This window comes from Zingiber officinale, chromosome 6A, assembly GCF_018446385.1.
Source record: "Zingiber officinale cultivar Zhangliang chromosome 6A, Zo_v1.1, whole genome shotgun sequence".
Lineage (NCBI taxonomy): Eukaryota > Viridiplantae > Streptophyta > Magnoliopsida > Zingiberales > Zingiberaceae > Zingiber > Zingiber officinale.
This window is the reverse complement of record NC_055997.1, coordinates 127,461,868-127,533,956: the sequence shown is the minus strand read 5'-3', so window position 1 is coordinate 127,533,956 and position 72,089 is coordinate 127,461,868.

The following is a 72,089-nucleotide window of genomic DNA, read 5'->3' as shown; positions in this document are numbered from 1 at the left end:
CCCGAACCATAATTTTGAGGAAGCCTTTAGACAAAGAACCTTCAAATTACTCCCGTGTAGGTCTGTAGATCGTAAATTCATGGACGAATTTTGTCCAACTGTGTCTGAAACCATTTCCTACTACAAACATGACTCACTTGTCTACTTAGAACGGGATATCAACTATGACTTGGTCTCTGAGTTTTACAACAACCTTCATCAGACTGCTAATGATGTAGGTTATAAAACAAGAGTTGCTAAGCGGACTATTGATTTCAGTTTCTCATCATTCTTTGAGTATCTCGATTGTCGAAGGTGTTCCGGTAATGTCTTTTCGATATTTCCTGATCTACCAGACCCCCTACCCTCACCTTTTGATGTCACACCTGACTCCGTCTATGAGTATTTCTTCAGACAACCTAGACCGGGTGGCCTTGATGAGCTAGATGTTGACTTTCCTACTTTTGCAGCCTTGAGATTATCTCCTCAAGACTACATTCTTTTTAAAATTGTCACAAACTGTCTTCTGCCTATCACATCTAAACCATTGTCTGAGATCCGACCATATCATTGCCTGATGCTTTATGGATTGCGTCGGCGTCTCGACTTTGACATCGTATCTAGCATCTACTCTTCGATCATCTCCTATAGTGAGCCGAGCGGCTACACTGTTTATATGCCTTATGGGCATATAATTACAGATTGGCTCGAGACCCTTCAGATTGATGTCTCTAAGGGTAGAATAATCAAGATGGTCAGACAGGATTACAGACTTGGGAAGCGGGCATTTTCCAAGTCTGGAATCATAGGACAAAATGGGGACATCCGGTGGAAGGATGGGAGAGCACTAGGTGAGTTACCACGGGGACCTCCATGACAGGTTGCTCCCGTTGCTGCTCCTCCTGCTGTTGACGATGGAGAGGCCGATCCTGATCTGCGCTGGCAGATCGCTGAGCTGGAGAGTCGCTTTGATCGACACGATGAGCTGCTGGTTGCTGAGCTTCACGGGCTGCGCATCCGGATTGACCAACGCTACGATGATTTACGCAGTCAGCAGCTGGCGACACATCAGGTGATTATGGATTGGATGGCCAGATACCCACCTCCGCAGGATTTCCCGAGCTATCCATCCTCGAGCAGCGGCTTGCCACCTCAGGGATCCTTTCCTTCAGCTGATGATCCTGATGCTCTTCATGATGAGGAGGCTGATTGATATACATTGTTCTATGATGTCATTTTGACTGTCTATGTTTTGGATGTTGGTTGTTGGATATGTATGTCTATCCTGGATACTTACTGATTTCTTCTATTTATGCTGTTTATTTTCTTTCTTTAGGTTTCACTCCTTATTGGTTTTTAATATGCTGTTCATATGCCATGTCTTGTATGTCTCTTCCTTCTTTATCACTGTCTTATAATACATTTAGAGGGTGTTCTAGGTGAATTAAGAAAAAGACAGTATGGGTTAAGGGGGAGTTTTCTAAAAGTTTTCTTACCTAATTCGCACCTTTTCGATGTTTGACAAAGGGGGAGAGAATAACTAAGTTTAGAGATAAATGAAAGTTTGGTTTTAGGGGGAGGACCTTGATTCCCCTATCCTTACATGGTGGTGTGTCTGTCTTAGGGGGAGGATCTTGATTCCCCTAAAATTAGGGAAATATGAAAATATGAACATTTCTGATCTAAACTTAAATCGTGTTGTCAAACAACAAAAAGGGGGAGATTGTTGATACAGTCTGACCTGGCTGTTGTTTTGATGATTGACACTGATTTAAGTTTGTATCAGATATTAACTAAACTCAGACTGATTGATGATCAAGGTTGATCATGAGGAGAGGAAAAGTCCAAGTACGGATACTTGGCACGCAAAGTCGGAGAGGGCTCGGTAGCTCGTTCTCTGGACCGGACGAAGTCGGAGAGGGCTCGGTAGCTCGTTCTCTGGACTAGGTCAGAGAGGGCTCGGTAGCTCGTTCTCTGGACCGGACGAAGTCGGAGAGGGCTCGGAAGCTCGTTCTCCGGATTAGATCAGAGAGGGCTCGGTAGCTCGTTCTCTGGACCGGACGAAGTCGGAGAGGGCTCGGTAGCTCGTTCTCCGGACTAGGTCAGAGAGGGCTCGGTAGCTCGTTCTCTGGACCGAACGAAGTCGGAGAGGGCTCGGCAGCTCGTTCTCCGGATTAGGTCAGAGAGGGCTTGGTAGCTCGTTCTCTGGACCAGGAAAACGTTAGGGTTTAGGGCTGGGAGGCTCTAAAACTAACACAAGACATTGGATCGGTCTGTTGACCGATCCAGTGATACATTAGTCTTCTGATCGGTCGGCAGACCGATCAGTGACCACACAGAAAGTCTCTGTGAGTTATCTGATCGGTCTGGGGACCGATCAGTAACCACACAGAAGCATTCTGTGGGTTATCTGATCGGTCTACAGACCGATCAGAAAGAAGCAATCAGAATAGCTGGGACTCAAAGCAAGAAGGGGGATCGGTCTGTGGACCGATCCACCCATAGGCTGATCGGTCCACAGATCGATCAGACCATTCCCAGACCGATCAGGATGAGTCCTGATCGGTCCAGAGAGCTATGGATCGGTCTGTTGACCGATCCACAACATGTCGTTTTGTTTCTGCTGCTTCTCTGATTTTCCTGATTCACTTCTGTTTCACCTCTGATTCACCTGATCAAATCATCTGCTGTGAGATTTTTAAGTTGCAGGTTGCAGGTATCGTGCCATTGGTTAATTTCAAATGAAGCTCATTAGAAGAATAAGAACAAGTGCCCTTTATGCTGTATTTCACTGCAAGTGATGCAATTCGAGCTTCAACGTTCACTGGCCGCGATCAGTTGGACTCTTGCTCATTGGTTCGAGCTCAGAGACACCAGTGAAGACCATGGGTGGTATTGGTGTGAGTTCAGAGAACCAGATGAGAAGCAAGAGTGATTGGCGACGCCTGAGTTGGTTGCAGCGATTCGACACAGGTGACAGCGATTCGGGACAGTGAGAAAGCAGAATAAGAAGAAGGAAGAAGAGAGGTTTGCTAAGGTTCTGGAAACTCTCTGTCGATAAAGAGGCTGTGTGTGTTGTTGAGCTCTTGGCTGATTCCTTCTATCTTTGCATTTGTGTTTCGTGGCTGTAAGTTCATCTGTTCAATCCTTTAGCCACTGAACTCTGTAAGTAATTGTGCTTCACTTTCAAATCTATTTTGTGATCTTTGTGGAGAGGTTACTCCACCGAGAAGGAGAAACATTTAGCCGAAATTTGTCCGGGGTGTGATCTACCGAACGATCAAGGGATCGTCCACTTTACGGACACGCCGAGGAGTAGGGGCAAGTTATCCCCGAACCTCGTACATACTTGTGTAAGCTGTGGTTTGTGCTTCTTTCCTTGCATCAGTCTTATTTCTGTTTATTTTCGCTGTGCTAACAAGCTTTTGTGAGGAATTGATTGAGTTTTAGTGGAGGCTATTCACACCCCCCCTCTCTAGCCATCCCAAGATCCTAACAAGTTGTACCTGCTGAGCGTTGGACTCACACCCTCCTCCGTTGATATTTTTAGGTTGAGGTTGTCCGGAGCAGTTCCAGTCGCTAGTCCCCATTACACGTAGTGCTAGTTCTCTGCTGATCACGAGTTGTTATTTTAGTTTTCTCTATCAGACTATGTCTTGGTCTTGTAATGTTTTATTTATGGATCTTGTATGGATTCTTATCGTTGATGGATTTTGGTATGATTTGGATATGTTTTACTCCATGCCTGCCTGGACGGCAGAAGAGGTGAGTTTGTCGGATTTGTGTTTTATGAGTGTAGTGGAGTAGGAAAAATCGGATTTGAGCTTTACGAGTGTAGTTGAGTAGGGTTGTTTTCGAGTCATCGTATTACTGTTCTATTTGTTTACTATTAAACTGCGTGGTTGTGTCAGCCAGAGGCTGAAATTGATATTAACTGCGTGGTGATTGTTTTATTATTGTTATTATTCCAGCCGCATGTGGCTTAGGTATATGGTGATTGTAGAAAGTTTCAGATTGTCCGCCGTACAGGGGAGATGCTGCCGAAATTTCTTCGGACAGGGACTCCTCCGGGGCGTGACAATTTAATTGGTATCAGAGCTTAAGTTTTACGATCTTTGTTTTCGTCTTTTGGATATTTGGGATAACTTGATACCAATTTATTGGTATCAGAGCGCCAGGTTGGCGATACTTGTTTGATTTTCGTGTTACAGATTTTTGAGATTTAATTGATACCAATTTATTGGTATCAAAGCGGGTTATGTCACCTGCTTTTGGTGTTCTGGATATTTGGGTTAGCCCAAGTTTGCGAGTCAAACTGGGTAGTTATTTTGGATTGCACGGATTTTCCATTATGTATATGTTATGGATTTTCGTTTCGGATTTATTTGGATTTCCGGTGATTTTCATGTTCGGAATTTTAAGGTCAGAAGTTGGGGACTGGACAGGGATGGAACATCTCCAGACGACATATAGGTATGATGTTTAATTTTATAGTTTATGACATGTATTAGCATTCTTTATTTAGTACCTGTCTGGTTGTTGTAACACATATTACATGTGATGGGTTAGCCATTGAGCATGGTCGACCTTAATAGAGATCAAGGATTATAGTCTTTGGAGATTTTTCATATCATACCATCAGTAGTTTTAGCTTCTGTTACTACTAGTAGGAGTTGGAGGCACATACCAGCCTCTGCTATTGTTAGCTGGGTAATGGATGATACCTACATATTCCGGTGGACTTAGCCAGTAGAGTTTTTATACTCATATCTTTTGGATATTAGGGTACCTAATACAATGAAAATTGGTCATTGGGGAGTTATCATGTTTGATCATTGTTGAGAATGGTTGGAGGTTGAGGGATATTGTGAGATCAGATATTGTGATATGTTGATTTCTAATGATTTATGAGAGTAAATGTTATGTGGTTGTCTGATGATCTATTACTAGATATTTGTTTTGATGATCTATTATTTGGGTTATCGTTGATGGTGACATAGTGAGTGTCATGTATGATATTCACAGGTTTGATGATTATAGTTGGTGATCAGATTATAAATCGGGTGCTAGAGAGTTTACGGTTGAGTGTGCCTATGAGATTTTAATAAATCTAGTTAGTTGTGGTTAGTTAACAGGATGATAAGATTGATATTTGCTTCCTCTGATATTGGACTATGTGGATAAATAATGATTTGATATTTTGAATGCTAACTTACTCTCATGGGGAGTAGAGATTTAATCATCTGATATTATGTGGGCTGATATTTTTGAGGATAAAAATGAGAGTGTCTTGATGTTCTTGAATTCTGACTTTGTCTTTTGGGTAGTACCCATTTATACATATGATTATTGTGGATTTCTAGTAGATTATACCCGAGTGGTTAGACATACATGTCTGATTATTTATTGGAGGTATTTGTCAATTAAAAACTATGTTATGGAATGTGCACATATATTTGAGTGCTTTATTGGATGTATCTTATCAATTTAATCTGAGTTGTGATATGTGCAGATGTGTTCGGTGTAATATTTGAGGTATTTTTGTTTATTATATGATTGTTCTGAGAGTATACTCGTGTCGATTATGATTTGTTGGAAGTATTACGTTGATTATACTCTTGGCATAGGTGTATATATGTCATGTGAGTGTTGTTGAGGTGTATTGATGAATTATACCTATGTTGTGAGTATGTGTGGTGTGTACAAATTGGAGGATTATGTCGATCATACATATGTTGTGTGAGCAAGTGTGTCAGGTGTATTGTTGGTAGCAGCATGATGATTCTACTTATGTTGAATGCAGGATGTGGAATGTCTGCATTATATCATTTGTTGGATTACCCTATCAACCCATATTCTTATTAGTGGGTGACTCACTATGATGTTGATAGATTTGACGATGAGTTTGATTTGATTGCTGGATTGTTATACCTTTGGCTGCCCACAGTGATATGTGGTTGAGTGATCTCGTGCAGCCTCTAGTTGGATAGTTAGGTGTCTTGGACACTTATGGATCGTTTGTGGTGGAGCGGAGCTCCCACATATTATTCTTGGTTTGTGGTAGAGCGTTGCTCCCACATATGTGGTATTTCTTGTGATGGAGCGTTGCTCTCACACTGGTAGATCTATTCTTTGGTGGTTTGTATTGTTGGTGATCATATTTCCGACTTATTATCGGAGATCTTATGGTTAGGAATATCTGTGGTACAAACATTATGTATTTTGGTTTTACTATTAGGGCTTGCAGAGCCTTAGATGTTTTCAGGGGCTCAATGATTCTGGTATTTTGAGGATGTTTGGATTGGTTTCCATTGTCTTTATTGACGATGTTGTGATCTATTTCGGATCCGCGGTGAGTCACGTACACCATCTTCGCATAGTTCTAGAGATGTTTCGACGGTAACGTCTATATGTGAAGTTCAGTAGTGCATGTTTTGATTGTCTTCTGTGAGATATTTGAGACACACGGTCACCAGTAGGATATACCGTGGTTCCACAGGAGATAGAGGTTGTTACCGTTGGGAGTAGACAGAGTCTATACAGGAAGCTCGAAATTTCCTCTGTTTGGCTCGATATTTCCGGAGATACGTTGAGGGTTTCTCTCGGATAGCTATGCCACTGACACGCCTGACCAGGAAAGGCGTGAAGTTCACGTGGTCCGAGGACTACGAGACCAGCTTCGAGGAGCTGAAGCGGAGACTAGTGTCGGCTCCGATTTTGGTTTTACCTTCTGGAGAGGACGGATATGTCCTCTACACCGACGCATCTATTCAGCGTTTGAGCGCTGTTCTGATGCAGCACGATATGGTAGTCTCCTATGCTTCTCGTCGGTTGAAGGAGCATGAGAAGAACTACCCTGTACATGATCTGGAGCAAGTCGCCATTATTTTTGCCATGAAGATTTGGCGACATTATTTATATGACGTTATATTTGAGATTCTTACTGACCATAAGAGTCTCAAATATCTGTTTACTTAGAAGGAACTTAATCTCCGACAGAGGAGATGGATGGAGTTCCTGAAGAATTATGATTGTACCATTAGCTATCACCCGGGGAGAGCTAATGTGGTTGCCAATGCGCTTAGCATGAAGTCCGGAGGGATTTTAGCTTGCCACCGAGTTGTGGTTACAGACTTGATTTAAGGTTCTTCCGATTTGGGCCTTGAGGGGTAAGGACAGACAGAGCAGGGTACTCCGGTTACCCTGGTTGCTCAGTCGTTGATCAGGATGAGGATACGAGAGCCCTAGGCTGCTGATCAGTATTTGCAGTTTATTTGCAGCCAGATAGCTTCCGGGCAGCAGACCGAGTTCACACGAGACGAGGAGGGTATTATATACTTCTGAGACAGATTATGCGTACCTCAGTCTCATCCGGTCTTACAGGGAAGCTCATCACTCTCGATTTACGTTCCACCCAGGCGGGACCCACATGTATCGAGATTTGAGGCATTCCTACTGGTGGAACGGTATGAAAAAAGACATCGCGGAATTTGTAGCTAGATGTCTTGTCTGTCAGAAAGTGAAGGCTGAGCACCAGAGACCTGCCAGATTACTTCAGCAGATTCCTAATCCTGAGTGGAAATGAGAACACATTACTATGGACTTTGTGGTGGGGTTGCCGAGGACACGATGAGGCCGTGACGCGATTTGGGTAATCGTTGATCGATTAACCAAATTCGCGCACTCGTTAGCGATCCGGAAGTCTGATTTCCTGGATCGATTGGTAGATCTGTTTTGTCGGGAGATCATCAGATCACGTGGTGTCCCGTTGACTATTATTTCGGATAGAGATCCAGGGTTTACGTCACGTTTCTGGCAGAGTCTGCAACAGGCCTTGAGCACACAGCTCCGTTTCAGTATAGCTTTCCATCCACAGATAGATGGACAGTCAGAGCGGACCATTCAGACTTTAGAGGACCTGCTGAGGTCATGTGTTATGGATTTCGGAGGCAGTTGGGAGGACCATCTGCCATTGGTAGAGTTTGCTTATAACAATAGCTTTCATTCGGCTATCCAGATGGCACCGTTTGAGGCGTTGTATGGTAGGCCTTGTCGGACACCCGTCCTCTGGGATGAGGTTGGAGAGGCCCAGATGTTGAGACCTCATAGAGCTCAGCAGGATGCAGAGTTGGTCCGTACTATCAGACGGAAGATGTCAGAGGCACAGGACCGCCAGAAGAGTTACGCTGATCGGAGACGCAGACCACTAGAGTTCTCTGTTGGCGACCATGTATTTCTGCGAGTTTCACCCACGAAAGGGCTTAAGAGATTTGGCCTTAGAGGTAAGCTGACTCCGCGGTATATTGGCCCTTTCGAGATCTTGGAGAGGATCGGAGCGGTAGCTTACCGGCTGGCACTACCACCGTCCCTGGCAGGCGTCCACGATGTATTCCACGTATCTATGCTGCGAAGATACGTGCCCGACCCGACGCATGTGCTGGCAGATATTCCAGTTCCAGTTCAGCCTGACATTACATATGAGGAGGTTCCGGTACGGATTCTCGACCGGAAAGAGCGTCAGTTGCGGAACAAGACTATCCGGCTGGTTAAAGTCGGATGGCAGCATCATTCAGACGAGGAGGCTACTGGGAGCTCGAGGATACGATCCGAGCTCGTTATCCCCATCTTTTCACTTGAGGTATGTGATTTATTTACCGTTCGACATTTATACTATTTATCTGTTGTTAGTACTTGCTGATGGTAGATAACAAAATTTGGGGACCAAATTTTTATTAGTGGAGGAGAATGTAAAATACCGAAAATAGGCGAATATTAATAAGGGAATTTTATGGAATTTTTGGAAATTTTTGGAGAATTTTTCGGAGCTCGTACGGACGAGTTAACAGGGATAAAAACGGGGTCCGGAAAAGCCTGTTTAGGCTACCCCATTTAAGCTAGGAAATGTTTATTTTTTTTATTAATTCCTTTTTCCTTTTCTTTTCATTTATTTTATTTTCTCCCCGTGCCTAAACTTCCTTCTCACCCAACCCTTCTCGCGCCGATGCCTCCCCCTTGCGCTCGACTGTGCCCTAACCGCCGGCCCCGGGGGTTTCTTCCTCGCCGAAACCTGAAATCCCTCGGCCACTTCTCCTCTCCTCTGCCTCCTGAATTTTTTTCTCCCTCTCCACAGCCGACTGACCCTGAGCCCTAGCCGCATCGCCGCCACTCCGACCAGACGTCGAGCCCTAGGTGCCGACGCCCTCTCCGATCTCCTCACGCGCGCCACTGGCGACGATCATCTTCCTCTTCTTCTTTCCGAGACACTACCGAACCTCCTCTGCCGGCCACTGGTCCGATCTAGCGCCGGCCAAACTCCTCTGCCCTAGTTTGTATTCGGCGCCACTGCCGTCTCTCGACCTGAACCAGCGCTGTTGTCGCCTGTGCCCTAGCATCGACGGCCGAGTTCGTCTGTGCCCTAGAACCGATCTGCCCATCTCCGGCTACTCAGGTCAGTGACTCCACTTGAGTTTTATTTTCAGCAACTTCATGGGCTGTGAGGCTACAAATGAGTGTTCGGGTTTGGTTTCGGACAGGAGCAAGTAGTGCCGAGTTCTTCCTCTGTTCCAGCCTGAAAAAAAGGGTCGATTGGGGGTAAGTGGTTGGTATAGTGGTTATGCATTAGTAACTGGATCTAATGTTTAGCTGTTGATGTATCGATGTTCTTTAGGGTATATTGTTTTGGAAATCCACAGCTCCAACCTCGCTCCAGTCAGGGCTACTGGCAGCAAGTGGTCTCCTGTTGTGGATCACCGGCAGACCATCCGGATTTGGGTGAGTCTTGATGCTATTTCATTTTTATAAAGGATGATCATGTGTAGATTTGAATTAGAGTTATGTTTGAATTAAATTTAAAATGGAATATGTGATTCATCATGTTTTAGATGCATGGGTAATTGGACTTAGGTTTTGGATTTTTAATCAAAGGGTGGATTGAGGATTAGGTAACTAATCCTAATTGATCGTCAAATTTGTTTAGACAGGATGATGGTCATATGATTTGGGTTTTTCCCTAATTTAGGGTTAGAGATTTTTATTTAGCTATTTATGAGAATTGTAGCTAAATAAAATATATTACATTGGTGGCACAGGACTTTGACGCGAGACGAGTATCTCGGAGTCAGATTTGGACCATTTTATCGGAGGCGGGTACTTTAACTTATGTCTTTTGATATGCATAATAATGTGTTTAACATATAACATGATTGTGTTTTTCCATTTGTTTCGGTTGGTCACTACATGATTTATTACATGTTTGCTTGTTTACTCGTTATGCACTGCATGTTATTATTTACCTGATCATACCTGCTTTATAGGTAGTGACCCAACCATAAGATACATTATGTTCAGGATTTAGGGTTTATTTGATATCCTATCTGTTTGTGTACCTTCCATCTGATACATTGACTTGTGGTACACCTTTTATTTATGTATGGATCATGCTATGCTATTCGTGATATTGCCATGTTTAGTGTCATGCATCATCTTGCATGATTGCATGCTGTGCGATTGTCTGCTCCATTATTGTTGAGCACATCGCCAGTTACATGTATCTGTACACACAACCACTCATGGGTTAGTGGTATATCATACAGGTGTGTGGTAGTTCTGCTGTTTGGCTCCGTTGGTTTGGTGACTCAGCGTGGTAGCCGGCAGACAGTTCCGCTCTGTTTGGCTCCGTTGGTTTAGTGTAGCAGCGTTGTAGCCGGTAGGCAGTTGGACTTTGTTTGGCTCCGTTGGTCCGCTCATGAGTAGTGTGACTCAGCGTGGTAGCCGGCAGAGATTCCTTCCCGTCATCGTGTACCGGGAGATGAGAGCATTGCGCTTCCCCATTTATTATTTCGGGGTAGGAGTATGTGTGTACTCCGACAACATCCCGTCCACTCGGTCACTCATCAGGGGCAGTGATGTCAGAGTGCACGGTTGTCACAGCTCTACCCACTCGGACTCACCATTGTGTGTGAGATGGCTGACTGGCGTCAGGGGTGACCATGTCATTGGCATCATATGCATGATGCATTTATTGTTTGTGTTTGTTGCATTTACTTGTTGCATTTATATGGATGCATATGATTGACATGCATACAGGATTATGACACCCTCGGTTTGACGACCCTGTTACCTTTATACCTTGGTCCTGGTTAGTACAGTTTTATCCTATTTTTGTTTCAGTTGCATTTATTCTTCTCGTATTCAGGAGACTGTACGCATGATTAGTGTTGTCTGTTATTTACTTTATTATGCATATCAGTTGTACCTGCTGAGTGTTGGACTCACACCCTCCTCCGTTGATATTTTCAGGTTGAGGCTGTCTGGAGCAGTTCCAGTTGTTAGTCCCCATTGCACATAGTGCTAGTTCTCTGCTGATCACGAGTTGTTATTTTAGTTTTCTCTATCAGACTATGTCTTGGTCTTTTAATGTTTTATTTATGGATCTTGTATGGATTCTTATCGTTGATGGATTTTGGTATGATTTGAATATGTTTTACTCCATGCCTGCCTGGACAGCAGAAGAGGTGAGTTTGTCGGATTTGTGTTTTATGAGTGTAGTGGAGTAGGAAAAATCAGATTTGAGCTTTACGAGTGTAGTTGAGTATAGGGTTATTTTCGAGTCATCGTATTACTGTTCTATTTGTTTACTATTAAACTGTGTGGTTGTGTCAGCCAGAGGCTGAAATTGATATTAACTGCATGGTGATTGTTTTATTATTGTTATTATTACAGCCGCATGTGGCTGAGGTATATGGTGATTGTAGAAAGTTTCAGATTGTCCGCCGTACAGGGGAGATGCTGCCGAAATTTCTTCGGACAGGGACTCCTCCGGGGCATGACAACAGGTCCCTAGAGTGCTGCTGATGTGGATCCAAACTCTATCTCGCTACAACGTCTCTGAAAGGGCGTCTATGCTAGCCCAAGCTAGTCTAGGTGCCTGGACATGTCAACTTTATGTTGACTTATCCAACTACTACACCAGTCGCTTGGGTGATTCTTTGCTCATCCAGAGTTGAGCTTACCTGAACCCAACTTCGGCCTTCTCCAAAAGTAGTCTTTCACTTTGGCTTCTCATCCCTCAAAAGCACCACACACGCCCTTCTCGTCCTCCAGTGTGCTCTTCAACAGCACCTCGTCCCTCGGATACATCGAGCTGTCGACTTACTTCCTGTGTCATTCTTCTCTCTAGCTGCATTTTCCGCTCGACTTCTTATATTCCTAAGTTCCTACACAGTTAGACATAAGGATCAGACACAACATGCCCTAACTTAACTCAGTTGACCACATAAAATTATTCTGGGATACTTACAAGGTTGTCAACTAAGAAATCATTCGAGGCCTCAAAATCAAGTTGGACCATGTGCGAGGCTGTTGGGTGGATGAACTCTCGTACATCCTATGGGCATATCAAACAACTCTAAGGGAAAGTATCGATCAAACTCCTTTTCACTTGGTATACGAGGGAGAAGCTGTGGTTTCGGTTGAGGTAGGAGAGGAATCTGTGCGGCAGGACACTTACGAGGAAGAAGGCAATATTCAAAATCAGTTATTGGAGCTTGACTTTGTCACCGAAGATAGAGACAAAGCGATCTCTCGGCTGAAGGCATATAGATAGCGGATGAGGCAAGTGTACAATCGAAAAGTTACTCCTCGTTCATTTCAAGTAGGAGACCTTGTATGGAAAAAAATTAAGTCGGTCAGTGATGTCAACAAACTTGCATCACAATGGGGAGGCCCCTACAAGATCAATAGCAAACTGAAGTCAGGAAGCTATTATCTTGAAGAGTTGAGCAGGAAGAAGTTGGGCCAGCCTTGAAGCGTGACTCATCTTCAGCCCTATAAGACCCGATGAGTATAGTGAGCGTCCATCTTTTAAATATCTTATGTAAGCACTTTCTTATAAAATAAAAGGTTAACCGACTTGGGAGAATAAAAGTCAATTCATCATCGTTGGAGGCTTAACCTCCCCAAGCAGGAGTGTTCAAAGAGATTCACCCTTAAAGAGGCTTAACCTTCTTGAGCAAGAGCTTTCAAAGAGATTCATCCTTAAAGAGGCTCAACCTCCCCGAGCAGGAGCCTTTAAAGAGATTTGCCCTTAAAGATGCTCAACCTCCCCGACGGGAGCATTCAAAGAGATTCACCCTTAAAGAGGCTCAACCTCCTCAAGCGGGAGCTATCAAAGAGATTCACCCTTAAAGGGGCTCAACCTCCCCGAGAAGGAGCCATTAAAGAATCACCCTTAGAGGCTCAATCTCCTTGAGCAGAAACTAAAAGAGATTCACCCTTAAAGAGGCTCATACTCCCTGAGAGGGGGCTATCAAAACACCAAAGGACCAAGTTCCAAGGCTCTCGTACTGACAGGCTGAGTTATAAGCAAGCATGTTCTTATATCCAAGTCCTAGACTTTAGTGACGATCAGATAAGTTATAAGCGGATTTTCTTGTGTATTTCGACCATTCAATCTTACAATCACTTGACTAATATTACCCAAACCATTGCTAGAACTGTTGGTTGGAGCTACAAGAATTGGTCAAGTAGCTAATCACAATATCTCAACATCAAAAATGAAATCAAATCTATGCAAATCTAATACCAAGCGTGTCTTACCCCTAAACCAAATCCAAATATTCCTCTTGGATAGAAACTGAGTGATGTTGTGGTGGTGATCCAGGGCAGAGGGAAGGGCAGTGATGACACTAGGGCATCGGCTTGGAAGTAATCAGAGAAGTGTGGTGGCGAGCCAAGGCAAAGGAAAGGATGACGACGATGTGGTGTCGACCCGATCTAGCGGCGACGCCGAGCAGAGATCCTGCACAATCGAGCAACGACACTAAGTAGGGATCCAACACAATCAAGTGGTGATGCCGAGTAGAGATCAGGCACAATCAGGTGGCAATGGCGAGTGGAGGAGGAAGAGGTCGACAAAACCGTGTTGACGATGAAGAGGGGAGGAGAGATTGACAGCCAGATGAAGGAAAGGGGATTAGGTGAGAATTTGGGATGATGGCGGATGAGGCGGATGAGGCTGACGTGAGCTGGCCGGAGGTGTCTGACCCTCATGGTTGCCGACATCATACCCCAGAGGCCGGTAGCCAGCAACGCACGTGAAACAAGCGTGAGCAGTGTCGACATGGAGGCGGTAGAGGGAGAGGGGGATCGGAGAATGGAATTGGGAGATGAAGCTTAGGTAAGGTATTAAACATAAGCTTTAATATTTATACTTAAGTTTTGATGAAATTAACTTAGGTTAAATAATTTCAACCTTAGGTTAATTTCCTCAATCAACTCTCACTTTAATGATATTCTAAATAGATTTTCTCTAAACCTAGTAGATTCATCCCCTTAAATATTTCATACGGATTCTGTTTAAATCCTATTTTTTTTAAAAAATTCTTAGAAAATTTCATAAAATTATTACTCCAATAATACTTATTATTTAATTTATCATATCTTACACTCTAGGTCTGAGCTGGTCAGGTCCAAGCTGGTCGGACCTAGAGCTGGTCAGATCTATGGGGCCCAATTTCCTACTTCCTTTGGGCTTAGCTCCATGTTCGAGTGAACCTTATGCCGACCATACTCACTGGCCGGGCATATACCTAGTCATCATGTTATAAGAAAAAAGCCTAACAACAATGGTTTTTCACCATTGTCATAGCCTCTTTAGAATTGTTATTAAATGTTGTGTTGTTAAAGGGGTGTTGCAAGACAACAGTTAAAAACTGTTGTCTTTGAAGGCAAAAACAACAGTTTTACAATGGTGAAAAATCATTGTCTTTGAAGGCAAAGACAACAGTTTTACAATGATAAAAAATCGTTGTCTTTTCCTTTAAAGACAATAGTTTTTTACCATTGTCTTTGAGCTTGTGCCTTTAATAACAGGGCATTCAACAATAATTTTAAACAACCGATAACAACGGTGAAAAATCGTTATCTTTTTTAAATAAAAAATAAAAAATATTAAAATTTAATATACAATTTTCCAGTATTATAAATTGATCATATCTGAAAGTCGATGAGATGGAAAGCTGGGGATGTGGCACTCCCGCTGACCGCCTGTAGACTCCGCTCGGACATGTTATTGGGATGTATACTATAAGCCTAGCTTTTGTATGAACATCTGTTTTAAAATATTTTGAAATGAGAATCACTTTGGTCAAATGATTGCATTTTATATTTATATATATGTGTCAATATAGTTGTCCATTTAATTTATATTGTAGATAACATGGTGTGTGGTGCCACACAGAAGATCATGTTATCGGTTCCTTATAAATTATAAATAGTAGCTCATAACCAAGATGAATTGGGGTAAACTATTAGAACGGTTGTAGTGTAATTTGGTATTAGTCTGTCTTGACTATAAAATTACACTAGTACACTATGTGTGTATTGAGTAAGACCGTTTGAGGTTATTCGATTTGTACTGACTATATAAATGAACAGAGCCTCTATTATTATGGATTTGTATCCTCTTAATCCCTATATAAAAATAAGCATGTATACTTAGTATTTATTTCTTTAACTTATCAATGGGTGAGATTTATTCGTTAAATCAATAGGCCCGATGAGTTGGGAGATAGTATTATTTATATGGTGTATTGTTGATTATAGAAGAAATCTATGTCCTAATTATTTAGGTTGATGATACCCCCTTGAGGAGTTTATAAGGATTATCATGTAAACCTTGCAGGTGGACTTAGTCCGGCATGATAATAAAGTTGAGTGATACTACTCTTGGAATCAAATGTTAATTAATTGAGTTGTCAGTAACTCATTTAATTAACTGACATACGATATCTTAAATACGGGAAGATTAATGCACTTATAATAAGGAGCCCATATTGTAATATGGGATTGGTGTGGTAGTTTAATAATAACCCTTTAGTGGTATGAGTTATTATTGATGGACTTGGGTTGGGTGTTCGAGCCGAACACAGGAAGCCCAAGCCCATCAGGAGGCCTAAACCAATTCCTCCTCTAGGTCCCTGTTGTAGCCTTTATATAAAGCCTCGCATCCACCCATCCATAACTTGGTTTGGTTTAACTTGGTTTGACTTAACTTGGTTTGGTTTAACTTGGTTTTGGTTTAGTTTTCTCCATCCTTATAGAAAGGGAGATTTTTTCTAAACAGAATTCTGTTATTTTTTTTCTTTGTAACCGACGGCAAAGACTATAAAAGGAGTAGGTGGTTGCCCCAAAAACCTAATAATAATTTTCCCACAACCTCTTCCTCCATCTAGGGCCGGCGCCCCTCACCTTCCTCCCTCCTTGTGGCCGGTACCCCTCCCCTCCTCCTTGCTTAGGGCCGGTGCCCCCTTCTCCCTTGGTGGGCGGCGGCTTGAAGAAGAGGAAGAAAAGGAAGAAGAAGAGAAGGCACCCCATCCTAGAGCATCTCCCCTTGGTGGCCAGCGGTTTGGAAGAGAAGAGAAGAAGGGTGGTTTTGTCTTGGTAGATCGTCGCCCACATGACGTCCAAGAAGATGAGAGGAATACGGCAGAAGATTAAGAGGTCTTTAGCTATAAAGAAAAAGGTACAACTAGTTCTTTAATTCCGCTGCGTAATTAGTTCTCTTTTCTTTGTATCGATTTTGAATACCAACACAAGAGGCCTGCGATCTTGTGCTTCGATCAAGGTGTGCTTTGATCTATCAAAAACTTACTTGATTGATCAAATACATGTCTGATCGAACATGCGGGTTGCTAGGAATAGTTCTGTACTTATATAATTTTTGTACAGAGAAATTTAAACAGAACGGGATTCCAGCGCCTTCACTTGTAACACAGATTATGTCAGTGCTGAGCCAGGGAAGGGGTCCCCGGTGTTGGCCCTCCAACGCTCAAGTCAGCCACTGGTGATGAAGTAGAAGGCGGAGCAAAATGAATAGTAGCGAGAACAGTGTCTATCGCATATTGTATACCTTCGCCGATACTTGAACCCCCCTTTATATAGAGTTCCTATAGCATGTGTGCACGCTCCTCAAGGTAAGCACGTTTCTCAAAGTTTTCACTGAAAAGACTTGTCAGTAAAGTTTCCCTAACACATTACCTTAACGAACCGAGCATATCTCTGAAGTGACAATGGAAGCTTCTGCCGTACGATCTTCTGGTTGTCCATGCCCGGTGTCGGTGGCACCAACTCCCAAAAGGATGTCGATGGATATCAGAGGGAGTGTGCTGCTAGGCCGAGCGGGTTGGCGGCTCGACCAGAATTTCGCCGCTCTGGTGTCCCGTCCAGTCGGCCAGAACCTCGCTACTCCTGTGCGTGTGCCCGCTCGACCGAAGTTCCACTCTGCAACTACCGAGACTTGCTGCCAGGCCGAGCGGGGTAGCCACTCGGCCAAAGTTGAACTCTGTCAATGCCAAAACCTGCTACCAGGACGAGCGGGGTAGCCGCACGACCGAAGTTTTGATCTGCCAATGTCGAGCTCTGCTGCTTAACCGAACGGGGTAGCCGCTCGACCTGGCTTCTGCACATCATCTCTTCCTCTGCCCTGTAGGATCGAAAAGAATTTATATATCTCCACAATGACATGATATTATTCACTTTGGGCCTAATCCCTCATGGTTTTGCTCTTGTGATCTACCCAAAATGCCTCATACCAATGGAGATATCTTTCTTTTATAAACTCATGATCTTTCCCATGTGTTTTCAATGTGGGACTATGTTTGCAACCTTGCAACCCCAACAATCCCCCCTCAAACAAAGGACCACAGGCTTCCCATGTCCGATCATCGACCCACCAGGTATTCCTGCCCCTCGGTCAACCCGACCTACTAAAACTTCCTACCTGGTGTCTGGTCCTCTTGATCCGAACATAAGAGCCCTCACGTTCTTTGTTCAAGGTCAATATTGTATCCACATGGCTCAATCAGACCATAGCTTATGTGCACAGTTGGTGGTTAAACCTTTTGGTAGTCCAAACTCTGATACCAATTGTAGGATCGAAAAGAATTTAGATATCTCCACAATGACATGATATTGTCCACTTTGGGCCTAATCCCTCATGGTTTTGCTCTTGGGCTCTACCCAAAAGGCCTCATACCAATGGAGATATCTTTCTCTTATAAACTCATGATCTTTCCCATGTGTTTTCAATGTGGGACTATGTTTACAACCTTGCAACCCCAACACGTCCGACGCCCGACACTCCATTAAGTGTCGATCATTTAACCTCCCCATGTTGAAGGCGGGATAAGACCGAGACCTTCTGTCCCTGGTTGGGGCATGCTTACCCGACCGGTCGATGCTATTTGCACGTTGACCGCCTTGACTTTGACCTCCACCGTGGCCGCTATCCTCCGCGCGGTGGGGCCCCTTATCATCACTGCATCATAAATCATTCAAAATACTAAATTCAAAAATAAAATTTAATATATAATTTTCTAACATTCGAAAATAATATTTACAACATTATGAAGAAATTTCATATGCAACCAACAAAATGACAACTCCTAATCCTAGAAGAGTGACACAATATCCTAATCCTAGAAGAGTAACACAACATCCTAATCTTGATATCCAATTTTGAAGAGTTAGATCATTCGAACTACTTTTGTCATATACAACACTAGAAGAGTAACAAAAAACTACTTCTTAATTCTCCTAATCCTTCATCTTCTTCATCCTTGCCATGTTTGCATTGTACTTGGATCAAAGTGGACTCTTCAAACCCCACTTGTAAGAAGAAGATAAAGAAATGTCACTTGATCCGAACTAAATGGCTATGAATAAAAAAAATTTTAAAATCTCATAAAGTAGACTTAATTCATTAATAATGCATCATATTAATAATCAAATTGTCATAACAGTTCAATAGGAAATGTACATATTAGTAGATAATCATACCATACTTAAGTTGACTACATTTCATCAGAACTATACCGAGAGTCTTGAGAACCTCCATTCCTTTTTGAGGCATTTTGTAGATTTTGGTGGCTAGACCTCATGGTTCCTAGCCCATTATTTGTATTTTCATTAATATCACTATTTGTACGTGCATCCACAGGGATTGAGAGCTGGTCAGAGGAAATAGAGACAAAAGGGTCTCCCTAATGACTTGAACTAGTTTTCTGATGTGTCTGGAAAAGGGGAAGTGGATATCGATGCTGCTGCTGGTCATAAACTTTCTATCATTCCCATTGATGAAGCTACTATTCCATTAGAAGAATAAGCACTGTATGCAGGATATCCATAATCTTGATACATGTCTCCATAGACTCCCTATTACCAATAGGGAAATATTTATTTATAATGCATAAAGACAGACACACTTAGTGACTAACAGCAACAGGACATGTTTGCTTTACTAGGAGTTTGAGCATAAATAGTGAGAACTTAACTCGCTTCCAATACATGAGAAAAACAATTTGATTAGTGAAGTGTAATGGAAATAGGCCAAGTCCTCAAGATGTCCAATGCTTTTTGGCCAACTAAACTCTAGGTCCGAGCCAGTTGACCCTAGAGCTGGTCAGATCTACGGAGCCTAATTCCCCACTTTCTCTGGGCATGACTCCCTATCCAAGCGGACTTTATGCAGACCAGACTCCCTGGCCGGGGTGAGAGCGACCCTACCAACCTAGACAAAGCCTCTCGAGCAATCATATCTTATATGCAGAGGGTCCCATTAGGACTAGACATTAATGGTCACTAAAAAGGTATAAAAGTATATACCAAGTGCAAAGTAAGGTAAGATAACATCTCTAGATTCTCCTTTACTTTAATTTCTCTCCCTACCATTGCTTCTGACTTGAACGTCAGAGTCGAAACGCCGAGGGAATCCTTGACATCTTTCTAACCTTTTGGGCTTGTTTTTGTTCATCTTCAGGATTTGAGGGTGTGGTCAAGATGTTTGCCAATTCATTGGTGAGTTGTACTTCGAGAGTTTTGGTGCAAGATCATACTATAAGGGGCTTCCCCACCTCCGACCTCTATCAAAGAAAGAGATCTTTAGTGTGATTTTTATTATTTTGGATTAACAATCTTCCCGATTGTAAATCAAGTAAATCTTATATCTCTTACTTTACTTTTATGTTATTTATTTTTAATTAATCAACGTATCCTTGCTCGTTAAGTAGAAAGTAAGAGAAGTTGTAAGTTACAATTTTAGGCTATTCACCCTCCCCCCTCTAGTAGATCCACTAATCTTAACAAGCTTAAGTTAAAAGTGAACAATATCATTTCATTATGAAGATATATAAACTCTATTGGTCCAACAAATGATATCAAAACAGGAAAATTTGGACCATAGGAATAATAGTAGGGGAACTCCCTATAAAAATATGGCACTCCTCAGGAATTGAGAATACAATCAAGATTCCATATTGAAAAATCGAAGTAGACAATATATGCTTTGCTTTTGTGATTTTGTCTTTGTTATGGTGTTCTTTTTATACTATTCAATCCAATATTGTCTCTTATCTCCTCCTTACAAATACCACAACTGTGATTCCCCACCATCACCATATCTCCAAGCTAGCTCTAATTAAATTATAATGGCGAACCAACCACCTCCAGGCCGTCCATGGTTGTTCCAATTGGTTTTGCAAGCATGATTTGATTCTCTGACTGCTCCAACACTGCAACCTCAACTTCAAGCTCAACCTCCGACCAAGCCTCCTTGAGATGCTCCTCTTTAAGTGCCTGCCACAACTACAATGCAAAGTTAGAAGCAGGGAAACCACAAATTAAATTGGAAACCATAGAAATGTGAGAGGCCCTCCCTCTTCAAAAGAAGGAAGAAAACAAGAATTGGGCATCTATCATAGGGCAGAACACTAGAGCCATCTCGGATTTGTACTCAATTCCTACGACCTTCATCGAGGAAGAAAGCTTCAAAACATCAATGGTGATTGTTACAGCAAATTATAAGAAGGAAATGACTAAACAATATCATCATCCGATGTAATTGATGAATATTTATCACCTAGAAGAGTTCAGTCGAAGTGTACTTTAAACAATGCTTCTTCATTGGTGTTGCTCAATAATATGATGTGTTATTAATAATCGCAAAGATAATGTGTGGTCGATAGTTAAGATGATGTGATAGTCAAAGTCAAGATAAGGTGGTAGTCAAAGTCAGGGTATACATATTTGAATGAACCACCTCTCAAAAGCAGGGCTCCCATCATAAACTTAGACGGTCACAAAGCCAGCTGAACCTACGAGAGTCAATTTATCACTCCTCACGAATAGGGTTCCCAGCATAAGCCCGGGCGACCACAGAGCTGGTCAAATCAATGAGACTTAGCTCCTCACTCCTCATAAATAGGGCTCCCAATACAAACCGGGCCGACCACAGATTCGGCCAAACTTACGGGACTCAACTCCTCACTCCTTATGAACATGACTCCTAGCATAAACTCGAATGACCATAGAGCCATCCGACTCTATGAGGCTCAGATTCTTACTCCTCATGAACAGAGCTCCCAGTATAAACCCAGTCAGTCATAGTGCCGGTTGGACTTACGAGACTCAACTTCTCACTCCTCATGAATAGGGCTTCCGGCATAAACTCGAGTGGCCACAGAGTCAATTGGACCTACGGGGCTAAGCTCCACCACTTCTCATGGGAAACTCTCCCAGCATAAACCTGGGAGGTCACAGAGCCGATCGGATCTATAGAGCTCAGCTCCCCACTCCTCAGAAACATGGCTCCCAGCATAAACCCAAGCAACCACAGAGCTGGCCGAATCTACAGGGTTCAGCTCCCCACATCTCATGGCCAAGGCTTCTAGCATAAACTTGGGCGGTCACATTGTCGGCTGGACCTACGGGACTCAACTCCCCACTCCTCAAAAGCAGGACTCCTAGCATAAACCTGGGCGACCACAAAACTGACCAAATCAATAGGATTCAACTCCTCACTTCTCAAGGGCAATGCTCTTAACTTAAACTCGAGCGACCATAGAGTCATCCAGATCTACGGGGCTTAGCTCCCCACTCTTCAAAAGCAGGGCTCCTGGCATAAACCTGGGCGGACACAGAGTTGGTCGGATCTATAGGGCTCAACTCCCCACTCTTCACAAAGGCATTGTTCTCAGCTTAAACATGTACACGGTCGACTCCAAGTCAATCAAACTCTATATAAAGAGACAACATTGTCAGAGAATCATAACAACCTGCCAGAGAATATTTTATTATTGATATATACACACAATGGAACTTTTCTCTGCCTAGAGGAAGGCTGTTGTATATCCTCCATTATTTGACATATTCTGACACTTGATATTTTCTGGCACCTCATTATTATGGAGGTTAGGAGAGACGATATAAAAGGGGGTCCTCTCGTTGGCTAAGTATACGTACGCACTGTAAGTACCCTGGGTAGTTTTGATGTGGTCAACCAAGTTCAGTTAAATCCTGTTGTGTTTAATCCTTATGTCTAACTGTGCAGAAACTTAGGAACACAAGAAGTTGAGCAGAAGACGCAGCTAGCGAGAAGGATGACACGGGAAAGGAACTGACGGGCTCGGTGCATCCGAGGAATGAGGTGCTGCGAAAGAGTACACCGGTGGACGAGAAGGATGTGCACGACGTTCGAGGGATGAGAAGCTGGGGAGGAAGCCTGCTCGAGGAAAAGGTCAGAAAATGGGTTCAGGTGAGCCCTATTCAGGATGACCGAAATCACCCAAGCGAGTAGAGCAACGGAAGAGCAAAAGGAGAAGTTTGGAACTCGGTAGCAGCTGCTGAAGGCGCCTTCAAAGGTATTGAAGGCACCCTCGCGTCTTTCGGGAGGAAGGCACCTTCAACCCTTGAAGGTTCCTTCGCAGCTCTATGGAAGGTGCCTTCAACCCCTTGAAGGCACCTTCAAACAGCAACCGTTTGCAAAGATAAACTTTATCTTCGCACGAATAGGATTTGCCATGCTGGAGACGCCTTCTACCCTATTGAAGATGTCTTCCAACCTCAGATAAATTTTTTCAGGGGCTATAAAAACCCCCTGGACCTAGAAAAACTATAACAACTAAATTACAAGTCTTGTATTCACTTCCTAGTCATTCTGTGAGCCGTGAATATTTGTAAGAGGCTACTCCGCCTTCAACAAAGGAGTTTTTTCTAGTGGAGCTTTGTTCAATGCCTTGGATTAATAACCACCTAGGTTGTAACTAAATAATAGATTGTCCTTTTACTTTTTGTTCAATTTTATTATTCTATTTAGTATACTTGTGCTACTAACTAGAGTTGAAAGAATGAGAAAGGTTCATTTTATTTTTAACAGGCAATTCACTCCCCTCTTACCGGCCTAACCTATTCTAATAGGCATGCCCACGCATCCACATTTATTGTTCTACTATTAATCTTCTTCTCCATTTTACTTGGTTACTGTTATGACTTGAGCGTCAGAGTGCTTACACCAAGAACCTCCTCCCTAGTTCTCGCTCTAATGTTTCTGTTGGCCCTGTTTGTGGTGTGCATAGCTTTGCACTTTCCAACTCAAGGTCCGTAGCTCCCATCTCAAAGTCTTTCCTCTGTCAACACTCCTGTCACTTCAATAGTTGTCCATCCACTCAACTTTCGGATGTGATCAAATTTAGCACTATCTGTGGGAACATATTCACTTGTTCTAGAATGTAAAGATGGATGCAACCGGTAAAATCAACGTTACTTTGACACTGGAGGAGTACAAGCTATTTCTAAGGGCCAAGGCGCAAGCACTGTCCAAAGAACAGGCCGCGGATTCTCACCCGCACCGAGCACTTGTGACCTTGGAAGAGAAATTTCCTATGTCTAAGAAAAGATCCAAGTAAAAACAACCGTTTGAGTTCCCCTGAGCATTTTTCTAAACGTCCTCTGAGGGTTACCCCAAAATCTTAGCAGTCATCAAAATCATATGCAAAAGAGACAAATTTTCCATCAAGAAATATCAATCGGCTAAATCTCCAGATTGGTCAAAATTAACAGATTCTCTAAATTGACTGATCCTGTCCGAGAGTGAGTCGACGGAGGTTGGGGAGATGACGCTCACGTTGACTAGATGCCGACTGAAGATGACGTGGACCTCCAAAGAGCTGAGCTTGCAACCACAAGTTGTTAGTGCCAAGCCAGGGAGGGGTTCCCCGGCGATGGCCCTCTGACGCTCAAGTCAGTGACCGGTGGCAAGCGAATGAAGTAGAAAAAGGAGAAGCAACATAACTATAGCTACAGTAGTGAACATACCTCCGTCGAAGCCTGGGGTCCTTATATAGGGCTACCAGGAGGCATGTGCACGCTTCTCAAAGCATACCTGGAAAGGTCGTGTCAGAAAAGCGTGCCTGATGCCATACTTGAACAGCTCGAGCATATCCCTAATGTGACAGTGGAAGCTTCCACCGTACGATTCTCTGCCTGACCATGCAGTCCATCGGTGACACTGGTCCCTAGGAAGATATCACCAACTGCCCCTTTTGTCTGTTATTGTGCTGAGCGAGAGAGCCACTCGGCAAGTCTGTCGTCTGGGTGATACAATGGTTGGGCCGAGCGTCCGCTCGACCAATGATATGCGACCTAGCTCCGTCCTGCCGAGCGAGGGAGCCTTGTCTATCGGGTCGAGACTGCGTCCACTGTTTAGTTGAGTGGGACGGCCGCTCGACCTTGTTCCTCCCTGCTTGAGCTTTATGAGCGTCGGAAGCTCAGTATCTGACCGAGCTGTCAAAGTGTCGGACCGGCTACTCTTCATGCTGACCGGGAAGGTAGCTCGCCCGATCGGCCTCATGCATAGAACGTTGACCACTTTGACCTCCTGTTGGACGGGCCCCACCTTACCATCGGGTCACGTGCCTTCCTCTCAAATCTAGTCGAAGGAGGCTGCAAGTCCGACTGACTAGACAAGTAGTCTAGCGACCGATTGGCCGATCGGCCAATGGATTGGTTGGATCCCGATCGACCTGTGTAGGACTGATCTTTCTTTGTCGGTCGACGTTTTGAGCTTTCGTACTTGGATATTTTTTCCTCATTGTTCCCGGAGGGGCGCGAGCCGGGCGGTCAATGTCGACGCCACCCGAATCTCCTCGGGATGCATGCAAATCATCCCCATTAAGGCTGAGCACACACCCACGCCCATTAAATGTTGTCCTGTGGGAGGGCGCCACGTGTCGTCGCCGCACACCCGAGGTGACAGCTGCTGATGTGACATTTGGCGATTTACATTCAGCGGCTGGATGTGCGCTCCGATTCCCGTGTCCTAGATTGGACGGCTCCGGTCGGCCGAGCCATTCTTTATAAAGCTGCGGTGCCAGCTTCTGTTCCATCGTCTTGCGTTTGCTGTGTGCTCTGATGATTTAGTGCGTTTGGCTGCTCCGGCAAACCTCGGCTCTTTGCTGCAGCGGTCCACTGTCCCCTGTGGCGGTCCTCTTCCTCTCGTAAGCTTTCCTTCTCCCTTTCTGTCGCTGCTCTTCCGCTGCTCTTTCTCTGCCACTATTCCGGTGTCTGTCCTTCGTACGTTTTGTGTTTTTCTCCCCCTTCGTTTTTCGCCGTCCAGTGTTACGGCGATGGCGAGTTCCTCTCAGCCTTCCGACATAGCTCCTAGTCTCTGGTATAATTCCATGGAGACTCGGTTTGACGCGGCGACGCCGCGAGCCTGATAAACACCTTTGACATCCCTTCTAACCATGAAATAATTCTAGCCTCCCCGTCCGACATACCCAATGATCCGCCGGTCGGCACAATTTGTTTCTTCTGAGACCAATTCGTGGCCGGTCTTCAGTTTCCCATCCACCCTTTCATAACCGAGGTTTGCAATTACTTCCGTGTCCTGCTCATCCAGCTTGTTCCTAACTCCTTCCGCCTGTTGTGCGGCGTGGCAGTGCTATTCTGAGTACACAACATTCCACTGACCCTCAAGTCTTCCACTACTTCTATTATCCCAAATAGTTCGAGTTGGACACTTACCTTTTCTAATCTCGGATCGGCCTGGTATTTTTTGACAAAATGCCCACTTCCAACAAGCACTGAAAGGAGTACTTCTTCTTTTTGAGACTTATCGAGCGGCCGAGCTACCGGACCAAATGGTAGGTCGGCCTTCCTCCTTAACCCGATCTGAAGAAGTACAAGACCTGGTCGGACTACCTCCATGCTGCTAGCACACTGGCCGACCTGAAGTTCGACATCCATAAGTTGTTGTCGGAGGGTGTGATGTATGTGTTCAGGCTGAGTCCGATCCGAACGAAGCTCCCGAGCAGCCTAGGTATGAAATTTCTCAACCTTCTTCCCTTGAGTCTAACTGATTCTTTTCTTCTTTTACAGCCGACATCATGATGCACTCTCGGGCAGCCGACATAATGAAGGTCAGGCAAGCTGAGATTGAAGCACTTGCAGCCAAGGAGATGGAATGGCTTTGCTTAACCCCAGTCGACTCACAGGAGGGTACACTCGGGGAGACCCCAACTGTGGGAGAGGGGATCGCCGAACAGACTCCTAGCATAGAAGGGGTGGCTGACCCGTGCCCGGTCCGAGAAGTGCCACCCGCCGTCCATACTGAGGGCTCGGGGTCTTTGGGTGATGAGGTACCGCTTACTCGAAAGAGACGCCGAATGGACATGCCCTCTCGATCCACCACTTCGGTCGTACAAGCTTCCGCGGGGGGAGGCACCCTGTCTCCCGCCGCCCTCGAAACAGTGGAGGCTACTTCCTATGATCGGACTCCATCCTTGGCTGAGCTGGTGCCAGAGTTGCTCGCCGTTCAACCAATCACTTCCTTGCCTTCGGTTAAGCGGAGGATAACACGACCCGCTATTCTTCTAGTCCCTCCTACCCAAGCTTCCGACTCGACAACCTCTTCTCAATCGACGTCGAGCGGGCGACGATCCATCACCGTCACACTTCGCCTGCTGACGGAGGACCTTCTTGCGCTGGGTGACCAACCCAGCTCTCCCCAGCATCAGGTCTATATTCGCGGTCGATTCGCTCGTATCTGGGAGGGAGCAAGAGCACGAGCGGTGGTGAAACCCCCCAGCACGCTCACCGATAATCATCTGAAAATGTCCACCGTGGTTAACATTCTCAACTATCAATTCATGAGTTACCTCCGATCGGCACTAATGGTTGCTTGCAGTTCTGGGTGGAGAACATTATCATGTGCTAGCGGTTGGCTTAAGTGGAAGACGAGTTGAAGAGGCTTAAGATCTCTGGAAGTGCTTCCTCTTCCTCCCAGGGGCCACCGATCACTCAGCTGCAGGTCGACCTGGAAAAGGCTCGACAACTTCTCGCGACAGAACAGAAGAAGTCGACTAACCAGGCCAACAGGTTGGGTCAGATTGAGGCGCAACTGAAGACTTATGACCGGAAGCTCGAGCTGGCTTCCAAAAGGAAACAACGGGCCATCGCCGACTTGGAACATAAGAACCAGGAGGCTTGTCAGTTAGACGAGAAGCTCAAGAATGCAGATAACTCCTTGGTTGCCGAGTGGGAGAGCCATTCGGCTAAGGAGGCTGAGCTTCAAGATCAGGTGAAGCGCCTTGGAGAGGATCTGGAGGCCTCCCGTGCTGCACTGAGAGCCTACCAGGAGGCTGAACCTGGCCGCTTCGCGGTCCTAAGACAACAATACCTCCACTCAGACCAATTCCTTGAGAAGGCGACCAATCAGATTGTCCGATCATTTGAGCTGGCCATCGACGCGACGCTCAGCCAGCTGAAGGCGAACGACCACATCTCCCAAGCCCTGTCTGACAGCGATGTTAACCACGTCCAACTCCTCGACTCCATTTCTGATGAAGCCTTCGATTATATCGAATGAGCGAGGAGTTTGTAGAGAGAATATTTTTAGGAAGCCTTAAATGTATTCCTGCCGCTTGACAATGCTTGACTTATTATCAAATGAAGTCTTTTTGTGATTTTTCTTCGTATGTTGTCTTTTTGCTAGTATCTAGATGTATAGTCCCGAACGACTGCTACAACCATATTTTCATTATTGATAAATCCATTAGGATCATACCTCCTCGGTTTAAGGTCGTCACTCGACCCGGGGGTTTATAGTCACAGCTCGACTCTGGGATTTAACATCGTCGCTCGACGGTCTTCTAAGGCGGGAGTTTAAGGTCCCCGCTTGACCCTGGGGTTTATAGTCGCCACTCGACTCTGGGATTTAACGTCGCCGCTCGACGGTCTTCTAAGGCGGGAGTTTAAGGTCGCCTCTTAACCCTGGGGTTTATAGTAGTCGCTCGACTCTGGGGTTTAACGTCGCCGCTCGACGCTCTTCTAAGGCAGGAGTTTAAGGTTGCCGCTCGACCCTGGGGTTTATAGTCACCGCTCGACTCTGGGATTTAACGTCGCCGCTCGACGGTCTTTTAAGGCAGGAGTTTAAGGTCGCCGCTCGACCCTGAGATTTATAGTCACCGCTCGACTCTGGGTTTAACGTCGTCGCTCGACAGTCTTCTAAGGCGGGAGTTTAAGGTCATTGTTCGACCCTGGGATTTATAGTCTCCGCTCGACATTGGGGGTTTAACATCGCCGCTCGATGGCTTTCTAAGGCAGGAGTTTAAGGTCGCCGCTCGACCCTGGGGTTTATAGTCGTCGCTCGACTTTAGGGTTTAAGGTCACCACTCGACGGTCTTCTAAGGCACGAGTTTAAGGTCGCCACTCGACCCTGGGTTTTATAGTCATCGCTCGACTCTGGAGTTTAACGTCATCGCTCGACGGTCTTCTAAGGCAGGAGTTTAAGGTCGCCGTTTGACCCTAGGGTTTATAGTCGTCGCTCGACTCTGGGGTTTAACGTCACCGCTCGACGGTCTTCTAAGGCAGGAGTTTAAGGTCGTTGCTCGACCGTCGGTGGAGACCTAGGTTTAACGTCCCCGCTTGACGATTTGGTGAAAACTGGGGTTTAAGGTCGCCGCTCGACTGTCGGTGGAGACCTAGGTTTAACGTCGCCTCTCGACAATTTGGTGAAGACCAGGGTTTAAGGTCGCCACTCGACCGTCAGTGGAGACCTGGGTTTAACGTCACCGCTCAACGATTTGGTAAAGACCGGCGTTTAAGGTCACCGCTCGACCGTCGGTGGAGACTTGGGTTTAACGTTGTCGCTCGATGATTTGGTGAAGATCGGGGTTTAAGGTCGCCGCTCGACCGTCGGTGGAGACCTGGGTTTAACGTCGTCACTCGACGAGAATTTTGGTAGCCTTTCGTTTTTCATTCCAATCCTGCACTCAAAGGAAACAGGAAAAACGGAGAGTACACCTCAATTACACTGGCGCATCTTTCATTCGGCTCGGTACGGCTGGAGATGGTTCGTGCTCCAAGGACGTTCTAGTTGCCGCCCGTTTTCATCCTCTAGGTAATAGGTGACTGAGCGGAGCTTCTCCACGACTTTGAATGTAGTGTCCGAAATCACTTAATTAATTAATGGGATTTATTGGGTTAAATTATAATTTAATTAGAATTTGAATTTATCTAATTAAGGAGATTTATGAGATTAATTGTAATTTAATTGATTTTGAAGTTATTTAATTAAGGATATTTATTTGAGTAATTGAAATTTAATTAGAATTCATATTTTATTAAGAATTATAAATTTAAATAGATAAGTTAGTTAGGATTAATCAAGTTAACCTTTAATTATGGAATTTGGATTAATCAAATTAAGAAAATAATAGGATATATTAAATATAATATAGAATATATAATTAAATAAGAATAAAAAAAAGAAATACGAGACTAAAAATTTATGTAGCGTGTATTGTATATAGAAAGAAAGTATAAATAATATATATAATATAAATCCTATAATTTAAATAAGAATATATATATTTACACTATATATATTTGTTACACTAACTAACTAACTAACTAACTAACTATATATATATATATATATATATATATATATATATATATATATATATATATATATATATATATATATATATATATATATATATATATATATATATATATATATAATGTGTAACAAATATAGTGTAAATATATTATGTAGGTAATGTGTAACAAATATAGTGTAAATAATGATTAAGAAATTTTAATCATATATATATATATATATATATGGATATCCATATAAAATTATATTAAATTGGTGACTTAGTTTTTTATATAAAAATCTATATAACCATGGATATATATAAGAAATACAAAGTATATAGTATAAATAACGGAAATAGGAAAATTATAAGATATATATAGGAGATTTTAATTGAAGATATGTATATATTCAACGTGAAATTATATATATATATATATATATATATATGGATATGTATAGGAGATTTAATTCAATATCAAATTAATGACTAATATAAATAATATTATATCTATATATAATATAAATTTAATGAAACATGTATATTTAGAAAACTATAATATTTAATATATATATATATATATATATATATATATATATATATATGGAAATATATAATTTGATTCAATATCAAATTAATGATTATTAAGAAACTATAATATGAATTAAATATATTGCCATATATATATGTGATATATATATATGGATATATGTAAATATGAAATTAGTATATGTATATAAATATGTATAAAATTAATGCAATTAATGACTTAGCATATAAGAAGGAAGACAAGGTCCTAAGCTCTCACTTCTATTTAAACCTTACCCTCAAAAGCCTCACCTTGGATGTTGCCACCGGCCCTAAGAAGGTTTCCTACCCCCTTTTTGTTTCTCCACCGGTGCTAGAGCTTCAACGGAAGACAAGGATTTAGGAGCTAAATACTTAAAGGCATGCTCCCTACTTTGTTAATGCTTTAGTTGGTTTCTATAGTTTGTGTATTTCGGGGAGCATGGTTGGTGTTCTTGGTTGTTTTGGGGAGCATGATACTCACGCTTTAGGTTTTCTTCTTGTGCTCCAAATTGTTGTATGGACGATTAGTTTTGGATTTATTTAGGGATGGTGTCCTTGCTCTACAATTCCATATAAGATGTGAAATTGATGTTTAGGCATAGGGATCAATCCAGGTAATTGCATCTCACAACCCACCTGGTTTTAATATGATATAGGGATGAGTTGATTCCTACATGTTTAATTAGGGGTTAGGAGAAAATTGGGTACTTTGATTTACTATGCTTTATCATGTTATTGGAAAAATCTAGGCATGCATAGCTTCAAGTTCGTAGCTTTATTGTGATAATGATAAAATATATGTATGAGTCGTTTCGGATTCATTGCTTGATTATGCTGGTGGAAAAAAAATGTATGGATGACTCAGGTTATAGACTTTGATGGGTTAGTTATGTTCCTTGGGAATGTATGTAAGTGTGTTTGGATTTCAATATGATTATAATGCTCTACCGTAATACATGCATGGTCATAATTTAATGTGTAATATGCTCCATGGATTTTGTGCAAGTATGAGTGTTATGAACTCAAAAACAATCATGGTTCATATCTTTATGGATTAGGATGCTATGAAATTAATCCTTGATTTTATTAACTGTGTAGTATAGGTTAGTTGCAGTTTTTATGGTTTAACATGTTACAAAACCTACCACTACTTTGATAACTTAGCATGCTAATTTAATTTCATTTTGTGGTTTAAAATGCTATGAAGTTCGTCGTGTTGTTGATAACTTAGTATGTTAGATTAGTTCGTTATTTAGGGACATACATGTTATGGATTTTATGATAATTAATGATTATGCATGTTATGAATTTTGCGATAAATAATTGTGCATGTTATGAATTTTATTATGGGTTGAGTTATGAACTGAGGATCTAAGCTCGGGGAGCTCACCAAATCTACGTGGTCAAGTGTGATCGGTGTCCTTAGCCCGAGAGCTCACCAAATCTATGTGACCGAGTGTGACCGGTGTCCTTAGTGTTGGGACCAATTATGTAGCTAGAGGGGGGTGAATAGTTCGGCGCGATCTCGTACTCGTCGTTGCTTGTTTCTTCAATGATATGAAGCGAAAATACAAGAAACAAAACATACAACGCTAACACTAGGGATTTACTTGGTATCCACCTCAAAAAGAGGTGACTAATCCAAGGATCCACACACTCACGCACCCTCCACTATATAAACACTCCTTTTCAGTAACAACCGAAGGCAGAGAAGCTCTACAAGCTCACAGCACAAGAAGAAAGGGAAGGGAGATACAATACAAGCAAAAGCTTACAAGAGATGCACAAAAACCCTAACCCTAGCTTCTTCCTCGCCTCTTGACTTGGACGTTCACCAGCACAAGCCTCCAAGAACCTTCAAGATTTGGCGTGAGAGCTTTGTGGAGTCCCCGTGAAGATCTGGGATGAAAATCGTGAGCTTTGGAAATTCTGCCGAAGACGAACGCACGCCAATAGCTATATCCTGCGCCAACAGTCAAATCCCAATCGATCGGATTGCTTCCAATCGATTGGGGAGACTTTGGATCGATCGGCCGATTAATCCAGAGTGCCTCTGTGCTCTCGGAAATTTCCTGGATCGATCGGTCGATCGATCCAGGGCTTATCATGTGAAATCGCACCTCCCAATCGATCGCCCGATCGATCGGAGGCTCCCAATCGATCGGTTGATCGATTGGGAGGCTTTCTGTTCACGCAACACTTCTCCCCAATCGATCCACTGATCGATTAGGAGGAGGCTTGTCGCGAGGACTCACCCAATCGATCGGCCGATCGATTGGGCATGAACCAATCGATCGGCTGATCGATCCAGCTCTTGTTTTTGCCCAAAAACAAGTCCAAAGTCCCCTAACCCAACATCTGGTCAACCATGACCTGTTGGTACATCATGCCTAGCATCCGGTCACCCTTGACCTGCTAGGACTCCCTCACCAAGTGTTCGGTCAATCCCATTGACCCACTTGGACTTTTCTTCGTGCTAAGTATCCGATCAATCCCTTTGACCTACTTGGACTTTTCCTCCTCGTGCCAAGTATCCGATCAAAACTTTGACCTACTTGGACTTTTCTTAATTGTCTGGCTTCACTCACCAGGACTTTCAATCTGCCTGGCTTCACTCACCAGGACTTCTAATCTGTCTGGCTTCACTCACCAGGACCTTCAATCTGCCTGGCTTCACTCACCAGGACTTTCAATCTGCCTGGCTTCACTCACCAGGACTTTCAATCTGCCTAGCTTCACTCACTAGGACTCCCCATACTGCCTAGCTTCACTCACTAGGTCTTTCACCTGGCTTCACTCACCAGGATTTTTCAGTCAAGTATCCAGTCAACCTTGACCTACTTGACTCTCCTTCGCAATCTCACCACATGAACAATTGCACCTGCAATCTCCATGTCTTGTCTCCATGTATTGTCAAACATCGAAACCCAAACATCAAGACTCGAGCTTGACCCAATTCAAGCTTAGTCAACCAGGTCAACCTTGACCTAGGGAATATTGCACACTTAGCCCTGGAGCTCGCCAATCTTATGTGGTAGAGTGTGACCAGTGTCCTTAGCCCAGGAGCTCACCAAATCTACGTGGTCGAGTGTGACCGGTGTCCTTAGCCTGGGAGCTCACCAAATCTATGTGGTCGAGTGTGACCGGTGTCCTTAGCCCGGGAGCTCGCCAATCATATGTGGTAGAATGTGACCGGTGTCCTTAGCCCAGGAGCTTACCAAAATTCCATGAGGTGGAGTGTGACCGGCGTCCTTAGCCCAGGAGCTCACCAAACTATGTAGTTGAGTGTGACCAGTGCCCTTAACCCGGGAGCTCACTAACTCTATGTGATTATGTTTATCTTCATACTTTGTTTATGTACACGCTGATGCTTATGATTATGCCCATCCTTAGTATATACGTTTATGCCATGCACGCATGCTTATGCCTATGTTTATATACATGCTCATGAGTATGTCTATCTCATGCTTAGTTATTTAAATGTTTATGCTTATGTTTCTGTTCATCTATAGTATGTACATTTATGCCAGCTAGTATGCTTATGCCTATGTTTATATACATGCTTATGATTATATCTATTTCATGCTTAGTTTAATTACATATTTATGCTTATGCTTCTGTTCATCCATAGTATGTATGTTTATGCTAGCTAGTATGCTTATGCCTATGTTTGTATACATGCTCCCGGTTGTGTCTATTTTATACTTAGCTTACGTACATGCTTAGACTTATGTTTATGCTTGTATGCCTAAGTAGACGTCTACGCTCATGTCCATGATGTGCCAGTAAGTAAGACCTAAGTTACCTTTGATGTGGTTTCCCTTGGTACACTAGATTATAGACAGTAACTAATGTATAACATTATTTTGAACATGCTGAGTCTTTCGACTCACAGTTTATATCTCTTTTTTTTCAGACAATGAGATGAATGAGATAGGAGGCATTGACTAGTGGGCCAACTCAGAACAAGGGCAGTACAACCCGAAGGCCTTCTAGATTAATTTCGCATGTAGTTATGTTTTCTTTCGAATCGCCTATGTAATTTTATTTGAAGTAAGGAACCATTATGGAAGTATGAGAAGTGATGCCGCAGGTTATGCATTATATATATGTTTTAAAAAAAACTTGGGTTGTTACAGTTGGTATCAGAGCAAAAGTTCTTGAAAGGGTTGTGCCTACTGCCAGTTCTGAGAAGCTCACGAAGTTAAGCCTCACGTCTGTAAGTTTAAATGCTTTATATTTAATGTGCATGAAGAAAAGAAAAATTCATTGAAATGTCAAGTTAGAGGTTTGATAGTATGGGTAACATTGATTAAAACTACTTAGACTTAATTAATTGTTAGTTTGGATGTCAAAATATTATAGTAAACTTTATGCCCAATCTAATATTTTCTCCCCTAATATTAATTTTTTCCCCTCAGTTTAAAATGGAATTATAGCAACTAATCTCCGAATTTATAAAAAAAAAATTAGGACCTTAATGCTTGTAGTCGAACTATTGAACATAACATGTCTTAGAAGTTTTGAATTTTCTTTCCTAAGTAAGTTTGGGAGAACTTATGGGGGACAGTATAATAATTATAGGAATTTTTGACATTGAGTGTTATCTTGCATTCAGCCTAAGAACTCCATGCTTAAAGGCTACGGAGTAAGGTGATAAAAATAGTCAAGGTTAGGTGGTCAAATTGTACCTAGGAGGAGACTACTTGGGAGACATAAGAAACTGCTACATAGGATTGTTTGGTAAGTGTTAATTTCGAGGACGAAATTTTATTTAAGGAGGGAGGAATTGTAGTGTCCGAAACCACTTAATTAATTAATGGGATTTATTGGGTTAAATTATAATTTAATTAGAATTTGAATTTATCTAATTAAGGAGATTTATTGGATTAATTGTAATTTAATTTGATTTTGAAGTTATTTAATTAAGGATATTTATTTGAGTAATTGAAATTTAATTAGAATTCATATTTTATTAAGAATTATAAATTTAAATAGATGAGTCTATTAGGATTAATCAAGTTAACCTTTAATTATGGAATTTGGATTAATCAAATTAAGAAAATAATAGGATATATTAAATATAATATAGAATATATAATTAAACAAGAATAAAAAAAGGAATACAAAACTAAAATTTTATGTAGTGTGTATTGTATATAGATAAAAAGTATAAATAAAATATATAATATAAACCCTATAATTTAAATAAGAATAAGAATAATATATATATATATATATATATAACAAATATAGTGTAAATAATGATTAAGAAATTTTAATCATATAATATATGAATTATATATCTATATTATATATATGGATATCCATATAAAATTATATTAAATTGATGACTTAGTTTTTTATATAAAAATCTATATAACCATGGATATATACAGGAAATATAAATTATATAGTATAAATAATGGAAATAGGAAAATTATAAGATATATATAGGAGATTTTAATTAAAGATATGGATATATCTTCAACTGAAATTATATATATATATATATATATAATATAATATAATATAAATTTAATGAAACATGTATATTTAGAAAACTATAATATTTAACTATATATATTTATATATGGAAATATATAATTTGATTCAATATCAAATTAATGATTATTAAGAAACTATAATATGAATTAAATATATTACCATATATATGTGATATATATATATATATATTATATGAAATTAGTATATGTATATAAATATGTATAAAATTAATGCAATTAATGACTTAGCATATAAGAAGGAAGACAAGGTCCTAAGCTCTCACTTCTATTTAAACCTTACCCTCAAAAGCCTCACCTTGGATGTTGCCACCAATCCTAAGAAGGTTTCCTACCCCCTTTTTGTTTCTCCGCCGGTGCTAGAGCTTCAAAGGAGACAAGGATTTAGGAGCTAAATACTTAAAGGCATGTTCCCTACTTTGTTAATGCTTTAGTTGGTTTCTATAGTTTGTGTATTTCGGGGAGCATGGTTGGTGTTCCTAGTTGTTTTGGGGAGCATGATACTCACGCTTTAGGTTCTCTTCTTGTGCTCCAAATTGTTGTATGGACGATTAGTTTTGGATTTATTTAGGGATGGTGTCCTTGCTCTACAATTTTGTATAAGGTGTGAAATTGATGTTTAGGCATAGGGACCAATCCAGGTAATTGCATCTCACAACCACCTGGTTTTAATATGATATAGGGATGAGTTGATTCCTGCATGTTTAATTAGGGGTTAGGAGAAAATTGGGTGCTTTGATTTACTATGCTTTATCATGTTATTGGAAAAACCTAGGCATGCGTAGCTTCAAGTCCGTAGCTTTATTGTGATAATGATAAAATATATGTATGAGTAGTTTCAGATTCATTGCTTGATTATGTCAGTGGAAAAAAAAATGTACGGATGACTCAGGTTATAGACTTTGATGGGCTAGTTATGCTCCTTGGGAATGTATGTAAGTGTGTTTGGATTTCAATATGATTATAATGCTCTACCGTAATACATGCATGGTCATAATTTAATGTGTAATATGCTCCATGGATTTTGTGCAAGTATGGGTGTTATGAACTCAAAAACAATCATGGTTCAGATCCATAATGTGCCAGTAAGTAAGACCTAAGTTACCTTTGATGTGGTTTCCCTTGGTACACTAGATTATAGACGCTAACTAATGTATAATATTGTTTTGAACATGCTGAGTCTCTCGACTCATATTTTATATCTCTTTATTTTCAGACAATGAGATGAATGGGATAGGAGGCATTGACTAGTGGGCCAGCTCAGAACAAGGGCAGTACAACCCGAAGGCTTTCTAGATTAATTCCGCATGTAGTTATGTTTTCTTTCAAATCGTCTATGTAATTTTATTTGAAGTAAGGAACCATTATGGAAGTATGAGAAGTGACGCCGCAGGTTATGCATTATATATATGTTTAAAAAAAACTTGGGTCGTTACATTGAATGATCCAACCCACAGACCTTTTATTTTAGTGATGTTGCCGACCGGCTTCACCTTCTTCCACACGAGGTCGTCAACCTGGAACGACCTCGGGATCACCCGTCGATTGTAGTTCTATCTCATTCTCTGCCTATAAGCCATTAGCCGAATGGCTGCTTTACCGCGTGTCTCATCCACAAAGTCAAGCTCCAGAAGCCTCCTCTCGGCGTTGTCTTCGCTGTAGTGATGTATTCGATTGGACTCGACTCCGACCTCGACCGAGACAACTGCTTCACCGCCGTATACCAGGTGGAACAGGGTTACCCCCGTGCCTTCCTTAGGGGTCGTGCGGATTACCCATAACACGCCGGGGAGCTCGTCCACCCAGCTCCCTCCGCTGTGGTCGAGCTGAACCCGCAAAATTTATAAGATCTCCCGATTGGCAACTTTAGCCTGTCTGTTGCTCTAAGAGTATGCTACAGAGGTGAAGGCCTGCTGGATTCCATACTCCTCACACCACTCTTTGAGTTTCCGTCCGATGAACTGTCTACCATTGTCTAAGACGAGTCGACGCGGAATGCCGTACCGACAGATGATATGCTGGCAGATGAATTTTTGGACCATCTGCTCGATTATTATCGCCAGCGGCTCAGCTTCAACCCACTTGGAGAAGTAGTCCACTACGACGAGCAAAAACTTTCGCTACCCAGTCGCCATGGGGAAGGGTCCCACAATATCCATGCCCCATTGGTCGAACGGGCACGACACAGTGGAAGCCTTCATCTCTTCGGTCGGTCGGTGGGAGAGGTGGTGGTACTTCTAGCAGGACAGACAGTTAGCTACTGTCCGAGCGGCATCCTCCTGTAGAGTTGGTCAAAAGTACCCTGCCAACAGAATCTTCCTTGCTACCGACCGACCGCCCGGATGTTCTCCACAGGAGCCTTGGTGCACTTCTCGCAATATGTAGTCGGTGTCTTCTGATCCGACGCATTTAAGCAATGGCCTGGAGAAGGTCTTCTTGTAGAGCTGGTCCCCGACTAGGGTGAAACGACCAGCTCTTCTTCTTAATACGCGAGCTTCCTCCCGATCGGACGACATAGCTCCCGATCGTAGTAACTCGGCAATGGTCGTTCTCCAATCGCTAGGGAAAGTGAGCTCCTCCATCCTATCGACGTGTGCCACTAAAGATACTTGCTCAATCGGTTGTGCAATGACGACCGACGAGAGTGAGCTTGCCAATTTAGCCAGCTCGTCCGCCGCTTGGTTTTCTGCTCGAGGGATCTTCTGGATGATCACCTCTTGAAAGTTTGCCTTCAGCTTTTCAAAGGCTTCGGCGTACAACTTGAGCCGCGTGTTACTGATCTTGAATGCCCCAATCAGCTGCAGAGCGGCTAATTGGGAGTCAGAGTGGATAAGCATCTTGCCAGCGCCGACATGCCGAGTGGCTTGTAGGCCAGCTATAAGCGCCTCATACTCAGCTTCGTTGTTAGTTGCCCAGTATTCTAGCCAAACAAACAACTGCACCTGCTCTTCTTGCGGGGATATAAGCAGTATGCCGATCCCACTGCCCTGCCGGGTGGATGACCCATTCACATATACTTTCTAGATCGAGTCGGGTTCAGGGTTTTGTACCTCCGTGACAAAATCTGCCAAGGACTGCACCTTGATGGTCGTTCGGAGTTGATATTGGATATCAAACTCGCTGAGCTCCGTTGTCCATTTGATCAACTGATCGGACGCCTCTGGGTTAAGCATGACTCTTCCCAGAGGGTTGTTGGTCATCAGAATGATAGTGTGAGCGAGGAAATAAGGACGGAGCCTCCGAGCGGCGAGTACCAATGCAAATGTGAGCTTCTCAAGACCGGTGTAGTGAGATTCAACATCCTTTAATATATGACTCAAGAAGTACACTGGCTGTTCTTTGTCGTTCGGCCGAACCAACGCCGAGCCTACAACGTGCTCGGTCGAAGACAGATAGATTCGGAGTGGTTCACTGACAGTAGGCTTAGCTAGTACAGGTAACGAGTTCAGATACACCTTGAGTTCCTTGAAGGCCTGGTCACACTCCTCGTCCCACTGAAACTTGGTGGCTCAGTGTAGAATCTTGAAGAAAGGAAGGCTCCGGTCGGACAACTTGGAGATGAATCGTGATAATGCTGTTATCCGGCCGGTGAGACGCTGAGCTTCCTTCAAGTTTCTCGGTGGTGGCATATCTTGAAGTGCCTTCACCTTGCTGGGGGTTGCTTCAATGCCCCGTTCGGTGATGATATATCCCAGGAAGCCCCCACTTTTTACGTCAAACAGACACTTTTGAGGATTTAACTTGATTCCGTACATCCGGAGGGTCTGGCAGGTCTCCTTGATATTTGCATAGAGATCAGCGGCTCGGAGGGATTTAATTAGTATGTCATCGACATATACTGTTGGAATCCCAAGGTTGTTTTGGTGTGATCAACAAGTTAAGTTAGGTCCTGTGTGTTTTTAACCTTGTGTCTAAGTGTGCAGGAGCTTAGGAGCACAGGTAGTTGAGCGGAAGATGTAGTTAGTGAGAAGGATGGCACGTGGTGCGTTTGAGGGATGAGGCGCTGTGGAAGAGTACACCAGCGGACGAGAAGGAAACGTGCGGTGGTTCTGAGGGACGAGAAGCCGGAGCTGAAGACTGCTCGGAGAGCAAGAGACGCAACTAGCGAGAAGGTCAACACGGGATGCGATTGAGGGACGAAAACTACGGATGAGTACGCTAGCAGACGAGAAGGAAGCACGCGACGATTCCGAGGGACGAGAAGCCGGAGCGGAAGCCCGCTCGAGAAGGCCGAAATTGAGTTCGGGTGAGCCTTATTTTGGTTGACTGAAATCACCCAAGCAAGCGGAGACGGAGTGGAAGACCCGAACTAGGGCTGCAAACGAATTGAGCCAGCTTGCGAGCTTTTCGAGCCGGTTCGAAAAATATTTGATTCGTATTCGAATTTATCGAATTCGAGCCGAACTCGAACATGTTCGAACTTTTTTTCGAGCCAAACTCGAGCCCAAATTATATTGTTCGAGCCGCTCGTGAACCTTAATATTTATTAATATAAGTTAAATATATATATTAAATAAATAAATTTTGAACCTATTTTCAAGCAATAATTCGAATAGTTCGCGAACATGTTCGAATATTTCGAGCCGAACTTGAACCCGAGCCCTAATTCGAACTGAACTCGAACCAAACATTTTGAATTTTTCGAGCTTCGAATCGAGCTCGAACTCGAATATACCTATTTCGAGCCGAATTCGAGCCTTCAATTTTTCTACATATTCGACTCGATTCGATTCGTTTACACCCCTAACCCGGACCGAGGCAAGCAGCACCGGAGCAGAGGGTCCGGACTAGAAAGTCAACTTGGTTTATTTAGTGGTCCGGGCACCCGGAACCATTCCGGGCGCCCGGAGTTAGCTTTTTGAACACATCGTGTCAAGCCTGATCCGTTGCATTGGGGATAAAGTTTTATCCCCCCAGGGCGCCTGGAACCTTTCGGGGTGCCCCGACCTAGGCTATAAATACAACCTTGGTCCAAAATCTTCAAAACAACTCAAGCAATTCATTTCCAACACTTGTAAGATTTCATTTAGAGTTAGCTTCTTTCTTTGTGCGCTTCATTGCTGTAAGAGGCTTCTCCGCTTGAAGAAGATAGTTAGTGCGACACTTTCCTTGGATTAACAACTTCCCCGGTTGTAACCAAGTAAAACATCCTTGTGCCTCTACTTTCTGTTTTAGTTTATCGCTTTTCTATTTTGTAAGTGTTAGTTTAAGAAAAGTCGAGAAGGGTTTTTCATTTTATTTTTACAGGCTATTTAAACCCCCTTCTAGTCTTCCCCAGTGGTTCAACAAGTGGTATTAGAGCCAAGGCGCTTTAGGAGGACTAACCACTGAATGAAGCAACGAAATAATAGCCGGACCAAGCATCTACCCGCCGAAGTTCGAAGGGGAATTCACTAGCTGGAAAATACGAATGCAGGTATTTTTTAAAACCAATTTTGATTTAATGTTAATTATGGAATTCGGTTTTACAGCACCGGAAGGTAAGGAGAAATACCACTAGACGAAAAAGGAGCAGGTCGACTACGTGACAAACGACAAAGCAGAGTACCATCTACTAACCGTTCTTCCGCCACAAGAAGTCAACCGGATCGACAACTACGACTCCGGGAAAGAACTTTGGGAAAAGTTCCTTGAGCTGCACGAAGGAACGCTCGAAGCCAAGCTCGCAAAATGAGATTTACTCCACAACCAGCTCACCAGCCTGCGACTTAGGGAAGACGAGACAGTTGCGCATCTGCACTCAAGAATAAAGGAAATCATCACCAGACTTTCGAATCTCAGAGAGACGGTAAGTAACCGAGATTCGCTAAAGTACGCACTAAATTCCTTTCCTAGAAATTCAAAATGGGCGTCACTAGTAGATGTCTTTTATATTTCAAAAGACTTAGAAAAAATTACATTAGAAGAATTCTTTTCCACATTTGAAGTGCACGAATCAAGATGTGCAGGTACGAAGGAGTCCAAGAACAACGTCGCCCTCAAAGTATCGAGAGACGAACCTGAGTCAGAGTCTTCTCTCGACGACGAGAAAATTGTAATGATGGTAAGATGATTCAAGAATCTTTGTAAGTCTAGAAAAACTAACAATCCGCAGGGTAAAAACAAAAGGATCATCCGCTGCTACCACTACGACGAAGAAGGGCACGTCAAGGACAACTGCCCCAAGCTAAAGAACAAGGACAAAAGCAAGACGCCTGTCCAAAAGTGCAAGGCATTAAAAGCGACGTGGGATGACACGTCGTCCGAATCGAAAGTCAAAGCTTTCTCCGGACTTGCATTAATGGCGAGTCATCAATACGACGACAGCGATTCAAGCTCTTTCGAAATGAGCATCGAGAGCATCGATGAAGAGAGAGCTACGTTGTAAGAAAGTAGTAGTTCAGGGGGAGACACGGACAACGAGATCGACAAGGTAAGTTAGGTACGATCTCTTCCTCCCGACAAATTGTTCAAGTTCGTTAAATTGTTAACAAAGGGTTGCTGTAAATTAAAAAAAGAAATTAAGAATTTAAAAATAATATTAGCTAAATCTTGCTCAATAGAAGAATTCGACAGAATTAAATTAGAAAATGAAAATTGAAATTAGAAAATGATAATTTAAAAGTACAAGTAAATAATTTGAAAAACTATGCATGCTCATCTAATATCAATGTTAGAAAATTTAACAATTTAAATTGGTAATTTAGATATCATAAGAGACAAATTAGAAATATTTTAAAGAAATATGTCCCTAAGAAATTCTTAGTTAATCCAGTTGGCTGGAACCTGTATTGGGTTCCTAAGTCATGCTTAATCTAAATTTTAATCGGATTTAGCGCTTTCACTGAGAAAATTAAACAGTGAGTTTCTTTATGAGGCTTTGTCTAAAGAAGTGGTTGTTGCTCCAATAACCAAGAAGGCTTAATGCCTCGCCACGACCTAGAAACCAAAATATTGAAATAAAATGTTTAATTAACTTTCTGATAAAACATTAATGTTGACATTTAATAATGCTTTAAAAAGTCTTTTAAACATTTTTTTACTTAGAATTTTTTTCATAAAACTTTTATTTAGAAAAAATAAGTTAAAAAGTTCTTCTGAAATTAGAAATTGCTGCTTAAATTTTTACTTAGAATTTTTTTTTCAAAAATATTTTTGTAAAATTTTCTAAGTCAGAATTTTTTTTTACTTAAAGTTGTACTTAGACAATTTTCTTACTTAAAGTTTTAGTTAGAAATCTTTTAACTTAGAACATTTTTTTCTTTGCAAAATTTTTCAAAGTTACAATTTTTTCCCTTAGAGTTTTTTCTTTGAACCCCATTTTTTTTATGTGATTAAAGGGGGAGAAGGAAAAGTATAAGTCTAGGGGGAGGTAGACCAAAATTTAAATTTTCTATCTTTTTACACTTTTCTAGGAGAAGGTAGACCAAAATTTAAGTTTTCTATCTTTTTGCACTTCATTGCAAAATTAGTTAGTTTATTTTTTTTATGTCTATTTACCCTAGCTTAACTTTGGTTGCTCACATAAAAAAGGAGGGTTTGTTGGAACCCCATGGTTGTTTTGATGTGATCAACAAGTTAAGTTAGGTTCTGTGTATTTTTAACCTTGTGTCTAAGTGTGCAGGAGTTTAGGAGCACAGGTAGTCGAGCGAAAGACGCAGCTAGCAAGAAGGATGGCACGCGATGCGTTCGAGGGACGAGGCACTGCAGAAGAGTACACCGGCGGATGAGAAGAAAGTGTTCGGTGGTTTCGAGGGACGAGAAGCCAGAGCGGAAGACTGCTCGGGGAGCAAGAGACGCAGCTAGCGAAAAGGTCATCACGAGGTGCGACTAAGGGACAAACATTGCGGATGAGTACGCTGGCGGACGAGAAGGAAGCACGTGATGATTCCGAGGGACGAGAAGCCGGAGCGGAAGCCCGCTCGAGAAGGCCGAAATTGGGTTCGGCTGAGCCTTATTTCGGTTGACTGAAATCACCCAAGCAAGCAGAACTAGAGTGGAAGACCCGAATCGAGGTGAGCAACACCGGAGTAGAGGGCTCGGACCGTCCGAGCGCCCGGAGTTGGCTTTTTGACCACATCGCGTCAAGCATGATCCGTTGCATTGGGGATAAAGTTTTATCCCCCCAAGGTGCCTAGAATCCTTCATGGCGTCTCAACCAAGACTATAAATACAGCCTTGGTCCAGAAGCTTCAAAACAACTCAAGTAATTCATTTCCAACACTTGTAAGCTTTCATTTAGAGTTTAGCTTCTTTCTTTGTGCGCTTCATTGCTATAAGAGGCTTCTCTGCCTGAAGGAGATAATTAGTGCGACACTTTCCTTGGATTAACAACCTCCCTGGTTGTAACCATGTAAAACATCCTTGTGCCTCTACTTTCTGTTTTAGTTTATCGCTTTTCTATTTTGAAAGTGTTAGTTTAAGAAAAGTCGAAAAGGGTTTTTCATTTTATTTTTGTAGGCTATTCAAACCCCCCTCTAGCTAGCCCCAGCGGTCCAACATATACCTCCATGTTGCGGCCGATCTGCCGCCGAAATACTTTGTTCATCAGCCTCTGGTAAGTGGCTCCTGCATTCTTTAGGCCGAACGACATTATGTTGTAGCAGTACGTACCGTCGATAGTGATGAAGCTGACTTTCTCTTGGTCTTCACGGGCGAGTTGCACTTGATGATACCCTTGATATGCATCCAACATACATATCAGTTCGCACCCGACCGTGGAGTCTACCATCTGATCTATCCTGGGCAAGGGATAGAAATCCTTTGGGCACGCCTTGTTAAGATCCCAGAAGTCAATGCAGACCCTCCATTTATTGCCTGGCTTGGAGACCATCACCACATTAGCGAGCTAGCTCGGGAACTGAACCTCACATATGTGGCTGACCTCCAGTAGCTTCTCAATCTCCGCCCGGATAATCAGATTCTGCTCAGCACTAAAGTCTCTCTTCCTTTGCTTCACCAGCCGAGCGTCCGGTCGGACATGGAGCTTATGCCGCACGACGCTCGAGGAAATGTCGGGCAGCTCATGCGTTGACCATGCAAAGATATCATGATTCTACCGAAGGCATCTAATCATCTCGACCTTCTGCTTGGCTTCCAGGTCAGACGCTATGAAGGTCGTCGCTTCTGCTCGGCCCGAATGTATCTGTACTTCCTCCTTTTCTTCATAAACTAAAGGAGGCTTCTCGGTTATGGCACTTACCTCCAGTCGGGGCATCTTCCGAGCGGACTTTGCTTCCATCTTGACCATTTCGACGTAGCAGCGCCGAACGACCAACTGATCTCCTCTTACTTCTTCAACCCGATCCTTCACTGGGAACTTGATTTTCTAGTAGAAGGTCGAGACGACCACTCGGAATTCATTGAGGGTCGGTCGACCCAGAATGACATTGTAAGCGGAGGGGGCATTTATCACGATGAAGTTCGTGGTTCTCGTCCTTCTGAGCGGCTCCTTCCTACGTGATATGGGCAACTTAATTTAGCTGATCGGTTGGACCTCATTACCGGTGAACCCGTACAGTGGGGTTGTCATCGGCAGCAACTCTCCGCGATCGATTTGGAGTTGATCGGATGCTTTTTTGAAGATGATGTTGACCGAGCTGCCAGTATCAACGAATACACGGTGAATGGTATAGTTGGCGATTATCGCTCGGATAATAAGGGCGTCGTCGTACAACACTTCAACTCCTTCAAGATCCCTGGGGCCGAAGATGATCTCTGGTCTGCCCGCCTTTTCCCTGTTGCACCCTACAACATGAATCTCCAACCGTCAAGCATAGGACTTTCGGCCCCGGTTGGAGTCTCCGTTGGTCGGTCCACCAGCGATGATGTTGATTTCGCCTCGCGCGATGTTACTTCTATTTTCTTCCTCCCGAGTAGATGACATGCTTCGGTCACATGCGACTCTGGTTGGATCAGCGCTTCTCCGACGAGGTTGCTGCGGGGATCTTCTCCTGTCCTCTCACTGATTGGAACGATGATGCTCTTGTCGCCGGTCGGGAGAGGGGGACCGGTGACGATAACTCTTAGGCGCCGGTTGGGCGATCGGGTTGAATCCGCGATAGTCGTGGGTGTTGTGAGTTGTATACTGATGAAATGAGCAGAACAAAGGGTCCATACCTTCCCCTTGGGTCTCGACCACTCAGCGGCAACATGTTGGATGGCGTGTGACCTTGCTTCTTGGTGTGGGTGTACTCCTTCGCCTCGGGGCCCTCTGGGAGGTTGATGGCTAGTCGGCGGCTTTCATTGGGTCACCGAGGGTGGCTCGAGCGGTGCCTCCTTCCTTCTTGCTGCCTGAGCTTCCTCTACATTGATATACTCGTTGGCCTTCTTCAGCATGTAGTCGTAGTCGCGGGGCGGCTTCTTGACGAGCAATCGGAAGAAGTCCCCGTCCATGAGCCCTTGTGTGAACGCGTTCATCATAGTCTCAGACGAGACCGAGGGGATATCCATTGCTACCTGGTTGAAGCACTGGATGTAGGCTCGGAGAGTCTCTCTTGGCCCCTTGCTTCATGGAGAATAGACTGACGCTTGTCTTCTGATAGCACCTGCTGCTCGCAAAGTGGTGGAGGAAAGCCGTTCGGAAGTTTTTGAAGCTTTGGATAGACCCGTCCGGCAGCCTTCTGAACCACCTTTGGGCGAGCCAGAGAGCGTAGTGAGGAAAACTCAGCACTTGACTCCATCTGTGTACTGATGAAGAGTAGCGGTGTTATCGAACTTACCGAGATGGTCATCCGGGTCGGTCGACTCGTTATATTCTCCGATTGCCAAGGGGGTGTAATGCCTTGGCAGTGGATCTTGTAGGATTGCCTCGGAGAATTGTCGATTGATCCTCTTGAGAGAAAGACCAGCTCGGGTCCCTTTTCCCTTTCGAACGTCCCGCACGGGGGCTTCATCTGATGTGGATCCTTGCTCTTGATTTGCTTGCGCTATTTCGGAGGGCGTTTGAAACAACGCCCGGTGAAACGGAATGGGTGTGGGAGGAGCTTCTCCAGGAGTGCCGGTCGACAGCTTTTTCTGTCCCCATATGGAGAGTTATTCTGACCGGTCTTCTTGCACCGCTCGGCCTCCCGAGGTCAATGTTGCTTGTTGTGCCAGCTGATCGGCTAGCACCTTTTGTTGCTGTTGCTCAACTAATTTTGCCGCTCGTACTTGTATGAGCGCGTCGAGCTCCTCTTGTGCGAGTGTCACGGTGTGGAGACGTCCAGCTTCTTCCATCTTCTTGACTCGGATTCAGGTGCATTCCCATAGACGGCGCCAAATTTGATCCTGTCCGAGAGTGAGTCGACAGACGCTGGGGAGATGGCGCTTACCTTGACTAGATGTTAATTGAAGATGACGTGGATCTCCAATGAGCTGAGCCTGCAACCACAAGTAGTTAGTGCCGAGCCAGGGAGGGGTTCCCCGACGATGGCATTCTGACGCTCAAGTCAGTGACCGGCGGGCGGCAAGCGAATGAAGTAGAAAAAGGAGCAGTAGCGTAACTATAGCTACAGTAGTGAACATACCTCCGTCGAAGCCTAGAGGTCCTTATATAAGGCTACCAGGAGGCGTGCGTGCGCTTCCCAAGGCATACACGCTTCTCAAAGCATATCCGGAAAGTGTTAGATCGTGAATTTCGCTAGAGGGGGGGTGAATAGCGATTAAAAAAAATTTATAGAACGCATAGTGGAAAAGTAAAGACAAAAGGCGTAAAGCAACGCTAACAAAAGTCATTTTTTACTTGGTTCAGAGCCTGTGTCGACTCCTACTCCAAGGCCCGCACACAAGGGTATTTTCGATGGACAATCTACTAGCAATTTGAATTAATTGTTTATAATTAAAGTACAAGAATGCTAATAGAAAAAACAATACTGACAAAAGGGAAGAATTAAAAGAACAGCGCATTGTCAGAGTATCTTCGCAGCGTCGCAGGAGCACAAGAGAGCGAATCGTGAGTTGTTTCGTTGTTGTGTTGAGCTTCAACCGTTACCCTCCTTATATAGGAGGTTCGGGGCGCCTGGATACTTTTGGGCGCCCTGAATATGACATAACCGAGCCAACCAGGGATCTTCACGCGACGAAGTGACGTTTGGGGATAAAATTCACCTCCGGGCGCTCGGACCCTTGTTTTCCAGCGGTTTCCTTCCTATAAGAAAACGTTAGTCCAAGGCAAATATATATCCTGTAAAATAGAGCGTTAGCACGGTTTATTATCAAATAAAATATTAATTAGATTCTGTCTCCTTGAGACCGGATCTAGTCACGATCTCGACTTAGATATCTGAAATACATCTAAGTCGGATCGACGCCTAATGTTCCCTTCCCAAGAACGCGTCCTCACAGTCACTCCCCTCCAGTGACTTACCTTCACCTAGGCCGTGCCAGTTGGTCGTGCCAGTTGGCACAGTCGTGCGACCTTGGCCGAGAGGAGAAAAGAGGAGGTTGTGTCGATCGGCATGACCGTGCAGATCCATACCTAACCCGACCGTGTCTATAAGACACGGCCGTGCCCTTGCCCATGTGCGCCGGCCACCTCTCCAAAAAACCCTATTTCCTTCTTTTTTTTTTCCCAAAAGCCATCTCCTCTCTACGATACCTCATCAACCCCTGATTTCCCGCCTCTAGAGCTCACTTTTACTTAGATCTACATCTAGATCTAAAACTTCTTCAAGCCACAAATCCGAAAAGAGAGAAGAAACTTCCCTATTTTCCCTTCCTTCCCCTCCCCTTCCACCCTCAAGACCCATTTCCACAAGAAACTCCTCAAAGCCTTGCACCATGTCACAGATCTTGAAGAGACTTCGTCGAGGAAGCGGTGGATTTGGCGAAGGAGATGCACTGGGAGGCGACAAAGGCAAAGGGAAGACTTCTACTTCAAAAGGCAAAGGGTGGCACACGACGACATTTTTAGAAATCATGAACCAAAAGCTATTATATGATATCCTTGTCACTAGGAAAATTACATGCACTAAATATATGGATAGTATTACTATGGACATGTTAGGAATTAGGGATGATGTAGATTGGATGATAAGCTCTTTAGACTGGAATGATATTATATACGCTCATGCACCGACTTACCCCCGCCTAGTCCTTGAAATTTTGAGCTCATTTGATGTTAAATTTTCTTCTGAAGATGACTATGTAGGGGTCATAACTTTTAGGATGATAAATAAAGAAGTTCGATCGAATTTTAGTAATTTCAATAACTATTTTGGTTTACCCATTGGTGGTGCCCGAGGATTTGATGATGAAATTAGGTGGAATGAATTTTGGACGTCGATAACCGGATAAAAAGACCCTTATGAGCCCTCTAGAACCAAAACATCCCGCATGCAAATCCCGACCTTTAGATACCTTCATCGAGTGATGAGCAAAATGATCTTTAGTCGAGGAGAGAGTGATGGGGCAGTTAGAAAGGTAGAACTGTATTCTCTTTGAGTGATGTTAAATAAAGTTGATTTTGATTCGGGATTTCATTTTTTGCAAACTTTATGGAGGGAAGCTAAGGCATCTTCGGGGATGATAGTGTTTGGTGGATTGATCACCCAAGTAGCATTCAATTTGGGTTGTGAGCTTGATGGATTAGAGGTGATTCATGGTAATGACAAGATCGACATCGATTCTTGTCTCGCTATGAAGATGATTTGTCGGGATGAGAATGAGTTTGCTTTCCCTAGAACCAATGGTTTTCCATTACCCCTTCCTTGCCCCGAGCGTACTTTAGTTTGCGCCCCCGCGAATTGGGTGATTACTGATTTACACCTCGAGGTTGTGCCCTCCATTATAGAAGAACCTGAGTACCACCAAGAGCCCTCACCATCAGGACTCCCGTAGCCTTCCAAACATCCGGACCCTCCTAGACACTCTTTTACATATGGCACGGGATCCTCTAGGTTTAATTTTTCTGACTTCTGTACCTCTTTAGACTCCCTTCATGAGAAGTAAAATACCCAATAATGATTGTTAGAGGGTCACTTCGAGTTATCTAACGACTAGTTTAGGGAGGTACAAGATCATTTTTGGTTCACTAGGGACTTCTATAGTCAGGTGACAGGGTTCGTTCAGGACTATGATGTTGGCCAGGAAAGAATGAGAAATTTTATGGATGATATGCCTAGATTTCCCCTTGACACACATCGGAGACCCCCTTATCCCCCGCCCCCACCACCGTATTGATTTCATCAGGACGATGAAAAGTCTAAGTCTGAGGGGGGGGGTTGTGTGTTGTGTCTGTCTGCACAACCTTAGTCGAGTTTTCGTGTTTTCTTTTCTTTTTGTATTTTCTTTCTGCTTTGCATATTTGTATTTTTAGTCTGTTTTGTTTATCTGCATTTTTTAGTTCCATGTTTTTATTTGCATTCTCATTTGCACTTTGCGTTGTTTATTCTCATTTCTAGTTTTGAGACATATTTGAGAACATCAAACCTTCTACTTTTTCTGCTACTTGTCTGATAACAAAATGACTAGCATTTTCTTAGTTTATGAGTTGTTAAGATAGTGTTAGTATGTTTGGTGTATCTCCTTTCTTTATCTCTAGTAGCATGAAATAAGCTAAGTATTGTACGGAGTTTGGTATAAGTTTTGGCCTAACCTTAAGGATCTTATTTACACTACACATAAGTACTTAAACTTGAATAGTAGAAATATTTTTGGAACAGTTATGATCCATCCGAATTGGTTAGTACTTGTATTTCCATGGGGATTTCTTATTTACATTTTGGTTACTGGACAACCTTGGATCATGAAAGCTCATTTGGAAAAATCTTAATCCCAACATATGCATCCCGCATGTGTGATTAGTGCTACACAACACCAAAAAAAAAATATATAAAAAAATAATAAGGGATAAAAAAACAATTGTCGTGAGCGGAAACTGACAATTCACCCCTTTGAGACCGAGTTAGGTTACTGGGGAAATGAATGTTATGTTTCTCTTGATTCCAAGAAATATCCTTTGAGACCTTGTGTAACTTAAGAAAAATGAACTAAGTGTGTGGCAGGTAAGTGCCTATCACCGGGAACATTAGGAACTCAATCATATGACGACTTAACTAGGACAGAGAATTGAAACTTGAAGAGTTTGAGCTACTTATTGCACCTATCACAAAGAACTTATGCTTAGGCCATACTTAGGTAACTTCACAATCATGCTTATCAATGAAACTAGTTGATAGAGTTAGGCGAATGCACTAGGGATTATGAAACACTGCCAGACGCTTATGAATATAGTTTGTAGTATTTTGATTGAGGACAAGCAAAGGTTCAATTCTGAGGGCGTGATGTGCGTAAATATTATGATAGTTTATTCATGCTTTTACGCACATTCGCTTACTTTATACGTATGTATCCTTTGTATGATCGCCTCTTTTATCATGTATTCATCATATATACTCTTTTGTACAGATATCTGCTCTTTGTTTGGTTTTGTGTTGACAAGGACAACTTTCGGAGCGAAAACAACGTTTGTTGACGCACCAGAGCAAACCAGAGAACACGACCGTGCAAACCTTGCACGACTGTGTGGCCAAATAGAAGGGAAGATGTGCATGGTCGTGCAACCCTTGCACGGTCATGCAGTCAAACCAGAGGGGGATCAGAACACAGTCGTGCACCCCATGACCGAGGCCAAGCAGCACACGGTCGTGCAACCTTGTACGACTGTGCCCCCAGGAGCCGAGCCCTAGCATCACACAACCGTGCCGATTGACACGACCGTGCAGCGCATCCAGAGCCCAGTTAGGGCACGGTCATGCCATCATTGCATGGTGGTGTCAACCTTTTTGCATGTCACGAGGCACATCAAATTAATAAAGATTAGGAACTCAACTCGCTAAAGTAAACTCGTGTAGTATTGAGTCCCAAGTTGAATTTTTCCAAAGATTATTAGTGAGTGTGTTTAACTAAATGTGATCTTCCTTCATTTGTTCCTTTTTATTGATTGAAAGCTTTTATTATTACATACTCAGAATTAAAATTGCTAACTCTCTAACAAGTGCAATAAAATTAAAAGAAATGCATACTAAACTGAATTTATTCTATTCAACTACCCTTTGCCCGGAATTAAACTAACTTAAAATTAAAGAACTAATAGCATCTGTACTTAAAATTGAATTCCATCAAAACCTAAACAACGGATACAAATCACTTGAACCCTAACTAACTAATTTGCAAATTCTTGTAGAGATCAGAATTCGAAGCTGCGATTAATCATGGAGGAATCAATTTAAGGAAACTAGACTTAACAAAATTCTTAACTATTCACTAACAGAATTGTATCTACAATACAAATTAAAAGTTGAAACCTAAGTATGAATTAAAACTCTAACTCTTGTCTCTTATTTCATTTCCTAACTCAACCAAATACTATAACAAAAATTCAAAACAGAAATTCAATTATGAAATCTAACAGAACACATTTTAATGGGGTTTTTCTTGCAACAGAAAGGAAAACAAATGAACGCAACAGATCTATGAATTGAAACTAAAGAAATCAAATGGAAAATCATCTGCATCACAGTTCAGTGATTCATGATCTGTCTCGCTGTCAAACTTGCAGTGAAACATCTCAGAAACTCCCATGAGTAATCACCAGATTAGTTCAGATTCTCGGTTGAGAATTGAGAAGTGTACAGCTGGTAGAAACCTCCCTACAAGCTTACAATCTCATCATCAGTTCGCTGTCTGAAGAATAGGGGAAGATAAATGAATCGCGATCAGTAAACGATCGATCGAATCAATGCCGAAATCGCGAGCGAATTAAAGAACGATTATGAATCAGAAATTCCGGAAAAACTCCTCCAAAACTTCTATTGCCTGGTAGAATCTCTCAGATCGGAAAACTCCCCAAATCTGAGCTCGTCTGGTACGCGTCAGTGCAAAGATCATGGTAGAAGAACCTCCTCCAATCGCAATCTGATGGTCGGGCAATGGTCGCTGGTCACTCCAAATGATTCCGGTGATGGCTGATCTTGAATTCCGATCTGGATGTCGATGGGAGTGTTGACGTCGCAAAGGTGGAAGAAGATGAACAGTAGCGTTGTTGCGAGAAACCGAGCTCAAAAATGCACTGTAGCGTCTCAAAGCTTTTAAACTCTCCCAAATTTGATCGAACAGTTCAAATTTCTCGGGGCTTGATCAACGACTAGATGAACTCAGATCTGGATCAAAACTTCTGGATCTTCATCAACGAACGAGATCTGCTCCTCATTTTGTCTGAAGGACCAAATTCTTGATGGATGACTCAGATCTCTCCTATCTTCAATGAACGACTATGATTATTCTAGAGTTTGATCGTCTCGTTAAAACTCTGATCCGGGCACGAATTCGATCCAAATTTATCTAGTCCAAGAACCCTTGATGTCTACAAAATAACACTTAAATATTAGTATCAAATAAAGCCATAATAAAATAATTTGTAATTAAACACAAAATCAATACAATACATAAAATATGATGTAAATATGGGTTCTAGCTATGAAAACTATATCAAACCATGATTATATGAATGAAAATAGTGTAGTAAAATCATGGTTATCACACGGTCATGCCGTTGCGCCGTGTCCTAGCCTATAAAAGGGGTTTTAACCCCTTTTCGAGGAAGGGAGGAGCCGGGAGGCGAGCCGTGAAGAGGAGATTCATTCTGGTGTCATTCCACGCCGTCCAGGACATTGATCCAGTGACCTTCCTGTTAGAGTGTATACTAAAAGGCTAGCTTTTGGTTAAACATTTATCTAGAAATAAGAATCACATTGGTCAAATGTCTACATTTATGATAAATGTAGTTGTTCAATTAATTTATATTGTAGATAACATGGTGTGTGGTGTCACACACAGAAGATCATGTTATCGGTTTCCTTATAAATTATAAACAGTAGCTCACGACTAAGATGGAAAGGAACAAATCATTGGAAAGTCGTAGTGTAATTAGGTATTAGTTTATCTTAACTATATAATTACACTAATACACTTAGAGTGTATTGAGTAGGACCATTTGAGGTCGTTCCTTTTATACTGACTTTATGAAGGAACAAAAACCTCAGTTATTATGGAAGTGTGTGCTCTTAATCCTAATATAATAACAAGCACATATATTTGATATTCATTTCTTTAATTTATCAGTGGGTGAGATTTAGTTCGATAAATCAATAAGCCCGATAAGTTGAGAAATGATATCACTTATAGTGTGTGTTGTTGATTATAGAAGGAAACTGTGTCCTAGTGATCTAGGTTGAGAATGTCCCCAAGAGGAGCTCATAAGGATTGTCATGTTAAACCCTGCAGGTGGACTTAGTCCAACATGACGATGAAGTTGAGTGGTACTACTCTTGGAGCTAGATATTAATTAAGTGAGTTGTCAGTAACTTACTTAATTAGTGGACATTTGTTATCTTAAACACAGGGAGACTAACACACTCATAATAAGAAGGAGCCCAAAATGTAATTTGGGATTGGTGCGGTAGTTCAATAATAGTTCTTTAGTGGAATGAATTATTATTGATGAAATTAAGTTGTGTGTTCGGGGCGAACACGGGATGCTTAATTTCATCGGGAGACCAAAACCAATTCCTCCTCTCGGTCCCTATCGTAGCCTCTAGTATATAGAGATTTATACCCACCGCATACCCACCTTCTTACCCATCCAATGGGGTCGGCCAAGCTAGCTTGGAACCCAAGCTAGGGCCGGCCAAGACCAAGTGGATGAGTCATGTAGGTGGTCGGCCAAAGCTTGGGTCCCAAGCTTAGGTGGCCGGCCACTAGAATATTAAAAAGGATTTTTATTAAAATTATTTCTTATGTGGATATCATGATTTTAAAAGAGAGTTTAAAAATTAAAAATTTCCTTTTATAACTTTCTACAAAAGATTAAGAGAAGAGATTAATCTCTTTCCTTATTTGTAGTTTAAAAGGATGGTTTTAATTTTTGGTAAAAACTTTCCTTATTTGTAAATCATCTACATGTTTAAAAGAGAGTTTAAAATTTGAAATCTTTCCTTATTTGTTGATTAAAGGAGGATTTTAAATTTTAAGAAAACTTTCATTTTTAATCATGTTCATGATTTAAAAGAGAGTTTAAAATTAAATATTCTCTTTTATAAGTTTCTACAAAAGATTAAGAAAAAATTTGATATCTTTCCTTATTTGTAAATTAAAAGAGATTTTAATTTTTTAGAGATAACTTTCTTTTTATCCACATGTTTAAAAGAAATATTTTAATTTATAAAATTTCTTTTTTATTAACCACCATGAAGGGAAAAATTATTTGAGAAATTTTTATAAATTTCCGGAAGCAAATTAGGAAGTTTTAATTCTTGTGTGAATTAAAATTTCCTTGATTAAAGGGATTAAGATGGCCGGCCATTATCATGATGAAAAGAAAATTATTTTTAATTAAATAAATTTTCCTTTTCAATGGCAAAAGAATTAAGGAAGTTTTTATTAAATTTTCCTTATTTGCCAAGACCAAGGATTATAAAAGAGGAGGTAGAGGAGGCTTCGTTGTGAATGTCTCTATTATTTTTTCTCCCTCTTTTCTTCCTTGGGTGTGGTCGGCCATTTCTTTCCTCTCCTCTCCTTTGTGTGGCCGAAACCTTCTCATGGTGGAGATAGCTTTGGTGGCCGGATCTAAGAAGGAGAAGAAGGAGAGAAAAGAAGCCTCTTTTCTAGCATCCCTTGGAGCATGGTGGTGGTGGCCGAACCTCTTCATCCGAGAAGAAGTTTTGATGGCCGAAACTTGCAAGGAAGAAGAAGGTGCTTGGTGGTTCTCATCTCGGAAGATCGTTTCCCACACAACGTCCGAGGTTAGAAGAGGAATACGGTAGAAGATCAAGAGGTTTTTCTAAAAGGTATAACTAGTATTTTTCTTTCCGCATCATACTAGTTATTTTTGGAAATAATACTAAATACAAGAGGCATACGATTCTAGTGTTTCGAATTTGTTTTCGATATAGTGTTCTTTTGTTTTTCTTTTCCTTGTGATTTGATTGTTCTTTTTGGTTAACCTAAAGTTATTTTAGGAAATTAAATATTAGCTTTCCATAAAAGGTTTTGTCTAGTCGGTGGTGGTTGCTCCCATATCCAAGAAGGCCATGTGCCTCGCCACGTCAGTACTGGGAACCAATTATGGAAATTAATATTTAATGGAATTAATAACTTAAGGTGATTTGGGTCGAACGTGTTAAGTTCCGCAGGAGATCCAAGTCTAAACCTAAAAGAATAAATAGATTAAGTTTTGGATCAAACGTGTTAAGTTTCGCAGGCGATCCAAAATTTAATTTAAAAGAACACATGGTAGCTAGGAAAAGGTTCAGACCTTTGTACAAAATTTTTGTACAGTGGAACCTCTAGGTTTTTCGAGTAGCAACCAACAATTGGTATCAGAGCTAGGGTTTTGCCTCTGTGTATTTGGTATTAGTTTAATTATGCACATGTCATACATAATTTAGGCAGGTTAATAGTAGGATGTGCTAACTTTGTGGATGCATGATCCAACTATTATGGCTTATAGTTATTATGTGTGTGATTGGACCCTTGGACATGTCAAGAGCATTTTATTGTGTGTGCATGATTGTATTATAAAATACAGCAGGAGCTGTATTTAGTTTTATTAGGATTTTATTTTTGATCTAGTTACATGTACATTCCTTTTATGGAATATAGGATCGATGGATGTAAATTTTATTTTATGTTCGATCTAGTTTACATGTGCATTCCTTCGAGGAATATAGGATCAAAATGTAAAATTCTATTTATGTCACGGATCGAATCTTGCAAAGCGTGGAACCTTCTAAGGACCAGAGGCGCAGCGGAACTAGGAGCAAGATGGATGTGACAGCTAGACCCGGTGGCAGTGGCCAAATATGGCAGCAGCTTGGGATGACAACACACGGAGGACAACAAGAGATAAAAGTCATAATAGTTGAAAATTAGATTTTCTATTTATTGCTTTTATATTGTGCTGTGTGTGCATGTTAGTTTACATATTTAGTAGGCTAGCATAGTTAAAATTCCTCATTTATAAATAACTAAGTGGGAGAGGGATTTTTAGTAAATCCCATGGTCTCCATTACTGGTTTGTAAGTGATGCAAACAAGCTTGCGCGTTGGCTCTGAGTGCCTTCCTCCATAACGGATGAGCTTGTTTGTGGATCACTAGAACAGACTTCCATTTTTGGATGACTATAGGAAGTTAATTAAGAGCGTGTGATCTTCCCCAACGGAAGGGGCATAATCTTATTAATAGACTTAGTGTCAAGTAATGGTATACACTTAGACACATCTAATAGTATCCTCCCCATCGGAGTCACTGCTATTATTTGTGTGACCAAATGATACCAACTATTAATTTTATTTGTCAAAAAGTTAGGTTGACAAGATAATAAAATTAATGGGTTAAAACCCTCCTTTTACAAATGTTGAATTTGTATACGCCCACACTAACGTGGCATGCAAAATTCACGGTGTTTGAGGTGTTGGTGAATTTAAATAATATTGTTTGAGGAATCAATATTTTTTTTAAATTCAAATGTTTTGACCAAATATTTGATCAAAGACATATCAACTATTAATTTTATTCGTCATAAAGTAAAGTTGACGAGATAATAAAATTAATGGATAAAATCTCCTCTTTGATTTTGTATACGTCCACACTATCGTGGCATATAAAATTCATGGGGATTTTAAGGAATTGATCTTGACCAAATATTTTTGTGATTCTTAGGATTTAAAATATTTGTCAATTCCCTAGTTGTTATACTATAGAAAAGACTTAGTAGTCCCAATTGTAATGATTGGAAATAGGACTTGGACATTAAGGTAGACTGTCTTCTAAGAACTAAGAACAATTTAGGTGTATTTAATTCATTATTTGAAACATGTCTAGTGGTGTTATCTACCAGAACTTGGAGTGTAGATACAAGATGCCATTAATCATGTCTGCAATTCATTGCAGGGTTCCAGGAAACCCGACAACTAAATGAAAGGTAAATCACCGTCCACATGGGCACTACTGTAAAAGTGGTAGTTGTTGCAGTGAGAGATGTTTATCCTTTGATAAGAATAAAATATGGATTTTAAGTAATTGTCTTTACGTACCAAGTTTAGAAAGAACCTGATTTCAGTTTCTAAACTATTATAGATATTGTGTCTATTTTGATAACAAAGTTGTTATCAAGAAAAATAGGGAAGTTATCTATTCTGGTATGATGGTTGACAATTTATAATCCAAAAACTCCCACGATGCAACAAATGGAAATTAGTAACACATCTTCTAATTTTAAGAGAAAGCAACCTTCGGAAATGAACCAATTATATCTTTGGCATCTAAAGCTAGGTTATACTTGAGTAGGATTCATTGGTGGCTGATGAACTTTTGGGTTTATTGGTAGTGGAAATCTTTCCAACCTGCGAGTCTTACTTGGAAGGAAAATAACCAAGGAGCTTTTAAGTCCAAGGGGTATGGAGTCAAAGATATGTTGAAATCGGTTCATTCTGATTTGTGTGATCATATGACTATCCAGACAAGAGGTAGTATTGAATATTTTGTCTATTTTATAGACAACTATTCAAGATACAGATAAATTTACTTAATGTACCGCAAGACTAAGTACTTTGATTAGTTCAAAGAGTACAAGGTTGATGCGGAGAAATGTTAAAGTAAAAAGTCACTATGGAAGATCGTAGTGGCAAGTACCTCGAGAGATTTTAGGAGTCACTTATCAGAAGTTGGATTTCAATCCCAACTAACTGCATCTGGTACACCCCAACAGAATGGTGTAGTAGAAAGAAGGTAAAGGACTCTTATGGAATAATTAGATAGATGATGAGTTATTCAGAAAATTACCAAATTTGTTTTAAGGATAAACTCTGAAAACAAAAGTGAACATAGTACCTTCCAAGTTAGAACTCTCTACTCATATAAAATTGCTGAATAGGTGAAAACCTATTTTGAAGCATATTCGGATTCGGGTAATCCAGCACATATGTTAAAGAGAGACAATGATAAGTTGGATAGGAGTTCACTTGTTTGTAAGTTATCCTAGATAAACAAAAGTAGGATTATAGTCTTAAAAATCAGAAGGTCATTGTTAGCATCAATGACTGATTTTTAGAAAAGGACTATATAATGAACCACGTGCTCATAAGTAAATTTGTTCTTAAGGAAATAATAAAGGACATGTCTAACCTAGTACCAACTGTACAAGATGAGATACCACGAGAAAACTGCAACACGTATCACAAATGATACACAATTGCAGAAAGTGCCTTGTCGTAGTGGGAGGGTTGTTAGGCAACCTAAATAGGTTCATGTTTTGGGAGAGTTTTTGGATTCGATCCCTAGAGGACATGAACCTGATCTCCGGTCATATGATGAAGTACTCCAAGATAAAGATGCTGTATCTTGGCAAAGAGTAATGAATAACAGAATTAGAATATATGTATTCTAATAAAATCTGGAAGCTTGTAGAATCACCAAATGGTGTAAAAGCCGTTAGGTGTAAAAAGGTCTATAATAGGAAAAGAGGGATAGACAGGAAGGTAGTAACTTTCAAAGCAAGGCTTGATGAAAAAGAAAACTTTTTCACCGGTAGCCATGCTTAAGTCTATCCGGATTCTTTTATCTATTTGGCAAGTGGATGACAAGACAGCATTCCTTAATGGAAGTCTTGAAGAAAACATCCATATAAAGCAACTAGAAGGGTTCATTGCAAAGGGCTAAGAGCATCTTGTGTGCAAGCTCAATCAGTCTATGGACTGAGGCAAAGCTTCAAGGTCTTGGAACATCCGGTTTATCAAAGTAATCCAGATCTATGGATTTAGTAACCGGATAAGTTTTGTGTATACAAAAGGTGTGATGGAAGCGTGGTGGTATTTCTTGTACTATACGTAGATAACATTTTTGGTAGTTGGAAACAATATCAAAATGTTGTCAGAAGTAAGGGTATGGTTGTCCAAACAATTAGATATAAAGGACTTGGGAGAATGTATATATTCTTGAGATCAAAGTAATAAGGGATCGCAAGGAAAGAATATTTTACTTATCCCAAGCTTCATACATCGAAAAAAAATCCGTGCTCGTTTTAAAGCATGCAAAACTCCAAGAAAGGTTTCTTACCTTTTCAGCATGGAGTAACTTTATCTAAAGATATGTCTCTGTAGACATCAAAGGAGATAAATGAAATAAAGGCAGTTCTTTATGCTTCGGCTGTCGGAAGCCTAATGTATGCTATGCACGAGATCAGAAATCTGTTTTGCCAAGGGCATAGTTAGCAGATATCAAAGTAACCCAGGACAAGGACAGTGGACTGCAGTAAAGCATATATTGAAGTACCTTAGAGGCACTAGAGATTATATGCTAGCTTACAAGGCAGTTAATTTGGTCCTTGTGAGTTGCATGGATTTTGACTTCCAATCGGATAGGGACAATAATAAGTCAACCTCGGGGTTTTGTGTTTACTTTAGGAGGTAAAGTCATAACTATGGAAGAGTGATAAGCATAGGTGTTTTTCTGGACTCCACCATAGAAGCTTAGTATATGGCAAGCCTCTGAGGTAGCCATAAAAGCTGAATGACTCAATAACCTCAAGATAGACTTAGATATGATTTCTGGTTTGTCCAAAGATTATTACAATTTATTGTAATAATATTGGTGCAGTAGTAAACTCGAAGAAACCATAAGTCTATAAGGCAAGTAAACACAATAGAGCGCAAGTACCACCCAATATGAGAAATCGTATAAACGAGGAGAAGTTGTTGCCGCCTAGATTGCATCAGGTGATGACCTATAGATCCTTTCACTAAGGTCCTTAAGACAAGAGCATTTGATGGGCATGTTGAAGGGTTGGGAATCAGATGTATGGCAGCAGATATGGCAGCTTAGTCTTTTAGTATAAGTGGGAGATTGTTAGAGTGTATACTAAAAGGCTAGCTTTTGGTATAAACATTTATCTAGAAATAAGAATCACATTGGTCAAATGTCTACATTTATGATAAATGTAGTTGTTCAATTAATTTATATTGTAGATAACATGGTGTGTGGTGTCACACACAGAAGATCATGTTATCGGTTTCCTTATAAATTATAAACAGTAGCTCACGACTAAGATGGAAAGGAACAAACCATTGGAAAGTCGTAGTGTAATTAGGTATTAGTTTATCTTAACTATATAATTACACTAATACACTTAGAGTGTATTGAGTAGGACCATTTGAGGTCGTTCCTTTTATACTGACTTTATGAAGGAACAAAAATCTCAGTTATTATGGAAGTGTGTGCTCTTAATCCTAATATAATAACAAGCACATATATTTGATATTCATTTCTTTAATTTATCAGTGAGTGAGATTTAGTTCGATAAATCAATAAGCCCGATAAGTTGGGAAATGATATCACTTATAGTGTGTGTTGTTGATTATAGAAGGAAACTGTGTCCTAGTGATCTAGGTTGAGAATGTCCCCAAGAGGAGCTCATAAGGGTTGTCATGTTAAACCCTGCAGGTGGACTTAGTCCAACATGACGATGAAGTTGAGTGGTACTACTCTTGGAGCTAGATATTAATTAAGTGAGTTGTCAGTAACTTACTTAATTAGTGGACATTTGTTATCTTAAACACAGGGAGACTAACACACTCATAATAAGAAGGAGCCCAAAATGTAATTTGGGATTGGTGCGGTAGTTCAATAATAGTTCTTTAGTGGAATGAATTATTATTGATGAAATTAAGTTGTGTGTTCGGGGCGAACACGGGATGCTTAATTTCATCGGGAGACCAAAACCAATTCCTCCTCTCGGTCCCTATCATAGCCTCTAGTATATAGAGATTTATACCCACCGCATACCCACCTTCTTACCCATCCAATGGGGCCGGCCAAGCTAGCTTGGAACCCAAGCTAGGGCCGGCCAAGACCAAGTGGATGAGTCATGTAGGTGGCCGGCCAAAGCTTGGGTCCCAAGCTTAGGTGGCCGGCCACTAGAATATTAAAAAGGATTTTTATTAAAATTATTTCTTATGTGGATATCATGATTTTAAAAGAGAGTTTAAAAATTAAAAATTTCCTTTTATAACTTTCTACAAAAGATTAAGAGAAGAGATTAATCTCTTTCCTTATTTGTAGTTTAAAAGGATGGTTTTAATTTTTGGTAAAAACTTTCCTTATTTGTAAATCATCTACATGTTTAAAAGAGAGTTTAAAATTTGAAATCTTTCCTTATTTGTTGATTAAAGGAGGATTTTAAATTTTAAGAAAACTTTCATTTTTAATCATGTTCATGATTTAAAAGAGAGTTTAAAATTAAATATTCTCTTTTATAAGTTTCTACAAAAGATTAAGAAAAGATTTGATATCTTTCCTTATTTGTAAATTAAAAGAGATTTTAATTTTTTAGAGATAACTTTCTTTTTATCCACATGTTTAAAAGAAATATTTTAATTTATAAAATTTCCTTTTTATTAACCACCATGAAGGGAAAAATTATTTGAGAAATTTTTATAAATTTCCGGAAGCAAATTAGGAAGTTTTAATTCTTGTGTGAATTAAAATTTCCTTGATTAAAGGGATTAAGATGGCCGGCCATTAACATGATGAAAAGAAAATTATTTTTAATTAAATAAATTTTCCTTTTCAATGGCAAAAGAATTAAGGAAGTTTTTATTAAATTTTCCTTATTTGCCAAGACCAAGGATTATAAAAGAGGAGGTAGAGGAGGCTTCGTTGTGAATGTCTCTATTATTTTTTCTCCCTCTTTTCTTCCTTGGGTGTGGCCGGCCCTTTCTTTCCTCTCCTCTCCTTTGTGTGGCCGAAACCTTCTCATGGTGGAGATAGCTTTGGTGGCCGGATCTAAGAAGGAGAAGAAGGAGAGAAAAGAAGCCTCTTTTCTAGCATCCCTTGGAGCATGGTGGTGGTGCCGAACCTCTTCATCCGAGAAGAAGTTTTGATGGTCGAAACTTGCAAGGAAGAAGAAGGTGCTTGGTGGTTCTCATCTCGGAAGATCGTTTCCCACACAATGTCCGAGGTTAGAAGAGGAATACGGTAGAAGATCAAGAGGTTTTTCTAAAAGGTATAACTAGTATTTTTCTTTCCGCATCATACTAGTTATTTTTGGAAATAATACTAAATACAAGAGGCATACGATTCTAGTGTTTCGAATTTGTTTTTGATATAGTGTTCTTTTGTTTTTCTTTTCCTTGTAATTTGATTGTTCTTTTCGGTTAACCTAAAGTTATTTTAGGAAATTAAATATTAGCTTTCCATAAAAGGTTTTGTCTAGTCGGTAGTGGTTGCTCCCATATCCAAGAAGGTCATGTGCCTTGCCACGTCAGTACTGGGAACCAATTATGGAAATTAATATTTAATGGAATTAATAACTTAAGGTGATTTGGGTCGAACGTGTTAAGTTCCGCAGGAGATCCAAGTCTAAACCTAAAAGAATAAATAGATTAAGTTTTGGATCAAACGTGTTAAGTTTCGCAGGCGATCCAAAATTTAATTTAAAAGACCACATGGTAGCTAGGAAAAGGTTCAGACCTTTGTACAAAATTTTTGTACAGTGGAACCTCTAGGTTTTCCGAGTAGCAACCAACACTTCCTTTACCACCTCAACTCCAGAAGCACAGGATTGGATCCAAAGATCACTCATCGTTATTGGATAAGCAAACTTCTTCTTTCTCTCTTTGTTTTTGAGGATTGTATGTTTAGATTCACCATGTCTTCGGGTTCTTCTCTAGCGTCTATGAAGTAGAGTCTTTGTTCTAGGATCACTACTAGAAAACAAGGCTTCAGAGACGAAAAATTTTATCTTTGAAAGTCATTTTTCCGTCTCTAAAGAATGTTTGAGACGAAATATTCTGTCTCAAAAATCGGTTAGTGAAAGCCCCGTAGCTAATTTTGAGACGGAAATATTCCATCTCTAATTTGTAATTTCAAAAACAGATTGAAAAACTATTTATGAATCTGTTTTTAATTTGATCAAATGAAATTAATTTTAAATATAAATTTTGTTTCTAATTTTATTTTAAATTCGTCATTAATCTGTCTCAAATTTCATAACAAATATAGTTTTAATATATTGATAAATCCATTTATAATTCTGTTTATAAATTTATATATAAATTAATTTTAAAATTTATCACTAAATTTATATTATATTATATTTTTATATTTCTCATCTACGTAATACTTTACCAAAAATAATCACACATTTCAAACCGATTAAAAATATTTAAAACAATCAATTTCCATATAATTAACATTGAAATAAATATAATTAATTTATAATCCAAAAGTATCATACAATTAACATTCAAAAGTATCATACAATATAATTCTTATTTCCATTAACCACACACGCCACACTAGTGATAGTTTGGTGCATCCAGGGTTTCAAAAGTGGATGCACCCTTTCAATACAACTTCTAACTGAATTTCCCACACTCACCATTGTTGGAACCCCAAGGTTGTTTTGGTGTGATCAACAAGTTAAGTTATGTCCTGTGTGTTTCTAATCTTGTGTCTAAGTGTGTAGGAGCTTAGGAGCACAGGTAGTCGAGCGGAAGACGCAACTAGCGAGAAGGACGGCAGTCCGAGGGACGAGGTGTTGCGGAAGAGTACACCGGCGGACGAGAAGGAAGCGTGCGGTGGTTCCGAGGGACGAAAGCCGGAGCGGAAGATTACTCGGGGAGCAAGAGACGCAGCTAGCGAGAAGGACGGCACGCGGTGCGTCCGAGGGACGAAGACTGCGGATGAGTACGCCGGCGGACGAGAAGGGAACACGCGACGATTCCGAGGGACGAGAAGCCGGAGGGAAGCCCGCTCGAGAAGACCGGAAGTTGGGTTCGGGTGAGCCCTTTTCCGGATGGCAGAGATCACCCAATCAAGCGGATTCGGACGAAAGTCAACCAGAGTTGACTCAGCATCCGGGGCGCCCAGAACTGTCCAGGGCACCCGGACCAGCCCGGGGCGCCCGGAGCAGCCCGGGGCGCCCTAAGCAGCTCGGGGCGCCCGGAACCCTTCCGGGCGCCCGAAACCTGAATTTTGACCAGATCGAGCTTTGACTCGATCTGAACGTTGGGGGATAAAATTTATCCCCCCCCCAGGGCGCCCGGAACCCTTCCAGGCGCCCCGACCAAGGCTATAAATATAGCCTTGGTCTAGAAGCTTAGTATTAACTCAAAGATTTACATTCCAAACACTTGTGCGATTCTATTCTAGTTTAGCTTCTGTCTTTTATACTTTCACTGTTGTAAGAGGTTTCTCCGCCTGAAGGAGATATTTTAGTGCACGTTCATTCCTTGGATTAACAACCTCCTTGGTTGTAACCAAGTCAAGTTGTGAGCCTCTTCTTTCTGCCTTTTATTTTACTGCTAATTTACTTTATGCAAGTGTTAGCTTAAGAGTTCGAGAAGGGTTGTTTGTTTTTTATTTTTTAGGCTATCCAACCCCCCTTCTAGCCGGTCGCAACGGTCCTACAAGTGGTATCAGAGCCGAGACGCTTCAGGAGGACTAACCGCTGAACGAAGCAACAAGATGGCCGGATCTAACATCCACCCGCCAAAATTCGAGGGGGACTTTGTAAGCTTGAAGAAACACATGGAGGTATTTTTCGGTACCGATTTCGATTTATTACTTACAATGGAACTCGGTTTTGAAGCTCCCGAGGGCAAAGCGAAAAATTCATGGACAAAGAAAGAGCAGGCCGAGTACGTGGCAAACAAGAAAGCAGAATTCCATCTGCTAAGTGTACTTCCGCCACAAGAAGTCAACCGTGTCGGCACTTACAACTCGACAAAGGAGCTTTGGGAGAAGTTCCTTGAACTAAATGAAGGAACATCCGAAGCCAAGCTTGCGAGACGAGACTTAATTCACAACCAGCTCACCAACCTCCGTCTTGAAGAAGGTGAAACAATTGCATATCTACACTCAAGGATACAGGAGCTCATCACCGGACTTTCGAATCTCGGAGAAGAGGTAAGTAACCGAGATTCGCTCAAGTACGCTTTAAACTCCTTTCCGAGAAATTCAAAATGGGCATCACTAGTAGATGCCTTTTATATTTCAAAAGACCTAGAAAAAGTTTCTTTAGAAGAATTTTTTTCGACATTTGAAGTGCACGAATCAAGATGTGCAGGTTCGAAGGAGCCCAAGAACAACATCGCCCTCAAAGCATCGAGAGACGAGCCTGAGTCGGAATCTTCTCTCGACGACGAGGAAATGGTTATGATGGTAAGACGATTTAAGAAGTTATACAATTCTAGAAAAACTAACCATCCACAGGGTAGAAAGAAAAGAACGATCCGCTGCTACCATTGTGACGAAGAAGGGCACATCAAGGACAACTGCCCCAAACTAAAGAACAAGGATAAAGATAAAGGGAAAAAAGCCTATTCAAAAGCGCAAAGCCCTAAAAGCGACGTGGGACGATACATCGTCCGAATCGGAAGTCGAAGCATTCTCCGGACTCGCACTGATGGTGAGTCATCAAGACGACGATTGCGATTCAAGTTCCTCCGAGATGAGCATCGAAAGCATCGATGAAGGGAGAGCTTCGTCGGAAGAAAGCAGCAGCTCAGGGGGAGAAACGGATAACGAGATCGACAAGGTAAGTCAGGTACGATCTCTTCCTCCCGATAAAATGTTTAAGTTCGTTAAACTTTTAACAAAAGATTGCTGCAAATTAGAAAGTGAAATAAAAATTTAAAAGTAATTCTAGCTAAGTCTTGTCCCTTAGAAGAACTAGATAAATTAAAACTAGCAAATGAAAATTTGAAACTAGAAAATGATGATTTAAAAATTCAAGTAGATAACTTGAAAAACTATGCATGTTCATCTAAAACCAATGTTAGAAGATTTAATAATTTAAATTGGTATTATAGATATCACCAAGGACAAATTAGGAATAACTCTAGAAAATATGTCCCTAAGAAATTTGTAATCTACCCAGTAGGCTGGAACCTTTATTGGATTCCTAAATCTTGCTTAATCTAAATATTAATAAAAGTTAGCGCTTTCAGTGAGAAAATTAAACAATAAATTTCTTTATGAGGCTTTGTCTAAGGAACTGGTTGTTTCTCCAATAACCAAGAAGGCCTAGTGCCTCGCCACGACCTGGAAGCCAAAATATTGAAATAAATGTTTAATTAACTTTCTGTCAAAGCATTAAAATTAGAATTAATTAATGCTTTCAAAGGTTTTCAAATAAATTTTCAAAATTCTTTTTACTTAGAATTTTTTTTAAAATTCTCTTTAACACTTAGAAAAATTCTCAGAAGATTTCTTTAGTTAAAGGTTATAATGAAATTGAAATTTTCTTCTTCAAGTTTCTTTTAGAAAATAATTTTTTTATAAATGCCTAAGTTAGATTTTTTTTTTTATAATTTCCCTTAGAAATTTTTACTTATTTTTTTCAGAAACTCTTTGTGTGAAAATTATTGCAAATTTTTAAAGATCTCAAAATTTTCTAAACCCTTAGATTTTTTTTCTTGAAACCCCATTTTTTTGTGATCAAAGGGGGAGAAGGATTAGTATAAGTCTAGGGGGAGGTAGACCAAAATATTAACTTATTTTTGCCCTTAAATTGCAAATTAAGTTAATTTACTTAATTTTATTTAATGTCTATTTTACCCTAACTTAACTTGGGTTGATCACACTAAAAAGAGGGAGATTGTTGGAATCCCAAGGTTATTTTGGTGTGATCAACAAGTTAAGTTAGGTCCTGTGTGTTTCTAACCTTGTGTCTAAGTGTGCAGGAGCTTAGGAGTACAGGTAGTCGAGCGGAAGACGCAGCTAGCGAGAAGGACGGTAGTCCGAGGGACGAGGTGCTGCGGAAGAGTACACCGGCGGACGAGAAAGAAGCGTGCGGTGGTTCCGAGGGACGAAAGCCGGAGCGGAAGATTGCTCGGGGAGCAAGAGACGCAGCTAGCGAGAAGGACGGCACGCGGTGCGTCCGAAGGATGAAGACTGCGGATGAGTACGCCGGCGGACGAGAAGGGAACACGCGACGATTCCGAGGGACGAGAAGCCGGAGGGAAGCCCGCTCGAGAAGACCGGAAGTTGGGTTCGGGTGAGCCCTTTTCCGGATGGCAGAGATCACCCAATCAAGTGGATCCGGAGCAGAGGACCCGGAGGAAAGTCAACTAGAGTTGACTCAGCATCCGGGGTGCCCGGAACTGTCCGGGGCGCCCGGACCAGCCCAGGGCGCCCGGAGCAGTCCGGGGCACCCTCAGCAGCTCGGGGCGCCCCGAACCTGAATTTTGACCAGATCGAGCTTTGACTCGATCTGAACGTTGGGGGATAAAATTTATCCCCCAAGGACGCCCGGAACCCTTCCAGGCACCCCGACCAAGGCTATAAATATAGCCTTGGTCTAGAAGCTTAGTATTAACTCAGAGATTTACATTCCAAACACTTGTGCGATTCTGTTCTAGTTTAGCTTCTGTCTTTTGTGCTTTCACTGCTGTAAGAGGCTTCTCCGCATGAAGGAGATATTTTAGTGCACGTTCATTCCTTGGATTAACAACCTCCTTGGTTGTAACCAAGTCAAATTGTGAGCCTCTTCTTTCTGCCTTTTATTTTACTGCTAATTTACTTTATGCAAGTGTTAGCTTAAGAGTTCGAGAATGGTTGTTTATTTTTTATTTTTTAAGCTATCCAACCCCCCCTTCTAGCCGGCCGCAACGATCCTACAACCATATCGTACACTTGGATAGCTATGGATAGGTTAGTATTCACACTCATGTTTGCCATGCATTAGTCAAGTACTATCCTTCGAAGCTAGTTTCGGGTAACAATTATCCCGAAAACTTCAAGTGAGTCCCTTCTAGATGTTCTATTTGGATTGCTCTCTTCTGGATTTTCAGGTGACTCCCCACCTTTCCCACCTTCTTAAGGAGCATGCATATTGCTTAATTGAATGAGTTTCTGCAAAATTTACTAGACTATTAACAATCATCCTCATCAGGAAAATGGAAGGGTGAAGCATGCCAAACTTAAAAGAATGTATCAAAATCAGATAAACATAGTTTAAAAAAAGGTTCTGTGGAAACTTCCCATCTAAATATACAATAAAAAAATAGTAAATCTTTATTGTTCTCTAATCTGACTCCATGGGTGAATGAATGGTACTAGATAGAATTAATCATTTTTTATGTTTGACTTTACTGAACGTGCACATCTAACTTAGCAACTCTACTGCAATAAAAAATTATGATTAATTATAATCAAACTATATTTAGTCAAGCACCTCATAGAAAATATCTAAGCACAACTTGGCATGATGAGATCAGTCAAATGAAATATGCTCATTAATAAATGACAAGGAAAATGAAAATTAATGCAAATTTGTCATTATTTCTAATCAAGAACATCTATTTTATTCATGAAATAAATTGATCATTATTATGCAAGACAGTCACAAAAGATTTAACATCTGATCTGGTTGCCAAATGTCAACCATTATGATGCCAACATGTACGTATCAGTTGTCAAACACAACTAAAATTTGCTATGATTACCTGTGCAAAAACATATAACATATTACCTGATCACCGGCCTTTTTCTCTCATAATAAAAAAGAATAGGGTGACATCTCTTATCCTCGTTCATCAAGCTTGAGTTCTGCAAATGGTCAACAAATGCTGCTCTGCCTTGGATTCAGTATATGCTAGAGAATCAACCTTCTCACTGTTGAACTTCTCCAATTTATTCCCATTGAATGCCTGTATAAGTAATTAACTTTCAAATGCCTATATTGCCAAATGCAACATGCTTGGTAACATAGATTATCAGAGTAGAATGACCACCTTTTTTCTGGTCCTTCCCAATTGGTGTAATCTTAGCAGAAGGGAGTAATTATGGATTAATTTTGATGTAAAACTCATATCATGTTTATATTTATCGGATGATTTCGTTTGCTTTGTTTCGATTCCTCGATCTCTTTGTCGTGTTGATTGATTGTGCAGGAATTGCCAACCTCATAGAGGGAATACCTTAGATCGTACACCCAAGGGGCCCTAGTGACAGGGGTAACCCGTTCACGGACATCTAGGGTACTTCCTCAAAAGGAGAGACAACTCCTTCGCAAGGAAGTAAGAGACCAAACCTAGCTTCTTAATTCTATCATTGATAACATCATTAAGAGTCGTGTCCTTGCGATCTACCGAGGTGCCCTAGTGACAGAGGTTAATCGTAACAGGATTTCATAGGGATTGTCTTTGTCTGGTGCTTAAAGATAGTTGCTTTAGCTTCCAACGAATGCATGCCAATGGACAATGAGTATAGGATGGTATGAGACACATCAATACCACCACAATGAAACCAAACTCCTAGAACTCTTCATTAACCAGGTTGATTTCCTCTCGTTGCTAGTTCTCATTTCCCGCTTTCCGATCTCTTTTCTTAGATTATTTACAATCATCGATAGTATAGCTAATCCTAAGTGTGCCATCACTAGTGCTTATAACCAGTCCTTGTGGGTTTGACAATCTTTTATATTACTGACGATGAATCTGTGCACTTACAGAATAGTAGCACTAGCTAGACTTTGTGCCAAACGTCCGGTCAGCCCATCGACTTGTTTGGACTTCATGCCAGATATTCAGTCGGCCCGTCGACCTAGCTGGGCTTCGTGCCAGACATTAGGTCAGCCCGTCGACCTGTCTGGGCTTCTCCTACACACTCATTTAGAGTGTTAGATAACAATAAAACTAACTTAATCCATTTTGTCATTCATCAAAACTTGAGTTAGACCGTTAGTGCTAATCGCACCAACAATCTCCTTTTTTTGATGCAATGACAACCTGATTAAGTTAGTGAAGAATATGCAAGTAAAAACAAGCATAAGGTTGTTAAGTTAGCTTTTAAATTTTATTGTTTTTGTTGTTTGTTTAACTAACTTAACCACCTAACCCTCCCCATTTGACATTCATCAAAAGAATTGACATAGAAAAAATGCAAGGTAAAAAAAGTCTAGAAATGTAAGTCAGATCTTCTTGGGGGAGTTTTAAGTTAGAAAAATAGAAAGATAACTTAAGCTTTTAACTTTATTTTTTTCAAAAAGTAGCTACGTTTAATAACATAGTTAACTTTTAGAAAGATAACTATAATTTTAACTTAATCTTTCGAAAAGAGTTTTGTAATTTGAAAATATAATTTACAAAGATAGCATTTTTATAAACATAATTTGAAGTTCAATTTTCAAGTCAAGTTTTTAAAATTACGTAAAATCAAGTTTTAGTTTGTAAAACTTAACTAAGTAAAATTTGTTTTTAAATATGAGTTTGTAACCTTTTAAGTTTCCAAAAATATGTTTTAAGACCCAAGTAGAATATAATTTTCAAAACGAAGAGTCCAATTTTCAAAACCAACTTTTTAAAACAAAGTTTGGAAGGTCTAAATTTCAATACTAAGTTTAGAAGGTATAATTTTTAAAATTAAATTTGAAAAGTTTAAACTTTGAAAATAAGACTAATTTTCAAAAATAATTTTAACTTTCAAAACCAATTTTAAAAAATCCAAAGATTTTTTTAAAAAAACACTTAGTTTTAACCTGATTTAAAAAGAGATATTTTTCCAAAATTAATTTTAAAGTAAGTATATAAAATTAATCCTCCCCCTGAACCTGACATTACAAAATTTATCTAACCAGTTAGTTACTTACTAACTATTGGAGAATAACAACTTTCACTTTGTTAGTCAAGTTAAGTCTAATTGTAATTAGTTAGTGTTTGACTAAACTAAATGATTTAACCTGATTAATGTGTAGGTGCAGCGGGGACCGGCAAGAGGAGGGTGAATTGCCTGCAAATCAAACTATACCCTCCTCAAGCAATTTCAACTCTAAAATAAATGCAACTATATTGAGAATAAAATAATCAGAGAAATAGACACACAAATTTAACCTGGTTACAACCAAGGGGGTTGTTAATCCAGGACGATGAAAGGCTCAGTAAGAAAACTCCTTCTCTGAAGGCGGAGAAGCCTTTTACACTTTGAAAGCACAGAAGTTGCAGAAGATGAATTACAGAGTTGGTTTTTTGTATGAAATCGTTGTACTTCAATAGCTACCTGAGACCCCCTTTATATAGGGGTTCTAGAGTCTATCTGTTAACCTGATCTTCGGGATCAGGTTTGACTTGAGAGGGATTAGTCAACCGATCCCCAGGTTCGGTCGACCGAACCTGCTGTACCTACCCATCTTTCCGTCCAGGTGCAGTCTCTGTGGATCGAGCTCAGGTTCGGTCGACCGATCATTGGGTTCGGTCGACCGATCGACCAACGGTCTTCCTCTGCGTTGGCCCGATCAAAATGCTCGACTGAGTCTCTGGATAAACGTTGGTTCGGTTGACCG